At 40.3% G+C, this 72,089-nt stretch overlaps 4 protein-coding genes and 1 pseudogene across 4 annotated transcripts; 3 read left to right on the forward strand and 2 right to left on the reverse strand.

Moving 5' to 3' along the window:
- Positions 1–9,756: 9,756 nt before the first annotated feature.
- LOC140236575 (uncharacterized) lies at positions 9,757–10,666 on the forward strand (annotated as a pseudogene).
- A 1,596-nt stretch (positions 10,667–12,262) lies between these two features.
- LOC140236576 (tigger transposable element-derived protein 4-like) lies at positions 12,263–13,953 on the forward strand. Its single transcript, XM_072316501.1, has one exon. It carries the CDS (start codon positions 12,307–12,309, stop codon positions 13,951–13,953), a length of 1,647 nt encoding a protein of 548 aa, XP_072172602.1. The 5' UTR covers positions 12,263–12,306.
- Positions 13,954–17,028: 3,075 nt separating this feature from the next.
- Positions 17,029–36,752, reverse strand: LOC140236577 (uncharacterized). The gene is made up of 12 exons (XM_072316503.1): positions 36,731–36,752; positions 34,474–34,715; positions 32,340–32,576; positions 31,489–31,673; positions 30,645–31,021; positions 29,934–30,065; positions 28,081–28,149; positions 27,019–27,184; positions 26,473–26,544; positions 20,501–20,579; positions 18,291–18,381; positions 17,029–17,197 (listed from the first exon to the last, which is right to left on the reverse strand). Exons 1-12 carry the CDS (start codon positions 36,750–36,752, stop codon positions 17,031–17,033), a joined length of 1,839 nt encoding a protein of 612 aa, XP_072172604.1. The 3' UTR covers positions 17,029–17,030.
- Positions 21,676–26,115, reverse strand: LOC140236843 (uncharacterized). Its single transcript, XM_072316780.1, has 2 exons — positions 24,552–26,115; positions 21,676–22,587 (listed from the first exon to the last, which is right to left on the reverse strand). The coding sequence occupies exon 1, from the start codon at positions 25,820–25,822 to the stop codon at positions 24,572–24,574; it is 1,251 nt and encodes a 416-aa protein (XP_072172881.1). The 5' UTR covers positions 25,823–26,115; the 3' UTR covers positions 21,676–22,587; positions 24,552–24,571.
- A 17,226-nt stretch (positions 36,753–53,978) lies between the features above and the next one.
- LOC140236578 (FRAS1-related extracellular matrix protein 1-like) lies at positions 53,979–70,528 on the forward strand. Its single transcript, XM_072316504.1, has 10 exons — positions 53,979–54,242; positions 55,113–57,334; positions 57,938–60,511; positions 61,080–61,432; positions 62,628–63,559; positions 64,402–64,551; positions 65,943–66,123; positions 67,481–67,565; positions 68,788–68,873; positions 69,842–70,528. The coding sequence occupies exons 1-10, from the start codon at positions 54,006–54,008 to the stop codon at positions 70,042–70,044; spliced, it is 7,023 nt and encodes a 2,340-aa protein (XP_072172605.1). The 5' UTR covers positions 53,979–54,005; the 3' UTR covers positions 70,045–70,528.
- Positions 70,529–72,089: the final 1,561 nt, after the last annotated feature.

Here is a 72,089-nt window from a genome sequence, read left to right on the forward strand (position 1 = left end):
CTGTTGTAAGTACACGATCATTTAATTGAAGTTGTTTATGCCTTGTAAGTTCCTATGTAATTCCCGATATTGCATTGTATGTGTGATGTTTGTATGTCAAACCGAATTTTAATCGCAATGTGAAAGAAATAGAGAATTAGAACAACGCTTGGATTTTAATGGGCTGATTAATCACCCCTATTCAACATTGAAAGAATGATCCATGGTGAAACAGTATTAGGGAAATTATGTGGCTAATCAGTGGTAATATGAAGGAATATAAATGTGTTTTGTTAAGTTATATGAATAGAATCAGGAATAACCAAAGACCACAAATTATAAGGGAAGCATCGTATCATGTTACTAAATTAACAGGGTGTTTAGGGTTCCAGGGAGAGAGCCACCGTTTAGGGTTCCAGCGAGGACCAAGTTTAGGGTTCCAGAGAGAGCCACAGTTTGCGGTTCCAGAGAGGACCAGAAGTAAGGGGAGACGACCCGCTACTTCAGGCAGGGCATCGTCAACAACCTAGAACAACCAAGCACGGGAGCTTCTAGAATAAACCAACGAGCAGAGCAACCAAGCTCAAGATCAAGTGGAATTGGATATCTGTATTCAAGTTTGTACTGTGTTATTATTGTAAACGACCATAATTTGAGACGAGTATAATAAATCTTATTGCTTGTTACATTGTAAGAACACTGTGTGATTGGCTACTTCTTTCGAGGCACTGTAGTTGCACAAGTCGAAAGAGTTGAATGAGTGAATGGTCTGCCAACAATCTGCTGCATTTAGAGAAAGTCAACCTTTGACTATAGAAAAGATCCCAGTCGCAGGGAGGACTTTCGTTCCCCACATTCAGAGGAAAGTCCCCTGTGACAACAAGCAAGCTCAAGATAGCATATTTGATGCTATTCCACAGGGGGTTGAGGAGGAAGAGGGTCTTTAGGGATCGACAGAATCCATTAGATAGCTATGACGATGTTGATATGTTCAAGAAGTACCGATTCGACCGTGAAGGGGTCATGTACCTCATTGACAACCTGGAAGGCCAGCTCGAACATCCAACAAATAGGAACCATGCTATGCTTCCAAGTCTGCAAGTTTGCATAGCACTGCGGTTTTATGCGACAGGTTCCGTGCTGGACAACAGTGCTGCAATGCACGGCATTAGTGTTGCAACCTGCAGCAGGGTGGTGAGGAGGGTGACAAAAGCCCTGTGTGAACTGAAAAATGAGGCGAGTTTTAATTATTTCAAAATGATATCATTTATCAACGTTATCTATATAACAACTCTTTAAGTTTGTGTGTGTTCATTGAACTGGCACTTACATGGAGATCCCATTGTGGCTCAGTGCCTGGGACTAAGTGAAAGTTGCTGTTAAAGAACACTTGGGACTGAGACACTTTTTAGCTGCATACATACATTTTATTCATTTAATTTTTTTTTTTAGACAGTGATGCGAACTAGTATTTCACTATGATTTTAACTATATTTAGATAATAAAAAGAGGATTTTTTTTTTTAAGATGAAAATTTTTTTTTTCTATCACTTATTTTGCTTGCTATCTGAGTGCAATTCATCTATTATGTCTTTTTCCCCTTCAAAATCAGTTTTCAGTGTCCATCAATATGATTGTCAGTTTGCAGAGGTTGACAGTCCTGTTTTATTCCATGTCCATTAAATACTATATGTCAAGAAACTTACTAGAAAGACTGATAAAGAGATGCATATACTTATTAAGTTTACCTGTGTTTGACTTTAATAGATTTAGAGGCATGGGCCTGCATAGACTCCATTGATCTAAAAAACAGAACTTAAGGTCATCCTTTAAAGGTAGGGAGTCCCATTTGCAGACCTAATATTTGAGATTCACTGAATCCAGTATTAAATTGAAGAGACTACTTATTAAGAACTATCCCCTTCATAAAAAAACTAAAAACTGGCCTAAACTTGACGAATCTGTAATGTTTCAATCAACACAATTCTTTTCGGGCCCCGAAAATTATTCCTGCTTTTGAAAAAAAAAATCGACCGTTAGAAGCGTTAATTTCAGAATAGCTCCCTCTGCGGCAATCTAACGTACATTGAGAAGGGGTTTGGGAATTTCTGACATCGTGTGTACCGTGAATGCGACCGATCGTTTTACGCAACGGTACGATTGAAAGCTCGAGAGGCAATATCCCACTCGCCGACGTGTGCTGCGATGCGATGCGATGCAGGCTGGGTGCATGGGAGGCGCTGGCGATTCCTTGCTACAGTGCGTGCGTTGCATGTATCTGTATTGCATTTGAGGTCGATCGCGCATTGCGTATGGTGCATGAGAACGGAAAACATGGAAAGAAAGAGGCCTGGGAGGCCAGCAGGGTCGGCACGTTCTCAAAGCGCTCGAAAAGAAAGAAAAAAACGAAAAGATCAAGAGCGGGGAAAGCAAAACAAAAAAGTCTTAATGAATGTGGAAGTCCATCAACGTTGGATGGCATCAGCCTGAAAACAAGGAATAACTTCTCGCCAGTTGGCGTCGGTCCTCCTGGATGCAGTTGATGAGGGGAGACTTGTGCTGGAAACCAGGTGAGTAAATACTAGCCTACTAGGCCTCTATAGTTGTGATAATGACTTTGTCTTTGAGTGTACAAAAAAGGATGACATAGTGTGGTTGTTGCATGACAATTTTGCTTCTTTTTTTTTTAAGTTTTAGTTTGAAGTTCAAACTTGAAGCTGCAAAATGCACAGTCAACAAGATTATAACGTCTTCATCAACCACGTCAAATGGAAAGTTGCAAGCTACAAATAGAAGTGTACCTTACCTACAGAAATGGGATACCTCAGATGTGGTAACAAGTGAAAACTTGTGCATTGTTGGATGGCGGCAGCCAAGCAACACTGATGAGAACAGGGATCTTCCCAAAGAAAGAAGAAGACATCTTCCAGGACCACGATCTCTGTCTCACTAGGGGGTGGCCGCTTCTAGCGGAAGCTGAGGACTCTGAACTGCGAAATAGAGGGCGTGTTGAGACCCTAAATTTCTCTCCAGTCTCACCTTATGAAGGATGCAGCAAATGACTGCATATCAGAATACATTGTGAGGATGACCAAGTGATGCTTACCATGTCCAGAGTGCCAAGCTATCTTGACAGAGACAAGAGCAGAAAGTCTACTAATGAAATAAAATTGCAGTGGGCTTTTGAAATCATTGTAAGATGTAGTGATAGTGTGCACTGCAGGAGAATGACCCTTTCAGCAGATGTTGTAATCTGCACAGGGCACCCCACATCAGGCCATTAGGGCTGACTCTGCATAATTCACTGTTGTGTCGTAGTGTAGAAAAAGGGGGGGGGGGGGGGGTAGCCACACCAACAGAACGACAAGGACTCAAGATCTGCCGTAGGCTTGTGTGGGGTTTATTGTCGATAACTGCATAACCAAAACGTGAAAAAAAAACTCTGCACAAATGCAGAAAAAGAACAAAGAAAAGAGAACATTTATAAGTACATGTTCACATAATCAATGTTTACATCAACATAATCAATGTAAACATCAACAACAGTCGGGGGAGCCAATTTCCCGTCATTCTAGGGTGTATCACCCTTCGAGAGATCCTTCAAAATGGAGATGTACCCAGAGGCAATGATTATATTGGCGCCTGGTGGTACGGGACACCCTCCAGATATCGACAGAGAGTACGAAACAGACCCCAAGTAAGATGGCTGCAATTTCTCTACTCACAACCAAGGAGCATGAAGTGATGCCACCACTGACAGTACGGAGGGTACAGTGTAAGGTTGAAAGTGACACGCTGCAACCTGGGACAGATGCAGTGATCGGGACGTCATCGAAGTCTCCCCCTGTTGGCAATGATGTGTACAATGGATGTATGAAAGTGGTCAGCCAAGATTTATTATGGTGACAAACCGATCAGTGAAGGGGAAATTCATCACTCAAGGTACCATAATAGCCTCGGCTACTGAAATAGAAGAGAAAGAAGAAGTTCTAGTCTGTGAGAACGATGGCATGATCAAGTAGAGGTACTTGATATGGCTGTGGAAATGGTGGAGCCAGCTTCTTCAAGAAACCCATCAGTTGCGCTTTATGAAGTTGGAGGAAACCTGTCAGAGCAGTTGCACAGGCACACGTTGGACTGCCCACTAGACCACAACCACATTTTTGCCTTCATGAAGTGTGTCATCTTGCTATCTCAAAATCAGGATGCACCATCTTACACAGTTTCACAGAGCAGTTGACTGGGCCAAAGCTATAGAAACAGCTGTCTAAACTGATTTTGTTCAGACACAAATGAGATGGACATGTGCAATTGTGACACGATGAATAAAAATCATAATGCTAGTAGGGTAATGCCAAGGTAAAATGTTAGACAATTCTTCATAGTACTGGCCTTCAGGGGCAGAGCACACCTTGCTTCAAAGGCAGCAAAGCACTGCTTGACATACAGAGTGAATAATATGATTCAACTTTACCAGGGCACACATTGTTTGGAAGTTAACTTTATACCAGAGGTATTTGTTCTTGCAATTTAGATAATACTGGCATTGAGCTCAATTTAGGAAATATATACCTTAATACTACATAGAAGTGCTTAGAATACAAGTAAATAAGACTTTAAACTGTACCTTAATTTTAAGTTGTATGTTTTCAATATTGGATTGTCCACAAATACAAGCCACACATGCCAAGTGGAGATTTTTTGCTGCTAGTCACAGGTGCTTACCGCTTCTTTGTTTCAAACACTTTGAGGAAAATGAACAATACAATGCTCATCTGATACACACAAGTCATGCTGCCTTACTACCATCGACACAACAGGACAGTACTGCCCTACTTTGGCAAAAGGAAGCAAGTGACAAAAGTGACATTTCTCGTAAAAGAGCAAAATGTGTCTGTCATTTATACTGACGTCAATGGACTATCATGATGTCTTATCTAACATATCTCTTAGTAGGATGAGTGTCTCTGCATGAAATTTGGCCTGGAAGAAGAGCTCATTATGTGACTTGTGAAAACATCAATAACTCAATTTCGGATGGTATGTCACTTGCTTCCTTTTGCCAAAGTAGGGCAGAGTAATCCTCCTCTCCCTGAGCATGAGTTTGTAGTTCCACAGAATTTCCATGTTGAGGGTTTTGATTCTAGGGTGACTCGAGTCAGCGCAAACTCTGCCACTATGACAGCAAAGGTAGCAAGATCCAAAAGTAAGCTCGTCAAGCCAAAGAGGAGCGTAGCAAGCGGGAAAGATACTAACCTCAAGAATTTAGAAAAACAGATCTGGGGAGACAATTCCAGGAGATATGTTCAAGATTTGACCAAGAATACTGTAAGATGCAAAAGCTGGGGCGTCATAGATTCATCACTGATGAAATGACAAAAATTCGCACTGGGTACAACAGCATGGCAAACTCAAGTTTGCTACGAGAGTGGTTGGCCCAACATGTTCAGTCTCAACCCACACATGGGAAAGAGAAAAAGAGAATTCACTTTGTCAACGCAAACACTTGCAAAACACAAATTAAGTTCCAGAGTTGCAAGTTTTCAGCCACTGAAGGACCTAGCAAACTTTTGAGAAAACTTGGAACTGAAACTAGTTCCTAAGCTCAACATACTAGGGCTGCTCTCACACCTGCCCATTTTGACAAAATAAGGGTGTTCCTGGTCTTCAAATCGAAAGGAAGTGTTTTTCATGAACTCCGGGAAAGGTGCACTTTCTTCAGCTAAATAGCAGACTCAAAGGACTTTTAATTTACTATACTGACGGCAAAAGGACGATGGTGAGTTTTATGTTATTCATTTTTCTCAAATATCGGACATTTTGGAGATTTTGGTCATTTTATACAAATATCCTGGTCAATTTCTAAACTTGACTTTATTTATTTTCTGAGCGTGAGTGCAATATATAAACACTTTACGCACATTTCACCCTGGATACTACGCATGACTGTGAGCGCAAGTATGCGCACATTTTGTGTGCGCAAGTGATCTGTGTCAGCTCTACTCGGTGTTGCTAAGCTTTTCTGAACCGGACCATTATGACGTCACAAAGGTCACTGCTAATATAAAATCTCTCTGCATAAACGAACTAAAAGCGGAACTCCAGAGACGCGGTCTTAATAAAAATTATGTAAAAGATACCTTGGTGAAAAGGCTGCAAAGTGCTATAAACAATGAACTAAACGACGATTTCCGCCAAACAAATGCCAATAATGGCAGTTAAATTAGAAATGAGACAATTAACCAGGAGAAAAGTACAGACAATGGTAATCTCTACAAATTTTTCAGTCAAGTACTCTCTGCCTTTAGCGGACTGTCCATCAGACTTAATAAACTCAAAGCTAGAGTCAATAATGAGGATCTGATATTGAAGAAAGCAAATCCCCATGAAATAGTCAGAATTGTCTCCAGAACACGTCTCACTGGGCATAATGAGCAACACAGAACTACTTACTTACACCATCCTAACACAGGAGTGGAGCATGAGGAAAACATGCCAAACTTAAAGACTGGGGGAAAACAGTTCCAGGGAGAAAAATTCCAAGAGATTGCTCCAGATGTGACCAAGAATACTGCAAGATACGAAAGTTTGGGTGTCATAGATTCATCGTTGATGTAAGTTGTATGGAGGTGTATCCTTTTATTGAATTATTTTTATTTAATTTCTCCATACGGGCAACAGTATGCATTAATTGAGCTACAGATCTCCTAGTAGATAATTTAAATGAGTTTAACTGTAACGGTATTACTTGAAAACTAAGCCACACACTTAACAAAATCCGTATTTCAAATAACCCTTCCACAAAAGCTGTCTCTTTTTACCGACGCAAATCGTATTGTATTACCGAACGTGCGCCCTCTGTATGGGGAAATTTATGCATTGTATTTTCAGTTAATGTTATTAGCATGGAATAAAAAACATCAAAATTTTAGCGATTATTACTAAAATTTGAGGTAAATTTGTACTTAAAGTTTTTTTTTTGCTGCAGTTCAGCAATTTTCTGCACTGGCTTCCCTTGTGAGATAACAGTGCGTAGTGCAATGAATGCATATACGAGTCGTTTTACGGGCTTCCATTGACAATGTACGCGTTTGGTCATAGGATACTGTTCTGCAATAGGATACCTGACTATACCTATCAAAAAATCCCCACTTCATTTATGTATTGCCCAGCAGTAGCAGGCATATGTTGAACAGTGTTTTATTTAATGGTACCATTGTATCATTTTTCTAAGGCTGACCTTTGTAACTAACATGAAAAAGGCCCAAACTGAATTTGCATCTTTTTTCATTCATGCAGGAGTCCATCGATCCAGATCGACAGAAGATAGACACCAGAGGGACAAACACCAGCATCCACTGCGTCCCCCCTGCTCATGTAGGCGAAATTGTGCTGAAGTCATCAGCCCTGAAGAAAGGGAGAGGGTATGGGAAGAGTTTTGGCAAGTTCCCCTACCAGGACAGACATCCATGGGTGATTAGAAATACAGTACAGCTAGACTCCACTGTTTCAATGGTCAAAGGAATACCTTCCCGCTGAATACACACGATGACATATCTACTGAAAGGTAAAGCAGTACGCAAAGTAACTCTTCATGAGCACTCTTGGCTTCAAGAATGATGGTTTCAAAAGAACAGCTCTCGGGAGCACTACTAGCGAAGACCGCAGAGGAGCACATTCACCTAGTAACAAATTTTCCGAGTCAGTCGGCAAGGATATTGTTGACTTCACGGAAATGCACAGACCATGCGTGTCCCACTATCGCAGACACCTTGCACCGAACAAACGGTACGTACCTTCAACACTGACTGTACGAAAAACTCTATACAGAGTTTAAGAACACTCGCGACAAGGAAGTCTCATACACTGGATTACTGTCAGCTGGTAGCAACAAGCATTCGGCGTCCGAAACGCTGCCAAGAGTTGACGAACTTCTACCTCTGTACAATGTGAGTAGAGAAAGCAACAGGCGTAATAAGAAGTACAATGCGAATTGTACCGAGTACCCCGTCTCTTTTGAACCTGTTGCTCAAAATGGTCCCATAGTTGATATGATCCATCGAGTGAGTGGTATGTTCAATGAAATTGTAAATGATATGGTAGCGGATGCAAACTGTTTCATTGAAACAAGGGTTGCTGAGAAATTTTGATTTTTGCTCAGATCGATTAAAGACACCATAGCGTCGGTTTTTTCTCAGAAGCCATGATGTTCTGAATTGTGTCAGAAGTCCGTTTTCCAGGGGGGCTATACGCTCCAAAATGTGTGTTTTCGGCCGAGTTTAACGCCGCCCAAAGAGTGAGTTCAAATCATGAAATATCAAACATATTATCAATGAAGTGTTGATATGTGTAGTTAAAGTAAAAGCTGTAAATTTCGATGCAAAACTTTGTGTCACAGTGTACAGATTAACTTTTGTTCGCACAGTACAGTGTGAATTAAGTATTCGTGTGCACTTGGAATTTGGGCGTGGCCTTGCGTATCGCCTACGCTTGCTCGTCATAGGCTAATTGCGGTTTGTTTTAGCTTGACATCCTACGGTCAGAATTTGACCTTGGTGTCCTTTCAAAAGGATGATTTAATCCAAGTAATGTTGCAATTAAGCACAGGGACACAAAGTATTGCACAGAAGTTATCTGGTCATAGCTCTTTGTTTTTTGGTTTAATTAATGTATCAAAATGCCTGACAATCATTTTTAAAGCAAATATGAAGATTGCAGGCTAATTTTGTATTTGGAAATTATATGATAAAGCAAGTGAATTTAATTTGAAGTCAGATATAACAAAATCCTGAAGCTATGATTGATATAGCAGATTAGAAGTCTCAAGTGAAAATGATTCAAGGAATGAGACCTTAATTAAGCAAGGTTAATTTGTGAATCTGAACACCTTTGTTAGAAAGATGCTCTAGGTATTTAATCAAGTTTATGAAAGACCTATGAATATCAATGAACTGTCATTGTTTTGACATAAAAGAGATGCATAAAGGCATAAATGAATTTATTGTGATGCATTGAAGATATAAATTTCTGGTTGATATTTTGATATGGCACGACCTTATACCGGTCTCACTCTGAAAGCTATGAAACAGTCACTCATTGATTGGTTAAACAGTGACTCATTTAATAAGATAATACATTGTCAATAAATGATGTACTCATCTGAATGTTTGAATGCTAATGTATTTTTTTTGCATTTTTGTTTTGATTGCAGATTGAATAATATAGCCATTATACAATCTATTATAAAATGGGTTCAAGAATGTAGCCAACTGGAAGCACTGATATGAGTCACGTGTGCGTGCATTAATTTCTTAGTAAATGCACTAAGAAGAGTCTCTTTTCCACCTCCCTGGCCTGACGTACGTCACAATGTTTACACTAGCAGTGCGCACTCAATCAGTTGTTACAAGTGCGTCACGCGCTACTATACGCGCTGTCAATCCTGTAAACAACTTCCAGTTCGGGCCGCGGGCTGCCACAACAGCCGGCGGCCTTTCTTGTGCATAACACGTGGCGTACGTATACTCTTATACGTACGTCTGCAGTACTTATGTGCGGGATTTCCGAGTGTGACGTGCGTAAATGTTTGGGACGAACATCTTCGGACATCTTGACTTTTGAGCGAGTGCTACATGTAGCTGACTGGTATTGACCCACAAAGGCACGTGAATAATGCTGTTAGTTTTCGACCCATTTTATAAAACAAATGATGCACAGGTATTTCGTGGCGTTCACTAACACACTCTATCCTGTGCATCATTTGTATAAAAGCGGCATCTGTCTTCCTTTGATGGTGATCCAACAATTCAATTCTGAGGTAACCAGGGGTCACCACCGAGCAGTCTACAGAGATCTTCACTTCTTTACTACCGCTAAGATGGATGAGAAAACCTTGAGACTCAAACGCCGTGGAGCCAAGGGAAGGTTTACCAGGTGTAGCAACGCATTAACCGCAGTCATAGAGGCCAGCCGGCCAGCCAGTGAAGTGAAGGAAGCATTTCAGCAGTTGCAGTCAGCTTTTGACCAGGTTCAAACTGCACATGAACAGTTTGCAGAAACTATTGAAGATGATAAGCAGTTTGAAACAGAAGAGGAATGGATGGAGGAAGTGCACAGTGAATTCATCGAGCTACAAATCAGATGCAACCAGTTTTTAGAGCAGCAACCAGCAACAGCATCAGCATCTCCCCATCCTGGTACACAGCCCCCTCCCAGTTCATTAGTACCAACAACAACAAACTTCAAGATAGAAAAACTGAAACTACCAAAGTTCAAAGGTGATGTTAGGGAATACAACATTTTCAAGGCGGATTTTCTGCATCTTTCCAAATCGTACTCAGATAGAGATGTTATCACCCTACTCCGCAGTTGCTTAGAAGGCAAACCAGCATGGAAGCTCCTTGATGCTGTGTATGGGGGCCAGCGTTTTTTAAGTGACGCAGTAATAAACGACATTAGTGCATTTCGTCCACTATGAGAAGGAGAAGATGCCCGGTTCTGTGAGTTAACTCAGCTAGTCCTACGTAGCTACAACACGCTGAAAGATGTTGGCCGTGCAGGTGACATTGAAAATGTTCCCTTAACATTATCCATCTGCAAATGCCAGAAGGAGGAAAAGGTTATAAGAGGTACAGTGAAACCCTGTTATAACGAGGTCCTCGGGACCGCCGGGATTACCTCGTTATAACCGGTACCTCGTTATATCCCTACGCAATAAAAACAAAGAAAAACATAAGCATTAAATTATGCATAATGTGTTACTGGTACAGCATGCATGTCCGACATACAAATTGATAAAACCATTGAGCAATGCTTACGTTATTATTACGCCAAGATTGGATCATTAATATTGAGAAACATAAAAGAAAAAAGAGAAAGAAAAGAAAATCATATCTCTTCGTCGTTTGTTTCAAACAAATTTGAAAGAATTATTCGTTTGTGAAATACAGTGTATGTAAAATGCTGAATAAAATGAGATGATATTACAACTGTACAAATGTAATTTTACTCTTACATCGGCGAGATCATCGTGTGTTTATCTTATTCTAACTTTTATAAACGCTTACTAATGATCAAACGCGAAATAATTCACAAAATCATCGCGATCTCGCCAGGTGCTACGACTCTTAGCGCCCGGCGAGATCGCAATGAGTTCGGGAATTATTTCGCGTTTGATCTTTCGAGCACAGTAATATATCATTACAAAACAAACGTCAAGTATTGAAGATGAAACAGTACAGTAAAAAGAACATAAGTATTTAGTCTTTCTACTGTACTATTATTGATTAACATATATTCAGAAAAAAAAATTATGATAAAAACGGACTCGACTACATGGGGGATAACTGATATCACGGAATCAACGGGCCGGCTGAGTCTAGCACGCTTGTTTGCTCTTCGGATTGAGTACATGTACAGGGAGGAGGCGACGGAGATTTGATTCAAGTAAGTGCATAGGCATGTTTAGCTCATGGTCTTGTTTGTTTGTTTGTGTTTTTTTTCAATTGTCGCTTCATCAATATAATATGGAACAATTTGATGTAACAGCCAACTCTTTTGGAGATTATAATCTAATATTTTAAAGGTTTCAACGCTCACTGCGCAAAATTTAGCCTACTGAAATCTGAATAAGGTATGTTGTTTTTCTCTTTTAATGAACCGAAAAAGTTTTAAGAGCGAGAGAGCCTCTGTACATTGTATAGGTCGGGATTACGAGGGAGAGAGATGACGGAATCCAATTAGTAGAGGTGCTAATCCAGCGAAAAACAAAAGAAAAAAGAGGTTCTATAGGGTGTTGTTTGGGTGTTAGGTGGAGGCAGTGGATGTTGGAACAAACTATCACGACGAGCAGAAAAGATAAGATTAGTGATGTTGAACAACAGGGTGAGAAAGCAGTGTTCGTATGCAAAACTGTGCACTTTGATTGGATAAATGGTGGGATTAATGACTTAGTAACAGTGATTTCATTGGACTAATCAACTGGAATCGTTCATAATGTAGCTATGGGGCAATATCGTTGACAAAAGAGTACATGTAATGTAAATAATTATGTTTAATACATTGTGCCGCAATGAAAGATTAAGAATCAGTGTAAGGTGTGTATGTGTTACAACCATATAAAATGTGATATTTCATAATTATTAAAATGTTATACAAGTATTGAGTTAATTGTCGGTGATTAACGCTTCCCCCTCCCGTGCTTGATGGTTGAGTACTGTATTTGCATATTTGCATACGTTTTCTTTGCTGCTGAGAGGGAGGATTCTTAGTATCTCGCGCCTCCGCATCTCGCTCGTCCTCTCACTTCATCGAATCTCCGTTGTAAGAATGGCGTCTCAGAAAAAGCGAAAGTCTCTAAGTCTAGAGCGCAAGATCGAAATTCTCCGGGCTGTTGATAGTGGGAGGAAGAAGAGTGATGTCGCAAAAGAATTCGAACTCTCTTCCAGCACGATGTCCACTATCATCAAAAATAAATGTCGAATCGAGGAGCAGTATGAATCGGCGAAGTACAACCCGTCACACAAGCGCTTCCGTACAGCCGCCCTTGACGATGTCGAAGAGGCCCTTATCAAGTGGTTCCGTGATGTGAGGGATAAAAACCTTCCAGTGAGTGGCCCACTATTAAAGGAGAAGGTGGAATTCTTCGCTACAAGCTTGGGGCACGAGTTCAAGGCTTCCAACGGTTGGCTTGCCCGTTTCAAAGAAAGACACAACATTCACCAGCTACAAGTGTGTGGTGACAGCGCCGGTGTGGACGAGGTCACTGTGGATGCATGGCGCACAGAGAGCCTTCCCACAATCGTGAAGGATTACGATCAGCATGATATCTACAACGCAGATGAGACGGGGCTCTTCTACAGGATGACGCCAGACAAGACTTTGGCCTTCTCCGGGACAGAATGCCACGGAACAAAACAAAATAAAGACCGAGTGAATGTGATGCTCTGTGCAAATATGAGTGGGACAGAAAAACTTAAGCCCCTCGTCATTGGCAAGGCAAAAAAACCCCGATCACTGAAAAATGTTCGATCACTGCCAGTCTCGAATACAGCAAACAAGAAGGCCTGGATGGTGTCGGAGGAGTTCACCGCTTGGGTAAAGCAACTTGACAGGCGCTTTGCGGCCGAAGGCAGACGTGTCCTGCTCTTCATAGACAACTGTTCTGCACATCCGAATGTTGACGGACTACAGGCAGTCAAGCTCCAGTTCTTCCCGCCAAACACAACGTCCCATCTCCAGCCGATGGATCAAGGTGTCATAATGAGTTTTAAAACTCATTACCGACAACGCCTTGTAAAGCGGCTTCTTCAAAGCTATGAGGCCGGAGATTCACCCGACCCCATCACTATCAAGGACGCGATTGACCTCATTCACGCGTCTTGGCAGCAGGTAACGGAATTGTGCATCCAACACTGCTACACCAAGGCAGGTTTCAAGCTGACGGAGGAGGCGCGACAAGAACCCGACATCGATGTTGATGTTCCTGGGCCATCATCTCGTCTCGACAACATCTGGGAGAGGATCGGGCATACCGCACTAGAAACAACTCCTCACGACGTTGATTCCGGAGATCAGTCCGACGAGACATTCCGTGATGACCGGAATATCTGCCGTCGCCTCGGTCGACACATGCAACTCCCATCCTCCTTTCAGGAGTACACAATGGCTGACCACAACGTGAAATGCAGCGTTACCCCAAAAGAGGAGGAGCTTGTCGACGAGGTCAAAGCGGCGAGGACGCCACTCGAGCAGACAGGGCAAACAGAAGAAGATGACGAGGAAGACGAGATTCCTCCTCCTCCACCACCGACTGCAGCAGATGCTCTTTCTGGCTGTAGAGAAACTCCTTGTCCCGCGTCAAGGAGTTTCTCTACAGCCAGAAAGAGACAACCGAGGACGAGTTCAAGTGGCTTGCCCGCCTGGAGGAGTTTGTGCAGAAGCGTCGTGACAAGTCCCTCGTCCAGCAGAAGATAACAGAGCTTTTCAGCTGTTGATTACGAATACGACAAACGTGTGTTGAAGTAACTTCACACTTTGATGACCGCTGAAATGAAAAAGAGAAATGAGAAAAAACAAACAAACACACACACCCCACCCTGTCCACAATTATATGTACCGGTACATGTACCTGTGTACGATCTTTTAGCAAATGCCAAACAAAATACATTGTATACAACATTCCCAAACCCCCATGTACAGCAAAAACAATGTGAAGTGTGAAAGAAAATGAATGAATGTGAAAAAAAGAAAAACAAATGAAAGTGAAACATAAAACAATGAATAAAGAATAAATAAAAGAAAAAAGAAAACAAGAATATGGAAACAAAAAGAAAAAGAAAAAAAGAAAATGAATACGAGAAAAAAAAAAGGAAAAGAAAAAAAGTTAATTACGTACAAGCTGCCTACATCCCGTAGGTGTCGAAAGAGAGTCCTCTCCGAGACAAAAAAAAAAAAAACTACCCTAATGAATAATTCATTATCTTGAGCTCTGTTTAGCCCGAGAACAATCCATTGTACTAATGGGTGCTTGGTTTCTACATTTACGTAATGCTTGGATTTTTCCTCTGATTTTCTCGTACCTCATCTTACCCTTCCTCGAATGAATCATCCCCAATTTCCGACACTACCTGTTGTCCAATCACGAAAGAGAACCAAGCAGGGGACCACATGCTCTGTTTCACATGCCATGCGTCACCAAAATCTACACTCCGCGGTGCCGCCGTTCACACACTGCACGCAAGCAGTTTTGAAAGCTCACATGGCACACGTGTGTGTATGGTTGTGCACCTACATGCATCTGATGTTTCTCAATTCGCAGAAGTCACGCCCACACTGTCAATCACACAAGTGCCATGGCTTCCTGTCTGCCAAGATTACTGAGTATACACACACGAATCGTTGTGTGTTACAGCCGTGTCTCCGTGCTTCGACAAGTACTGAGTATACATTGTAGTTCACGGAACATTGTGTATGTAGGTACAACGTAACACTATACATTGTACCTGCATATAGGGTGCCTACTTGGGTGAATGCCCAACGTGCAAATCATACATAAGTTGCAGAGCAGGAAAAAAGTGGATAGTTCGTTGTTTTTGTCCTTTTTTCGGTGTTTTATTCGTCGCGCGTTCGAGGCGCTCAGTCAAGAAAAGGAACCTCGTTGTATCCGATCAGATTGCTTATGTTTTTCTTTATCATGATGCACGGAAAATTACCTCGTTATAACCGGAATCTCGTTATAACCGAGCTCGCTATAACCGTACCGCTCTGCCATAGATTAACACGCAAAGGAAAACGGGACCGGCAAGATCACCTCGTTATAAGCGGTACCTCGTTATATCCGTACTCGTTATAACGGGGTTTCACTGTATCTTGGTCTCAGAGAGAAACTCCTTAAAATGCGGAGCATCATTAGAATTAAAGACAGGGGTAATGATAACATGTGTTGTGCACGAGCCACTGTAACTGGTATTGCCAGGATTGAAAATGATGAAAACTGGAATTCAACCAGGCAGAGTTACGGAAAGCAGAGGAGTACCGCAAGAGTTTGCACAGAGAGGCAAGCGTACCTTATGTCAGGTGCGGCATTGAAGAAATCAAGCAATTCGAAAATATGACTTGAATGCACAATTACAGAGTCATTCTGATATTCAAAGAGAATTTGAACACAATCGTCTATGTGGGACCTGATGACAGGCAGCATACAATCTATCTGTATTGGTACGATGATGACTATGACCTAGTGCCATCGTTGAGTGCATTCTATTGCAGATGATACTTTTGTGAAAAGTGCCTCAAGGGTTACGATGTCAAATTCAAACATAAGTGCGAGAATGCTTGCAAACTCTGTCGTTCCACTTCTTGTCCTTCTCCATCTCAGGTCGATCAGGTTCAATATTGTAACAAATGCAATCGAAACTTCAAAAATGAGCCATGCTTCAAGAATCACAAGGAGAATAGGACATGTACCAAGTATTTCCAATGTGGAACATACAATGTGTAATTCTGTACACATGGTGTATTGTGTTGAATCAGTTTAGTTGACGACGAAATGAAATGATGAGATGTTGAAATATTCATTTGCGGGTGCAAGATGAAAGCACATGCCAGTAGGAATAATAATGGAAACTGTATCAAGTATCACAGTTGATTTTTTTTTTTTCTTTTGTTCAGAAATCTTTTGCAATGGTTTATAATAAAAGTCAATATCACAAGCGAGAGAGAAAATTTCATGCAGTCTTTGCTTAATCTACTTTAATCTAAGATTGTGAGTACTATAGAGAAGAGAAACAGACAAAAGAGAGAACAGGGAGAGAAAATAGAGCAGATTAACATCACAATCATAATCAATGATTTAACCAAAAAGGCAAATGAGAGTAAATGCAGGTGTTGAAATATACACGAAGGTGATGGCAAACCACAAATTACCTCTTGATCACCGGACAGACATTTTTTATCCACTACACCACTGAGCTTCTGCCCCGACAGCCAGTGCTGATTCTAATCCTCATAGCATGTAGCGGATACGGCTGTATGCTATAGGGAGCTTAAAAGAGGATCTTGTTTACATTACCAATACATACACTGGCAAAGCTCCAATACCCAAGATAGCTTTAAATGTTGATGTATGAGCTTTGAAAATAAAAGCATAAATTCAAACACAAGAACCTTGCAGTCTGCAAACGGTGTCAACCTGGATGTCACTCAAAACAAAATGAAATGCTCATATTATAATCTGAAAAAAAAAAAAAAGAAAACATGAAAGGGAAAGCATTTCTCTGTAGTTTGACAATACACCACCTCTGCACCAATGCCGAGCAATTGGCATTGGGACCTAACATCACAGACAAAGTCTAGACTCACAGGCTGTCCAAGTAGTTGGATTGCGTGTCGTCCGCAAGATGTCCCAAAATGTTCACGTCAAAGCAATCTTTCAGCAGCCTCTCCTAAACCAAACTAACTGGTATGAATGTTTCCTTCCACAAACTGGGCAAACTCAACAATGGGAGACAGCTGGGTGAACCTTGGGGTTGCAGATGTTGGTCATCATATGCTCAAGGACGGCTGCTGCCGAGATTGAAGAACATATTCTTGAGGGCCACGTGGGTGTTTGGAAGAGGCACCCGCTGCTGCTTCGCAGAAGACATCTTGGAGCTGGCCTTGGCACTTGCATGTGTCTTCTTGGGGCTACGCTTCTTCAGTTTCTCAACCACCAGGGCCACTACAGTGAATAACAAATAACAAACGGGCCATCAGCAAGAATATCCCCAGCAAAAAGACTTGCGAAAAATTGGACTATTAACTTAAAACAATTACCACTGCTGTTTTCCAGATGACATTTTTTTGGTTTTTTTTTTAAAGAAGGCTCTACACTTGTCTAACACAATTATTTTTTCCAAAAGATGGTACATCTAGCTCACTAAAATGTTCCCTTATTTCTTTGAATTCAGTACAAACATACAAAAAGCTCCATTACATCAACAACTATTTTACTTGACTGTATATACCTTGTGGAAATTATGACCAACAAATAAGATTTCTGCTTAATTCTTATGACCCCTCACCTTGACTTTTAATTTTCACCTCTAATTCAGGTAATAAATTGTTGATTTATATCTATCCTGCTTACCATAAAGTGTTGCCCATCAACATTCCCTGTTGAAACCCTAGCTCTAAAATGACATATTCTATATATTTAACCACAGTACAGTGTGCTCTAAAGTTGACCTTCATATATCACCATAATCATATTCACGCAAATAATTGGCAATAATTTCTATCCTGTCTAACAACTCTAATACATCATCACTGGACATTCTTAGTGGAAGTAATGCCTGGAAATGATTAAAAAGGTATTAAAAGAAGAAATAACTATTGACCTTGACCATTTAGCTTACACCATTATTCATTATTTCCGGGAGATGATTTCATTATAATATCTATTCTTCTGAGGCATATCACCATTGGACATTCATAAATGAAAATTACAGATGAAAACTGCAATTTTTCAGTCAAAGTTCAGTGACCTTTGACCTCATGTGGTTTTGCCAATAAATCTTATCAGCACATCTACACCTCCTGTGGCATACCTGGGTCAGTGGTCAATATTATCCATTGAGCAGGTATCTGTTAATCTTGATAATGGGATGTGGGGATGAAAATATTTTGTGTGTGTGTGTGTGTGTTTGGCATCTTTATGGACAGAGGCACTGGTTCATAGACAATTAAATCTGGTCCACATTTCATTTTCTTTCTAGCATACAATGTGCAAGTAAATTGTGTTAGAGTTTTAGCAAACTACAAGCAGTCAGTACCTAGCCTTTTACTCCTTTCCAGTTCTTTTGTGACTTCTTCTGAGCTGGGCACATCTAAGTCATTCAGACTCTGCAAGGTCTCAACAAGCATCTGTACGCAAAAGGGAACAATTGTCATACCATTGAAACACATAATTAGGCCTACACCAAAATAAGGTGACATGTGGACAGAAATCCAAAACAAGAAATACTGTATACGCCATATATTTAGCGAGTCTAAACTTTTGTGAATCGTAACTTCCCGGCCATTTCACGAGTGGTTAAATTTGCGATCATGGAGTCGTGTACTAAATGGAGAAATGTATATGTGTACGTCACATTCATATCGGGATCAGAGTCAATATTTTCGTGTGTCTTTAATTTCGCGAATAGCACCTGACTCGCGAAATTTGCGAAAATAAAAACCTCGTGAAATATTTGCCGTATACAGTAGTACATCCACTATTGCTCTGGCTATTTCCAACACAAGAATACTAATACCTGGGGGTGTTTCATCAATTTAGTCAGTGCTGACAACTTAAGAGTAAGGTTGGCATTAATAGAAATCAAGTTACAGATGGAAATGTGTATTTTTGTTGTTTCACTGAAAAAAAAAAACAACCCAAAACACACACACACACACACACAAATGACACAATTTGAGGGATAATTAACCAACCCACATCAGACTATATTACTCTTATAGCAAACACTCTGGGACAACAGGGTTACACTGTACTCTGCCCAAAATCTGTAGCGCAGAAACGGTCAAGCATGTTGAAAGTCCAGGATTGTCTGCAAGTTTATGCTATAACTCAATTGTGCATGCATTGACATTGATCTGTGTATGACTATTATGTTTGCACTCTGCATTATGCTGACATGGTCAGTTGCCCGGCTCATGACTCAATCCAGCACAATACTGCATATGCCAAATATTTCATGAGGTTTTTATTTTCTGCCAATTTCGCAAGTCAGTGTAATTTGCAAACTTAAAAACATGCGAAAATATGAGCTTTGATCCTGACGTGAATGTGACGGTCACACATACAATTCTCTGTTCAGTAGTGTGCACCACAATCGCAAATTTAACCACTCACAAATTTGTCGGTAAGTTCCGATTCGCGAAAAATTAGACTCGCTAAATGCAGTATCACCACATCGATGATTGTTCTCTCCCATCACACCACTCTCTTGGTCATTCCGGACACTCCTTTCTCCAGACATCATCGCACTTAAAGGACAAGTTCACCTTCATAAACAGAAAGATTGAGAGAATGTAGCAATATTAGTAGAACACATCATTGAAAGTTTGAGGAAAATCGGACAATCCGTTCAAACGTTATGAATTTTTGAAGTTTTTGTACAGTAACCGCTGGATGAGAAGACTACTGCAGTGTGTGAATAACTTAGATGTCACATGCGTACAACAATATAAGGAAAATATAAAGAGAATTTCACAAAATGTCATCTTTTGAAAAAAGTACACATTCCCCCGACTCATTACCGACAAATGTTATGGGTAATATTATTCCCCCTGCCTTTAGAGAGAGGCAAGTCAAGTGCTCTTTTATTATGCGAAAAAAGTGAAAATATGTTGAATTTTCTTTACATTTTCTTTATACTGTTGTACGCATATGACTCACAAGCTGTAGTAGTCTCCTAATCCCGCGGTTCCAACACAACAATTTTAAAAATTCATAACTTTTGCATCGATTGTCCAATTTTCCTCAAACTTTCACTGATGTGTTCTACTAATATTGTTGCATTCACCCAATCCTTATGTTTATGAAGGTGAACTTGTCCTTTAATTACCACTTTAAGATGAACACTGGCATGTGGTCATCCCACTCGTTACCATGGTAACTTCATCCCTGTCCACCTGGTGCATAGACCTATACTGTGTGCATGTGTTTTATCTAAGGCAATGTGTCACTAAGCCACTTGCAACTGGACACCCTGACTCATGGTACGCACATGTCTCTCAAAGCAAATACTGCATAAACATACAAACAAGACAATATATGCATAATGCATCACACAACGATAATTGTTATAACAGAAAATGAGTGACTGCTGTGAGTTTGTTGCACACACACAAAAAAAAAGTTGTTGAGATTTTACACATGTGACAGCATTTGCAAACCAAATTGAGTGACCATCAGCAAGGAGCGCCCTCTATACCCCACCTATTGGCAACTTTAAAGTAGCTTCAGTACCCATCCTCCTACCTTGTTTTCTCCAAGCTGTCTCTTCTCACTGCACAGGTTCTCCACCATCTCGCTAACACGTGACCTCATGGATGAGTATCTAACGCAACAGGAAGAGAGCAAAGAAAACATCATTCATTACAATCATGTCTGTGTGACAATTTTGGAATTAAAAAAAAAGAAACCAAGCTTTGCAGGCTTCATGACAGTGTACCCGGACAAATTAGGGGGTAGTTGGGTTGGGGTTGTCTATTCTTTTTTCTTTTCTTTTTTTTTTTTGCGCATGCCACTCAGAAGACTGTGCAATTGCGTTTCCATTCTTGTAAGCATGCTGACATGGAAATTTTGAAATTACAGCATTGATTCTTTGTCACCAAATTGAGTAGCATCATACAAAATACTTTTCAAAACTTTATAAATCACAATCTTATACCTAAAACTCTTTAGATTCCTCTGAACATTTACATTCTCTTTCCACACCTTATCGTTGCCTGCCCAGCAAAAGGGCCCCAAGGCTGGCATGCTCTAAAACTTGGTATGACAGGGTTCTGAGGATTGCAAAATGTAAACTTGGTAAGGCCCTTCTGCTGGACAGGCAACAATATTAAAATTCCAAGACACCACAACAAAACACAGCGAAATGTGTATCTACAAGCTATTCTCATGGTTGGACATCCAGCTGGAGTGAAGAAAAAAAAAACCAACAATAGGCGATTTTTTTTTGATGAAATAGAAAGATTAAATGAGAACTTACCTGTTTGAAATTTGATCTTTATTTTACGAGGGAGTTGTAGGAAGAGACTACATTGAGAGACCCGCTTTGCGCACGCGCAGTCATTTTTCGAAGCATCAAATGTGGCTGCTGGATATTTGAAAGATTATGGAGAACTTAGCTTCACGTTTGAAACTTTGGGAGGGAGAGGAGGGAATGTATTCTCTTCCTACAACTCCCTCGTAAAATAAAGATCAAATTTCAAACAGGTAAGTTCTCATTTAATCTTTCTATTTTACTTCTGGAGTCTCCGAAAGAGACTACATTGAGATTTTGAAGCCCAGTAGCCATATTTGTAAGAAATATAACAGAAATGACTATGAATTGTCATTTACCAAAACGGTAAATTGTTTACCTTGCCTGGTCATTTTAGTAGAGCAGTTGAAAGACACTTGCTCCCATCCAGCAATGGTTTTCTGTAGTACTTTCTGAAAGTCTTTTCATTCGTCCAGCCTGCCTTCTCAAGGATAAACGAAACTGGCAAGTCTGCTCTGTGTGCAGCTGACGTCGCAGCTGCTCTTGTTGAGTGAGCCTTATATTTTGAAGTGTCGATTCCTGCCGCTGTCATAACATCTTTGATCCACCTGGAGATGGTTTGTGACGTAACTTTCGCATGGGGTCTGCGAAAACTAATAAAGAGCCGACGCTCTTGGCCTCGAATTTCCTCAGTCCTCCGTATGTAGGCTTTGATGTAGTTGACAACGCACAATCGACGATCTGGAGGGTAGGCTCTCATGCTCAGTGTGTAGCCAGCGTTTCCAGGCCTATTTTGTTTCAGTAGCTCGCTGAAATGAAATGTAACTGATGATCCCTTGAGTATCATGTTGTCCAAATTCAGGAGCTGCAACGACTGTGCTCTCTGTGTTGAGATGAGAGCCATGAGCATGCATAGCTTTTTGGTGAGATCTTGTAGGCTCAGTGCATTTGCCGGTGACAGCTTTCTGAGATAGCAAAACACAATATTTACATCCCAAGTATCTACATAGCGAGGTCTTGGGGTTCGGAGATGGAAAACTCCCTTCATAAATCTTGATATCAAAATGTTGTTCCCAACTGTAGAGGCACCATCCTCAAGAACTAGGAATGATGCGAGCGCACTTCTTGCTGTGTTGAGTGCATTGTATCCAAGACCTCCTACATGAAAAAGCTCACTAAGAAATTCTAAAACAAACTGAACACTAGAGTGAAGATGGCTTTTCTTCTTACTCTTGCAAAAGTCTTTCCACTTCTTTATGTACACACAATATTGCTTCTGGGTAGAGGCTCTCCAAGAAGCGGCCAAAATGTCCACAATTTCCTTCTTTAGTCCTGTCCTTTCGAAGGGCTGCCGCATAACCTGCAACAGAGAAGATCAATTCGATCATACAAGGGATGTGGTTCATGCGTAACAGGTAGCGTTAATAGGTTCCTACTCCTTGTAATTAGCACTGCTTCACCCTTTAACATCCTTTTCAGCTTAGGAAACCATGCCTGTGTGGGCCAATTTGGCACTACCATTATGCCTTCAGCTCTATCTGTTCTAATTTTTTGAAGACATCTTGGGATGAGACAGAATGGGGGAAAGGCATAGAATTTGAATTCTCCCCAATCCAACGTAAATGCATCTACGGCTTCTGCATTTGGATCTGGCAACCAAGTGACATATCTCTCAAGTTGGTTGTTTAGTCTGGACGCAAAGAGATCAATGTCTGGAAGCCCAAAAACTGAAACTAGTTTGTTAAAGGCTTGCTTGTTAAGCATCCATTCATTTCGGTCACTGAACTTTCTAGACCTGCTGTCTGCCTCAGTGTTCTCACTCCCTGGAAGGTGTGCTGCAGTAACCCAAATATTACGTTCCATGCACCACCTCCAGATGTCTCTAGCTGCACTGTCACAGTCCTTGGACTTAATACCCCCCATGTTATTCAAATAAGCAACTGCTGTTGTGTTGTCTGACCTAAGGAGGACATGAACATCATGTAAAGAAGAGCAAAAGGACTTCAGTCCAAACCCGGCTGCCAATGTCTCCAGGTAATTGATATCATTCTTTCTAGCTCTTTCCATTTCAAGATCGTTCCATCTGCCTCCTGTTTCAATGGACAGATTTGTGGCTCCCCAACCAAGCCCACTAGCGTCTGTACGCAGCTCAAGTGTAGGTCTGTTACGCTTAATTGGTGCACACTCCTCAAAGACATGATTAATCCACCATTTGAGCTCTTCTTTCCCTTCTAATGACAGCTTCATAGGTCTGTCAAAATGGCCTTTGTTAGCTTTAAGGGCGGCAATTTTGTCACGTTCTAAGCATCTGTAGAAAAGAGGGCCATGTTGGACTCCAGGGAAAGTAGCTATTATCTTCCCGATAACATGTGACACCTGCCTGATTGTGGGTCTAGTATTGTCAAGCAAGTCTGAACAGACTGTGATAATGTCCTGCATTTTCTCTTCTGGCAAGGAGATAGTCATATCACCAGTGTGCAGCTTAAACCCTAGGAATGTGAGTTCTTGTTGGGGTTCTAGCATAGATTTCTCCTCATGGACTACGAAACCTAGCTCAGACAGGAGATTTGTGGTTGCACGTACAGCCTCCTTTGTTTGTTCTATTGACTCTCCGATAATGAGAGTATCATCAAGGTAGCCTAATACTATGTGCCCCATTTTTCTCAGTGTAGCGAAAACAGGTTTCATGAGCTTGGTGAAAAGTCTGGGCGCTGTGCTGAGCCCATTTGGTAGGACTTTGAACCTGTAAAATTTCCCTTGCCATGGAAATTTCAAGAATTTTCTGTGTTCAGTGTCAATAGGAATGGAGTAGTAAGCATCTCGGAGGTCGACTGAGGCTAGGAAATCTCCTGGGGAGATTAAAAGGGCAGCTGTATGAATGTTATCCATTTTGAAGTGTTGTACGCTCACACACTTGTTCAAATCTGTCAAATCAAGTATTAGTCGAACACCCCCATTTTTCTTGGGTCGTGTGAAAATGTTTGAGAGAAATTCTCCTTCTTCATGACCACATTCTTCGATAACATTCTTAGTCAGTAAGCTTGCGATCTCTCTGTCAATACAAGCTGAATTGTGCTGGTTTGGTTTGTATTGAATGAAGGGCTTATCCCTCCTAGGGGGCATACATGCTTCTTCAAATTCAATTTTGTAACCCCTGATTGCTGCCAAAATAAATGGATCAGCTGTGATTTGGCACCATCGCCTGTAAAAAAGCCTCACTCGACCTCCGACTGCCACTGGAGCTTTCTTTGGAATACATTGCACACACGTACAAATACATTGGGGAATGCAGGTATGATCATGATGTGAATCGAAATTACCTACCTCTTTGGGTATGCTGGTAGTTATTTCTTGCGCTGCATTGGAGGCCTGTGCTGTGGAGCCTGTTGTGGGGGGCGGCTCGCTGTGCGGGGTGGTGGCTGCTTGCTGTGACCCCACTGTGGGCGCTGACCTAAAAAAGGCCTGCTACTACCGCCGGCTGTTGGTCTGTGTGTTGAGGCAGCTGAACTTGCAGTCCAGCCAGCACTTCTGTATTGTCGCTTGGAGAAAGCTGCTCCCCTGTACGGGTGGTACGTACTAGACTGTGGCCGCGAAATTGGGTTTCTCATCACCCCTGATGCAGCTTTCTGCTCCTCTTTGAGATCTTTCATTCTCTTTCCCAATTCATCCCCGAATAGGAATTTAGTGACGGGAGTGGAAGGTTTGCAAAGATGAGAGTAAGTGGCTGCCATGTCCGGCTTGATAAGTTCTTTCCTCAACGAATTGAGTTCAAAATTGGCATTGCACAGCAACGCCAATGCGTCCTGCTGTGTGTCGGTCAGCCGAGGTGATGGGAAGGACTGTATTAGCGCGCTCAGGCCCTTCGTCAGCGACTTCTGCACACGCTGTAACTTGGCATCTCTACTGCGTGTGTGTTGCGGTAGGTTATCCCAGATCGGGCCGTTCACCTTCGGTGTAGCGAGGTAAACACAGTTGCTCGGGGCTGGATACTTAGATGCCGTCTCTTCCAACACTTTTTCTTCTAGAGGGTGGCTTATGAGGTAAGTAGTAGAGCTGGCTAAGTCCTCGTCTACCGGTAGCCCTGTATCACCCGGCTTGGCAAATTTTGCTGCGAGAACGGGAATTTCTAGCACGTCTGCCGCGTCTGACGCAAATTCGCCTTCTTCTCTGTTGGCTTCGCCCGTGTCACGCACGTGCGGCTCCCCGCACTGTTGAAAATCAGTTTCCATAGGAATTTCACACTGTCCGGCGCTGTGCGCCTCATCGTACGCCACAAAATGGCGCGATGCCGGTTTCGGCGGCGTGGAGTTTACACTGGGCAGCGCGTCGACCACTTTACTCAGAAGACTTTCCAGTCTCGATAGTCTGTCCTCGACATCCGAGGATTTTTCGGCCGTCTTTGGGCCCTGCTTCACTTGCGGCACTTTACCCGCCATGTTAGTACCGGAAATCGTGACCGACTTAACTAGTTTCTTTTTCGGCTTGACTTGTTTGCCTGTCGGAGGGGAACGTTCTTCGCAAACAACGTTGGTGTTTGCCACTGCGCCGGGCTTAGCCGGATGATGCAGCTGTTCTTGGGGCTGTTGTACCTCCATCACCGTAGCCACCGCGTGACTTTCGTGGAATGAGGCCGCTAGAAAAGGCTGTGCTTGCCGCCTTGCTAAGCACCGAATAATCGTTGTACGATATAGGAAGATAGCGGAATCTAAATTCCACTAACTGCTGGTTTCTAGAACCGTTAGTACCGCGAAATGCGAAAAAAGATCAGAATTTTCGACTGCGATAAGGGAACTGCGTTCGAATACTCGTGCGTAGAAAAGCGATATGACTGCGCGTGCGCAAAGCGGGTCTCTCAATGTAGTCTCTTTCGGAGACTCCAGAAGTAAAATTATCTTTTTTTTTCTTCCATAACTGGCGTTGAAATTGCACGAAACTATCACATATGGTCCCCCTTAACCATAGCCGCAAGAAATATTATTAACAAATTACGTAGAAGAATGGTTGATTGAGGATTCTGTACTTCGTGTCGTCTGTGTCACCAGGTAGATTCGTACAGTGTATGCTTGTGCCTGCACAGGCACAGCATTCACACTGATTCACAATCCAGCTGTACACATGAATAGATGTACATGTACTGTACAAGCGAGCTGTTTGTTTTAATTGCAGCTACACTGGAAGAGATGTATACCTGACCATGAGAATATGAGCCCCTGGAATCTACATAAACATCACAGGCACGTGTCACCTTCTGAGCAAGGGTTCCGAAAGCTCTTCATCCCCGCTATTAGTCCACTCTTCTGGGAAGTTTTCCAGCATCCTGCATTGTGGGCAACCAATATCATTGGTATGAACATCTCAACAGCACTGGCAATGCAAAATAATAACATTGATAATTATGACATAGTACAAATTTTTGTCGCGTGGAGATAAGATACAGCAGCTCAAAAATGACAACTTTGTGACAAACACATCACACCATACACACAGATTGTGTAGAGCCAATTCTCCACACACCCACCGCTGAACGGAAAGGGCACTTCAGGAATGAAAGACATTATTTTACACTTTTGATCTCAACATAATCCAAAACAACTCACTACCCTAGCAAACCCCATCAGCAGGACAACTTTATCGGTAGAGCCTTTCAATATATCGCAAGCAAGTTTCACATGGTGGAAGATGAATTTTGAGTGCTCCTGAGAACTATGTTGTGGTTAAAAAAAATGGCAGCTTTTTCCAATACAAGGATTGTCTCCATTGAAAAGGGCCAACTAAAAATTACTGCACTCACGTTGATGGCTGTGACACCATTCTCGCCTGGAGGTCCTGGAGGTGGGCGTGGACAGCTGCATGGCTATGCCCCTCTCTCTCCCTGGCGTCCACCAGACGACGCAGGGTCTCCCGCTTCCTCTGCTGCGACATCTTCTTCTTCATCGTTGCCTCCATGGAGCGGTTCACTGGAGGAGAAAGCAAATTGGCGGGAAGGGGGTGGGGAGAGGTGGGATGAGGAAAAAAGGGGGTAGGGTTCTTGATCAGTGGTATCTTGGTCCAGTATTATGATGCGGGTCGAGGACACCTGCCACTTCCCTTAGAACTAGGAAGCAGCAACCAGTTACTGTAAAACATGATATTTTCGCGGTATGAAATTTTTCGTGAATTGGAGCCAATGGCCTTTTTCGCGGCCTAACATTCAATGTGCTTAGTGTAGACTAAGAACTTTCATGTGCATTTTAATTTCGTGAATCTTGGCTCTCGCAAAATTTGCGCAATTAAAATGCACGCGAACGTTCCTCGTTTTACAGTAGCTGTTTCCATGACTACTACAACCATTACAGTTTGCAGGGAACTAGCCTCCCCACAAGACTCAAGCATTTGTTGATTTGAGTGTGGCCCTAATTGGGGAATTGAGAGCCCCTATGCAGAGGAGAAGAAATAACTTCTGTGAGAAATATGGGTGCATCTGTAATGACTTAATTTGTACATATCACGCGAACAGATTTGCTCAATGTTATTTGGAAGCACAGGCTGCCTAACTCACTGCACTCCTAACAGAATTTCGATGTGTAACATTCTTTTTTCTTGGTGTAATGACAGACCTATGAAATACAGATGTAAGTATGCCTCTCTGTCTTATTTACTTACACTTCATGTTTTTGATTTAGGAATTGCTTGAAATGTTTCATGAAAAATACAAAATACCTTCCTTTATCATAAAACAGTTACAATTAATATGACCTCTCAAACTTTCATTCACTTCAAGCCAATGTCCAGTTTGGGGGGACATGCTACATGGTACGGAGTCAGAAGATAAACTCAAAAGATTAGCAAAATGGGTGAAGTGATCGTGTCTTACATTTTGAGATTGCCTTGGCAACAACTCGCTGCGGGATCTCATCGCTTTCATCCTCGGACTGACTTTTCTCTGTACAAATAACACAAAACAACATATAATATGCATAGTGATTACCAGTCTTCCACTAGAATGGGAAGCAGATTCTGCATTTCCACTTCAATGCATCATTCCATGAGGCAAGTCATATACAAATAGCTCTTACTTTTCACTGATCTCTAAGTGGAAACAGATTCCCTAAACCACTGTGAAAAACTCTGAAAAAAAAAAGAATTGCCAGACAACAAGTACTGTAAAAGTGGATATTTTCGCGCGATTAATTTTTCACTCTTGGCCGGGTAAGAAGAGTTTCGCATGTTTTTAATTCTGCGGAATCAAGACATCACGCACAAGAACATATGGCAAGCAAAAATATTCATGTGCTTTTATTTTCGCGCTAGTTTCTGGTTGCGCGAAATGCGCGAAAATTTTAACACCGCGAAAATTTCCACTTTTACAGTATAGCAGCGTCCCACTGCTAAAACTATGGAAAGGTATTAAACTTGACCATTAGTAATAACTCCTCAATCAATGACACCTACCATAGCAGCACTGTTCCAAAGCCAATCAAAGCCAAGAAATCACTGATGGTTACACTGACTGGAGAGCTACCATTGATTGTAAAGTAACCATGGTTTTATGCAATAGGGGCCCTGATCACATGATTCTCTTTTACAGCAGTGTATTCGTGGTAACTGTGTATTGCATTTACAAAGTGCAAAATGTGACATTTCTAATATATTTTACTAAATTTTAAAATAATTAAAAAAAAAACACTTTAAAGGACAAGTTCACCTTCATAAACATAAGGATTGAGAGAATGCAGCAATATTAGTAGAACACATCAGTGAAAGTTTGAGGAAAATTGGACAATCGATGCAAAAGTTATGAATTTTTAAAATTTTTGTGTTGGAACCGCTGGATGAGGAGACTACTAAGGCTCATGATGTCATATGAGTACAACAGTATTAAGAAAATGTAAAGAAAATTTGACATATTTTCACTTTTTTTCGCATAATAAAAGAGCACTTGACTTGCCTCTTTCTAAAGGCAATGGGAATAATATTACCCATATGTCAGTAACGAGTCAAGTGAATGTGTACTTTTTTCAAAAGATGAAATTTTGTGAAATTCTCTTTATATTTTCCTTACATTGTTGTACGCATGTGACATCATACACTGCAGTAGTCTTCTCATCCAGCGGTGACTGCACAAAAACTTCAAAAATTCATAACTTTTGTACGGATTGTCCAATTTTCCTCAAACTTTCAATGATATGTTCTACTAATATTGCTACATTCTCTCAATCCTTATGTTAATGAAGGTGAACTTGTCCTTTAAGATAAGCCATTGTGGAGTATTGTGCATTACAAATAACATGCTAGAAAGCAAAGTTTCATGCCTTTTTTTTTCTACTTTTTTCTTAATAATGCAAGAAATTAGCATTATTTTGGAATCAAACTACATGTATTACACCCTGTAGTTTGTATCACTTGTGTTAGAATGTACTGTAGCTGTCAAACCAGTTTTGAAACACAAAAATGTGCATTCTAACATTACAAGTAAACATAAAAGATACATACAAAAGAAGAGCCTTCTTTCCACACAACTTAACCAACATTGCTCGTAGCATCCTACGGGATAACAGCACACATACCTTATGATTATTGATGACTATAAGTGACACATTGTAACACAAAACTATACCTGCATCCTACTACCTCCAAATACCTAGAACACACATTACACTTGGCTAAAGTCTAAAATGAAATTACAGGAGGGGCACTCCCTGTGGATGACCCCTGAACCAAACTCACTCTTCCAGGCTTCAATCCAGTCTTTTGGTCCACTCTCTAGCCTGAAAGGCAGTGAGAGAGCCATAGTTTGGCTGTGAACAAACTCCTGGTCTGCAAGGCTAGCATCGGAGTCCAGAACCGACGACGATTCAGCTACAGTTAAAGACATAAAGAGAAAACTGAGGGAATGGACAATCACTTGAATTTTGTGATGCAAAACAATGACACACAAAACATAATATTTCATTGTCTCAATATAAGATGATGAGTCAAATTATATGAAAATTAAATATCATAATGTAAAAAATCTCATATGACTGGAATTAATGAAGTTTAATCGCCATTTCTCACTTGATTCTGGATGATATATTTATGGCAGGAAATATTCTTGGATTCTTATGATTTAAGGTAACAACATATAAGTGTCTGCAATTACTTTAAGTAAAATCAAAATAGAAAAAAAAAATTACCCGAAGAAAATTACTCACATAACTATTAATAAGCATGGCATCAAATGCACAGTTCCTTTCATTCAATAAGATATGTGTGTTTGTAGAAGTGCTCTTCGATGATTTCCCACCTTACAACAATGTACAACTGTGTGTTACAGGAGCCAATATTTACGCAAGTTATTCATTTTGCTAATAGCGGTCGACTCGCGAAAATAAAAACACCGCAAAATATGCGATACATACAGTAGTTCATATATGAGGCCCTCATCTCCAGGTTTACCTCTCCTTATTGGGGCGGCAATGTTTGATGAGGACTCGCTGCCAGAAACGGTTGTGGTGGAAGTCACAGTCGACGACGTCGTTGCTCTTGCCTTTGATGATGAGCCACCGACACTTAACGCCGATGCGGTGGTTCCCCGTTTCCTACCCGCCCTACTGCTTGTTGCCACGGCGACATCACTCTCGCTACTCGTCGAGAGGGCAGCCAACCTCCGAGCGGGCGTGGCAGGCTGTTTGAAGTCATCATTGGACTCTGACGTCGGCGATTGCTGCGACGAAACTCTTGAGCTCGTCTTGCCTTCTGTTTGCTGGGGAGTACGACTCTGGTTTTTCCGACTTGATTTCTGTGGGATGGACTTCTGATTTTTCGTCCTGGAGCTGCCGAGCATTATTCATAAATCAAATAAGTTGCCATTATGTTGGACCATGTTACACCAAAAAAAAAAAAAGCAACTTAAGCTGTAAATAAAAACAACAAAATTATCAAAGAGACAGTGACACGTTAACCCATTGAGGAGGAGCTGATTTTGCTTTAACACGCATTTTCCAGACACACCTGCCCAAGGGTACTCGCGACAAGTCTTCTGCGGTTGTCTTTTGTCAAAAAGTATTTCCCATGTCTTTTCAAAGACAATTAGAAAATGTTAGTTAAAGGGCAACTCTCAAATAATAGTCTGGCAGTTTTTCCAAACACAGCAGAATGGGCTTTAATCTCATTTTGCCTGATGTTGCAAGAATGATAACTTACACTTCTGGATGACCGATCCATATCCTTCACTTTTCCCTCCTTCCTAGCTTACCGCCATCCCCATTGCTTAGGAGTTTAAAGCTTGGATATGACAAACCTGACGGAGCCATCTGAAACTTGGCTGCTGTCTTCCATGGTTCCTGAACCATCCCTTCCAGAACTGTCATCAGATCCACTTGTTTTTCCTCCAGCAGTCCCTCCTTTTCCTCGACCTGTTCTTCTTCTTCTTCCTCCCCCTCCTCCTCCTTCTCTTTCTGGCCCACTTTCATCTTCTTCAAGGCTCTGGAGTTTAAACACAAGTTGGGCAAATTTCAAACATCCATCAAATGCGACCTACCTTCAACATCCGATTGTACATAATAGCCATCAGCTTCTACATTTTGCCTACCTATATATATATTTTTTTAAATTGTATTTCATGTGAAAGTTAGGTGATTTTAATGCAAAGACAAAACTTTTCCAATTGTATACATGACTAAGATTATAGTTTTCAATAAATGTGCAAGTCACACTTTCCAATGCTTTAAACATGTTCACTCCTGGATTATATGTTTTTCATTGAGCTTTAGTTGTAACATTTGCCAGATCATCAAAGAACTCCACAAAAATCTATGATAAATCTATTTGGCAAATTGGCAAATAGAAAGAGATTGTTATACATTCAATTCAAAATAGTGAAATGGATGCTCTCCCAAGTACTAATTGAGGGATTATTCTGGCCGTCTAGTTTACGCAAGTTCATTCATTGTTTGAACAGGATTGATGAATCTCATATATTGTTATGTAAAGCTTTTGCATTATATCCCTCTGAAACCGAGTGAAGTGCCCTAGACCGACTGAGAAAAAAGGGAAAGGTCATTCATGCCAATGTGCCAATGAGCTAACTCCGAACTGGCTTTACACCTAATGTGCTGGAATATTACCAACAGGCTCTCCAGACAACCTTACCCCTTTCCTCAATGCATCATTCCCTTTTCTGGCGCTCCGAAGCTCTGGCACACTATCCCCGGATTCATCCGCCATCCCTCCTTCGACCACGCCCTCTGTACCCTTTGATCTTGGGAATCGGGTGGGGCTACGGATGGCTTTGGGAGTGGGTACCGGCTTGAATATCTTGTCTATGGTGGCCGAGAAGAGTCTACTCTTGGTTGACAGATGCTTAGACTTTGCAGAACTTGAATTTACCTGTAGAAGCGTGACAGAGAAGCATTAAAAGCTATTCAACTAGATATATGTGACTCTGCATCACAAAACGAACAAAAAGTCGCCAGATATGGATTTTAAGTTGAGGGCAGATTCTTAAAGAGCAGATTCTAAGCTTTAAAATGATGTATAACTCAATTCAAATGGACTCCCCTAACCTATCTAAATATTAGAAAGAAAGCACACACTCTGGAAAAGTGTGAACTGAGAAAAGAGGCGCTGAAGTACAGGGTCTATTCAAGCGCTTAATCTTTACCAAGCCATGCCAGCTGTGCAATGAAAGGGACAAAACACAGGAAGTAAACCACTGGAGCAAGACAATGAAGGGATTATCACATTAAGGTGATATTGAGCATGCTTTATTAACACATTCTGTCCATGACTGATGCTAACTTTCAAAGCAGCAGAGTTATCCTTTCAAAAGTTATTAGACTTGAAAGTGAAGAGTGTAAAGGATTTTAAGAAATGAAAAGGGGACTCTAAGACATACCTGATCATACATTGTACTATTCTCCCCCAAAAACGGGTTGCAGAAAAACTGCTGAAAACACACTTTCCCATTCATGTTATGATCCCAAACTTAAGAATAATGTAGAAGGATACAGGTCTGTAGCTCTTTCAGAAAATATGAAAAAACTCAAGATTGACTCAGTTGACCCATTTCACCTTTTTTAACTCCTCACATAAAATCAATGGGTGCGACTTTTTGTTTGTTTTGTGATGCACGGTCACGTATGACTATTTCATGCCCCCCCCCCAAAAAAAAAAAAAAAAATGAATGAAAAATACAAATAATTTTGGCATTTCTCTTTGAAGAGAAGCTTTTCAAGCTTGCTTCTGAATAAGTACAATGTACTTATAATGCAGCGGCTAGTATTATGCCAACATAGTATAGCACTGCTGGAAAAGCCCTGAGATGTCTGTACAAAAATATGCCATAGGTTATGAAACAGCTAAAAACTCACCAACATGAAAAAAAAAAAAAAAAATGTGGGACGTTGGAGAATTGTTGATGAGAAACACAAATAATATCTAAATCATTGCTTTCAGTGTGTACTTGATGGAGTTTGAGAAAAAAAAAATTACTTTAACATGTTTAAAAGAGTGACTTCTTTTAAAATTCGGTGTGAAATAGTTGGCAATATTACTACAGCGACCAGGAACCATAGAGGTCTATTAGGATTTGGTGCGATGTGATTTTTTTTAGGGAGTAGTTGTGTAAATGTCTGTACATAGAGAATTTTTGCTTTGTGCAGCAAAGGAGAAAGTCATGATGAGATTTAATTCAGGCTTACATCATGTCATATCTTGCTCCATACATGAAAGGCGAATGGCTGTAAGAGAAATCATACTCCTGATAACAAACTTTCCATTTACAGGTGAGATTTGCAGTTTCTATCTGACATGTACAGTGTACAACTAACCTCAAAGAACAAAAAGATCAGAGTGAGCTCTTCATTTTTAAGTGACTGATGCAAGTAACCTTGAACCAGATGAGATAATCTCTGAAGCAGCTCTTTCTGAACTAAACAGTTACTGGGATGGGATGTGCTGGGACAATAGGTGATGGTACAGTCAATATTTTATAGCATATTTACAATAAAAATAGTGATGTGCACACTAAAAATTCTGTAAGATATACAGCAACATGGAACTCACACTTGAGAAGTCACAAGGAGGTTATAAGGAGATCTAAACAATTTCTCATACTATAATATTTGATGGTGCTTTTGTGTGAACTAGGGATTTCATGGATGCTCTTCTCACAAAAAAAACAACAACAATGCAAACTGCTATAATGTGACAAATGTGAATGAATTTAATCACATTGATACCACACTTTTGTTAATCAAGAGAAAAGAAAAGAACTCTGTCGTACCCTACTCTGTCGCCCGACAGATCTTTCACTGGCCGTGCTGACCGCAGACAATCCCAGTATGCTTTGCTGGCTAGACGCGGACAACATGGAGGTCGAAGCGGTGGTGCTGACATCCAGCGGTCGGCGACTGAACCTTCTCTTCATCCGTGTGGCAAGGGTCACGTCCAGGTTTGGTGAGGGAACGGGCGTACCGGTTCGTCGACCCGACTTCTCCGCACTCTTTGAAGCTTGGCTGGTGCGAGCTGTGATTAAAATCAAAATGGTACAGATCTAACGTTGCACAATATCCTGTCATGATGAGTCAAAGAATTCTATCAAAACTTTGGGGCAAGTCTTATTTGAGCAATCCTACAAAATCTGAACAATAAGGTCTAATAGGATTACTAATTAATTTCATACTAATAATTATAGATCTACCATTGAATTTGTAGCTGAATGGGTAAAGCAAGTGGTCCATGATTCGGCAGGGTTCCATGAATCAACCACTCTTACAAATAAAAATTCACTGAAATTCATGAATAAAAAATGGCGCATATCAAGTGCGAAATTCAAACTATGCAACTATCTCCACACGTGTTCCGAAGAGCACAACAGTGGGCCACGTCGCCGGACCCCCGAAATCGTTGTTGAACCCTCCCGGGTCAACTCGCACAAGCAGTTCAACGGGTAAGTGACAGGTAAGTAAAGTTGCATAGGCAACACATATAGACTCGTTTCATTCCAAGTTTTAAAGTTACTAGTCCGTTTATCTGCATTGAATCTATACAGCAAGTACACTTACAGCCATGATTGCAACCGTTTCTGAGATAACTTGAGCGTTTACGCGATATTTATATTTTGCATGCCACCCGTTCCAGAATTTCCTGCATCACCAAGGTTCGGACGAACGTGTTGTGAATGCATTGAATCTCTCGCACAGCGTGCGAGTATAAGGATAGTACCGCGCTCTCGTAGTGCGATGTACTACAGTATGTATACGGTTTCGCCCGTGCGTAGCCCGCGCGCTGATACATTCACATAGGCAGGGCGAGCGCACGGCGCGGTACGTCGCGCATGTTGATGCACTTACATATGGGGCCGAACAATGAGTACAGGGGGCCGAACCATGGTTGCAGCGCAAGCGTTCGGATTATGCACGCTATTTTGCTTCCGCTGCTTATGATGACGAACATTGGGCCACTTGCTTTACCAACCTTGGGCTTTGGAAAGTTTAATATCTCATGTCTGTACAAAGTGTATCACTGTGACTGATCATGAGGGCTGACAAAAAGAACACTCTTCTGAGATTCAAATATTGTGACCCCTAAAGTAAATACAGCTAAATTTACAACCACAACTGCACAAGATAATTTTCCTGCTGATGCTGTCAGTGTCAGTACACCAAGTTAACACTACAGTGCTACCAATGTGCCGACTGATGTTATAAATTTACAGGTTGGCCTAGAGCACAGTCCACCGACATTGCCCAACTCCTAGCTCCACTCCTAACAAATCGCAACGGCGACCCCAACTGGTTCAAGCTTCAGTTAACGCCTTTCGTCTCCTGCTGACATCGCGCGTCGGAAGGCAGCAACAGCTAATTTCGTTGACCAACAAGTAGAAATCTAGGCCTATGTCTAATTCCGCAAAAAACTTCTCATGTAATAATGACATTTGCTGGGCGCATGGGCTGGGGCATGGGCAGCAAATGTCATTATCATAAACTGATAAATGAGAAGTTTTTTGCGGAATTAGACATAGATCTATATAAATTTAGGTCCCTAACGTTACTTGTCAACTTGTCGGTCTACTAATTTCGAGGCAATTTTTACTTGCACCCTGTAAATTATTGGCACATGCACCTTACCCCTATGACACACACTATCACCAAGTTCTGCAAGAATCTTCAGGTTGAAGGAAGCAGACTACTGTAACCGTTAGTACTGTACTGTAGTAGGTTAATATAGTACTGTACCGACATTTTGACAAGAAGAGAAGAAGACGTGCCCCGACGGACGTGCCGCGCCGCCGGAGTTATCTGACTCGAGTTGTTTCCCCTGCCCACCCCACGTATGTATCCCTCCCTGCAGTTCTGTATGCTATGGAAAGCCGTGAAACTGCGAAACACAGCCCGAACCCTATCTACCCTGACCAGACCGCTGTGCACGCACAGCGACAGCGGCTGCCTGTAGTTACCCGAACCCCGAACGCGAAGCGTTCTCTAGCCACTACAAAGCAATCAAATTTTGGTAGAAACGTCTACAAGCAGGGGACTCACCGGATTCTCCTTTTGTCTTCATGGTCACCAGACTGTTGTGTTTCTTTAAGGCCTATAATTTATATTCAAAAAATTGTCATCAGGATGAAAGGAGCGACACGATTGTCTCCAGTCAACAATGTTTGGAAACTCGCGCCGCCATGCCAGTTTTACCAAACGTAGTCTAAGTTCAAGACCTATTGAAGTATTGCACTGCATGCTGATCATCAGGGCACAATGATTTTAATATTGCCACCCAGGTGTACTATCAGATGGCTACTTCCCAGTTCGTTTAACACCACTACGGCTAAACTTGGTCTACTATTAATTTCGTCTCCTAAATGCCCGTTTGGTCTAATCCTCACTTGGTCTAATGTCCAGTTTGGCTAATTATCATTTCGTCTATGACCAGATGGTCTAATTGCAATTTTGACTCCTTGATTTTCTTTTCCATTTTGTCTAATAAACTGTGGGTATTGGACGAAATGGGCATAGCCCATCTGGAAGTAGACCAACTGGTAATGAGCAGTTGGACTAAATGGTGATTAGACAAACTGGTTCTAGACGAGGGCTAAGAATAAATAGCTATTAGAAGAAACTAGTGGAAGCAGACCCGTGAGTGATAGATCACCGGCGCAATCGTGATTAGAATTGTGATAATTAGTTTCTCTAAATTGTTCAGAGACAATCTCGTAATCATGATGATGACAGCACCAGAAATGAGGATAGCTTCAATAAAAAAAAAACAACAACTAAAAGCAATAACATGCTTTTTGCTCTATCTACTGGGTACTTATCTATCTAGTCCTCGAGTGGATTGACTGCATGTAGACTAAGCGTTATTATGACCAGAAATTGTCAAAACAAAACCCATATTGTTTCTAGAATATCGTGTAGGCCCTATAGGGAAAGAGGTTTAAAGAAAATTCAACATTTTTTTTTCAGAATAATGAAAGAGCACAAAAACATCAATTTAATATGAAATTTGATAAAGCTAAAGGTAATATGAAAAATATTTGGAAATTGATAAAGAATATTTTGTCTAAAACCAATTAAAATAGCCTAGATACAGTTATTGAATCTCTTAATTTTACTACTTAGAAATGAAAATGAAAAGTAACCAACAATCAAGATAATTGATCATTCTGTTAATATTGGTTCTAACTGCAGGATTTAGATAATGATGTAGATGAGAATGAATCTTTTCAAGATTGTTAAAAAATGCCAAATGATAATACATTACTCTTTTTTTCAAGCCAAAACAAATGACGAACTAATAACTAATACAGTTGATAATATGACCAATATCAGCTCTAGCATTGATGGTATCAATATTAAGGTGGTAAAAATGTGCTATTTCATTGATTTGTGATCCCTTATGAATCTTTTAATGTGTACCTACTGGTATTTTCCCCGATAAAATGAAGAGTGCACGAGTCACACCTACAGGTCCCTGCATAAAAGGAAATTTATAACTGATGTGAATAATTGTCGTCCAATTTCAGTATTGCCTGTATAATAGGCCTATTTTCGAAAATATTAGGAAGATGTATTTATAATAAGTTATTCATTTCTAATCAATTTGGTTTTAGACAGAGATATTCAACAGAAACAGCAATATTACAACTTATAAATAAACACTAAATCGGGTAAAAGATTATTAAGAATATGCGTTAAATTTGTCTATTTATCTAACCACTAGCAGTTAATTACAGATAATTTTATTTTGTTACAAAAATTGTATTATTACGGTGTTAGGGGCACCCCACTAAAATTACTGACAAGATATCTCTCAAGTCGTAAACAACTAACATGTATAAAATGGTGTCCCATCTAAACTTGAAGAAATAAAATGTGCATGGATTACCACAAGCGTCTATTCTTGGGTCTCCCCTTCTTTATTGTATGTTAATGATTTGCCGAATTCATGATGTAGATATCAAATTTAGGATGATACAAGTGCATTTTTTTGTAAAGGCACAGACCCTACTTCGACATTATTTATAATATGAATGTTCAACTTGATATCTGTAATTGGATGTCAGTAAATGAATTGATTTTGAATGTTGATGAGACTAATTATACATTATTTGGAACAAGAACTAAAATTGATAGTAATTTTAATTTGATATAAAATATAGAGATAAGGAAATTAAACGAGTTTATGATATTAAATTTTTGGGTGTTTTCAAAGATGATAAATTGTCTTGGATTTCTCATGTGTACCATAGAATGTTCTTTGTAAATTACAATTTTTTGACAGAAAATTTCAAAAATGTTGCATTATTCTTTTGTTTCATTTCACATAAAATATTGTAATATTGTTTTGGGATTCACTTCAAAGAAAAATATTGATCGTATTCATAAATTACAGAAAAGTCGCATTCGTTTGATAGCCAACTCTCCATATTAAAAACATCCCATGATAAGCCATTATTTCTTAAGATGAAAATTTTACCTGTTCAAAATTCATTTCTCTTGAAAGTGTGATTTTCATGTTTAGAGTTTGTAACAATATTTTCCTGAAGTATTTCAGAATCAATTCACTTTGAATTGTTCCAATCGTAATGACAACACGTTAGGAATGCTCAAGATATTCACACACCATTAAATCGGATCAAAAACTCAATTCTTTCTATATTTTACAATGGCCCTATTCTTTGGATACTTCTTCCATCAATCAAGAATATAGTAAGACTAAGTCTATTTAAAAAGCTTTATAAAAAATGTATTTTGATGAAATGTACCTTAAACTATAATAAGAATAAGTATGCATTGTTTCCACCTCTGCCTCTTTTCTTCTCTTTTCATTGTATTTTTCTTCTCTTTTCATTGTTTTATCATTTGGATTTGTCTGATTATTGCTCAGTTGAAATGTAATGATTGTATGTCGAGGGGACCATTTGATTTCCAACAAGCCTCTTGTGTGCTTTTTATGATCCCTCCATTCAAAATACATGAATTGTCGCAGGCAATTGTATTTTTATTTTTATATGTTTGTTTTGAAATGGAAATTAATAAATGAACAATGAATGAACACCTGACTTACCTCTTTCAGAAAGTAGGGGGAATAATTATTACCCTTAGAGTAACATTATGTCTGTACATAACGTCGGGGGAATGATTGTGTACTTTGCAATGTTATGACATACGAAATAAAATCTTGTTGAATTTCCTTTACATTTTCTTTATATCGTTCTTCGGATATGTGACGTCGCAAACTTTAGTAGTCTTCTCATCCAACGAAGGCTGCATCGAAACTAAATGATAATAATGATGATAATAATAATGATGATAATGATAATAATGAATAAAAATAATAATAACTTTTTCACAGTTTGTCCGATTTTCCTCAACCTGACTTTTTTTCTACTACACGTAATTGCTGCATTCACCCAATCCGGTTCAGGGCACTTACCCCCTGGACAATTATTACCCCATATACGCGCAGACCCTTCCCCTGACTCTAGCCCGTTCCCTAATCCTGAACCTTATCCTAACCCTAACCAAAACTCTAACCCTAAACCTATAACCCTAACCCTAATATACTCTAACCTTATCACTCAGTATAGCATTTCCGGGCCGGGAATTGTCCGAGGGGGGGGGGGGGGGGGGGGAGGGGGTAATTGCCCTGATACGCATTCAATCCACGTGTACATTTGGGTTTCATTCCCCTTTAAGTCAAGCACGAGTAACCATACATATCGTACAGCAACTCTTACTCTATAAAACAAAGTATTTATGTTATGATAAGCCCTATCAGATAGGCCTATATGGCTGATAGTGACGCCTGACTCTAAAATCAAATGCGAGGTTACCTGATGCCAAACCAATATCAAATCATTACAAGATTTGAACTCATTCTCTATACGGTATAGCAATTAAAGATTTTTAAAGTTTTGTTTTTTGTGGGGTTTTTTTTTAGCTTCACTTCATTGCATTACAGGAAGGAAATGAGGGAAATTTAGATGTCGAAACCAAACGTCCGTACCAGACATCAAACGACTTCCGCCTCCGTTTTAACAAAAAGAATTTAAGCTCTGGAATTTATTTTTGTAAAATGCCTCGGCATATAACAGAGAATTTGTTTATTTTGACAAGTATACGACTTGCCAGGTAAAATAAATTTCGACAGTATACACAGTTGCCCTTTAACTGATATTTTGAAACTTAACAATCTTTGTTGGTATACAGATACTTGACGCATACATTATGTATAATAGGTATTTTATATTTTTGTAATATCTATGTTATGATATACATAATTTGTCGTGTATCTTATTACTAACGCTCATATTTTTACCACTCCATCCAAGGTGACAGGATCCAAAGAAATAATCACATATTTACGTCAAACTCTGGCTTTGAGGCTCAGTTCATGTACAGTGGTTTGTTCAATAGCCCTATAGCAGTGAATAGGGGTATACAAGTTAAGAAGTACTCAATGTTCAGCGGAAATGACAGAATGTACAGAAAGAATACAGTAAAAAACGCAAGTCAGTATAATAAATGAAAACAATTTTGAGAAAACTTCGATCTATCATTTTGATAATCATACAGAGCTATAGAGAGTGCATTGATTTGAGATAAATATGTTTTCACAAAGCACAATCTGTGAAAGTCCCGGATCACTGTAGCTATATTAGATGACGGATTGTTGTGTAATCCGAAAATGAAATAAGTTTCGTTATTCCGAAGGTTCGATAATCCAAAAATGGAAAAAAAAAAAAAAAAAAGGCTCGTATCAAACTCCGACCGGAGGTCATACGTCCCACGACCTCGACATTGCAAAAAGGTTCATGAGTCATGCAACCCACGATTCATGCAGCCCATGAGTTCGACACCTGGCAAATAAGGCCCAAGATTCCGATAGTTATGGGCAAACAAGGCACACGAGTCCGACACCATAGGCCCTAAATAATAAAGGCCCACGAGACCAACACTGCCTACATTAAGCTGCGTTGTGTCACTTATGTAATGAGTGTCGGACTCGTGGGCCTTTTTTGCTTAGTGTCGGACTCGTGGCCCTTTGCCTGGTGTCGAGCTCCTGGGCCGTATGACTCATGGGCTGTAATGTTCGTGGATGTCGGCTTGTGACGTGCACCAGTTATTCCCAAGGGTTGTTAATCCGAAAAAAAGAAATAAGGTTCGTAATTCCGAAGATGTTTGTATCTGTATTTTGGTGTTTATTTCCGCATGAAATCAACGTAACAAGAAATCACAAACAATAAGAATCAAACAGTGATAACTGGAATAAGTATGGATTGCCCTGCTCAGCTGTCCCTCGGGTGTTAGTACGCACCTTGTTTTCATTCTCGGATTAGCGAACCTAACAAACCTTAGGAATAACGCCACAAGTGTTTGGAACAATAACATTGACGAACGCAATTTCATTTTCGGATTAACAAACATCTGGGTACAGGGAGAGTTTAGCAGTGTTCGGAATAACGAACCTTGATTCATTTTCGGAGTAACCACATGTCGGAACAATCATCCCTTTTTCAAATCTCAAACACACACAACGGGATGCCAAACGTTATTCTGCGGGCACTGTAATGAAGTGTTATAGACGAATGACCGAAGAAATGCACTACATTTATTATACAAAAGTTTATCAATTTCATAAGACAGAGGACAAAAACCCCCTGCACAACAGTGCAAAAGTGATCAAGATCGGATTTTTTTTTTTAAATGAGGAAGTTATGACATTCTGAAATCTTTCTTTTTTTTGGGGGGGTGGGAGGGAGGGGAAATACTTCTTGACCAGTCGACCAGTCGTTACGAATATTCAAATCAGCAAGGCGATGATGTCATGTTCTCACAATCTCTTTATTTCATAAATAGAAACGACAAAAATCTCGTATTTCAGCTATATAGTTATAAGAACTGCCTCAAAACACCCCAAAATAATAAAAGAGAATGTTACCTCAAATGTATTTGGTATGGGAATATGCTTTTACCTGTACTAGCTACAGAAAGAATATTTGAAAAATCCTAATTTCATCATAATAAACATGAAAAATTGAGAGGGCAGGGCATCACTAGCTCGCTCATTTCAATATCTGCTGAGGACTGATCAAGAAATGCTTTCCGGAAAAAAAAAAAAAAAAAAAAAAACGTGAAATTTCAAAATGTAATATCTTCCTTATTAAGTTCTTATCCGATTTTTGGTATTTTTTGAATATTTTGAAGGTCTTTTTTTTTTTCTTTCTTATGTAGTTTATATATTGCTGGAGTAGATTTCCTCTTTAATGAGACTCGGGAATAGAAGAAATGAGTCCACTTATATATATCAGAGGAGGAGTGACATCTCATCAGAATAACAAGTGGTTTGATCAAAACATAAACGGATCATGAATAGGCTTATATTTCTCAAGAAAGCACTCCCGCAATCTTTATCAGCATTGTGTTGGCAAAATGTTAATTAACGAATTGAATGATAGAGCCCAAGTTCAGAAATGTGTACCCTATAGGCCCTACTCAAGTGTTTCTAGGCTACAGTGATTAAACTCTCTCACATAAAAATCTCAGTATCAATCTCTGTCTCTCTTCACTCACACACACACACACACACACACACACACACACACGGACACACATAAAATATATATACATACTCATGCAAAGCAAGCGAAACAAAACAGAACAGAACATGAGTTTACAGCAAAACACTGCATGCTCAGTTACCAAATACCACAGTTACCTACCACAAGGTGTAGTATTTTGGTCACCACCACCTGTTGTGCTAGCAAGTAGAGGACGCTCTTTGTGTATACCGTTCAGGGCTCTGATGCCGTTCTCCTATCCGATTCAACGGAGTGGTGCGATTGCAACCCTGTTTCACCCGTACTTTGTGTGGGTGGACAATTTCTTTGTTTTGAGGCAGACCAAGTGATTGACATGTTGACGTTCCCATTATTGTCACTCAGCTGTCTGTCCAGTCGAACTGCCGAACGATCCGCTGCAGCAACTAAACCCGTAAGTGGAATATACCTTGATTTGCTATTTCTTCTTTCACTGATAATCAGGATGAAAATGTAGCGATTCTATGAAAGTTGCTTCATCTCTTTTCCCTACTTGAAAGCTGTTTCAGCGGACACAAACACTCTTTTTGTAAGTTAACTCTGTTCGGTGCACTCGCGAAGCTACCCTTCTCCGGGTCGAAGCCGCCGCTTCTCTCCCTGTGAGCGGTGAACGTACAGTGCCCTGCTCTGTTCGGAGCAGTGGTTTCGCATAACCGCAAAGCAAGCGCGACTAGCCAAGCAGAACTACTCGCTTATCCTTCGTTGTCCTGATACTTTCAGAGTCGATGTATGTCGGTATAAATGTCCACATCATGCTGTGTACAAACCTGGAAATTAGAGCTAAACGTCTTCAAATGTTGTTTTAAAGTTTTTGCTTCACATGAACGGACGGCCAGTCGTACATAAAATCCAGAGCACAAATTTGGAGCTGTTGTGGTTATCATGAGATCGACTGTGCAGTTTACTGAGTTTTCGTTGTTTGTCATCCACTGCAGTTCAGCGTTGTGTTTTACTGTAGTTTCCCACAATGAGACTTAGGTCATATTAAATATATGGGGAGAATATCTAGTTTTAGAGTGGAGATGATGGTTGATTAATTATTTTAGATTTTATATCATACTAAAGATCTGTTAATTCTGAGCAGTAAGTGTGTGTTCTGTTTTGCAGCTATGACTCAACAAACTTTTTAATTAATATTGATAAATTGTTAACTTGAAGTGAATTTTAATACACTTGTATATTGTCTTTAGAATCCAACACAATGTTTTTATAGATGGTATCAGTCTTCAATTAGAGAATTTAAGTATATCAGTCATATAGAGAATGGCTTAAGAGAATATTGATTAGATGATAATAAATGACAAACAGTAGGCCTAGTGATTATATCTATAGCAGTGATAATCATGATAATTTAATTTTTACAAAGGCATATTACCGTAAGCAGTCTATGTGTGTAAAAAAAAAAATCATACAAAGTAATTCATGTAACAGTGAAATAATCAAGTCATCAAAAAGATGAGTTCATAACATTGTAAGTTTATATTATATCTGTAGGACTTGTGTTCAGAGAGAATGTTCCATAAAAAGTTTAGAAGTGCCATTTTTCCAAAATCTGTACCTTCAAATATTGTGGATTTCGTCCATTTAAAGAGGTTTTTTACTTTGAACACGCCACCACATTTTGACCATCTATTGTGCTACTATTATTCATCCATGTTTTGAGACTTTTCATCAGTCCAGGCCTATTAAAATATTAAGATATCAAAAAAAAAAAAAAGAAGAGAAAAGAATATAAAATGTTATGAGATTATTCAATTGTGAAAAGTTGATCAAAGTTGTATAAAAAGTAAGAAAGGAGCCAATATGCAGATCGTGAATTGATGTTATCCCCTCACAACTTGCCATATTGTTTGTACATGTAGACATACAATTTTGAAATTTTCAGTTAAATTACATTCAAATGCAATTATGCCCCAGTTTCAAATCCTGAAACTTTATATCATTAGAACTGGTCATTATCCTGAAGTTATTCAACCAGGAATAACATCATGTTTTACACTTTTATAAAAGAAATATTGACTTTTTGTCATTTTTTTTAAAGATCATGGCAAATTGTGCAGTGATGAAATCATCAGCTCAGTTATGTGCATTGCATATCAACTGTATGAGAACTGTGTCTGCAGAAAGTAGGAAAACTTCACAATTTCTTAACTTTCTCACTTTTATCTGATTTTTAACCCGTTGAGGATGAGTCCTGAGTATACCCAGGCAGGTGTCTATATGGGAAATGCGTGTTTTAGCAAAATCAAACCGTCCTAAATGGGTTAAGATCAAATTTTTACTGTTGCACTCATAATATTTTACTCTTTCATAATCAGACTAACTTATAACTGGACTGGAATCCCTCTTTGAATACTACATTGTAAAATACTAATTGTGCAAGAACAGTACCTGTTACTTGTCATGTGCTTCTACAATACAACACCAAAAAAAAAGTTGCTGTTAGAGTCTTTGTCAAGTTGTACTTGACCAGCAATGTGCGGGACTGATTTTCATTGTTCAGATTTGCCGTGCATTGTTTGCTTTCTTTTACAAAATTTTGATTGCGCGGGGGGCATTGTAAACTTGAGTACCATGTGAAGAAAGTTTGGCTTTGTGCTTGGAAATATTTAAAACTGTGATGTGTTTTTCATTTTATGTCTAATATTTACAATAGCATATTTTGCATATATATTTGAAGCGTTTGTTTGCAAAAACCGATAAGTCCATATTTGTCAAATGGAGATATTTGCGATTAAAGGTCAAGAAAAATAAAGAGAATAATAAGAAAATTTTTGCTTTTTTTGACCATAACTTCAAAAATATACCTTTATAAGTAGTGACCAATTATCATTTAAAAGGTATTATTTTGTACTTTGTGACAGAGACCGTACTTCAAAATCTTCAAAAATGGACTTATCGGTTTTTACAAACAAACTCTTCATTTGTATATATGAAGATATCATTGACAACCCATGTTCAACTTTTTAGAGGCTGTGTGTTGCACTGAACATGCTGGGATTTTAGGCAAGTTATGATCCTTTTATACCAGGTACATTGTGAAGTTACTAATTTACAAAGTTTAAGCTGATTATCTAGCTTAGGTATACACCCCCTTCCTTGTGTGTTGATTTACATGGGATTATATGAAATATCATTAAATGTCATTAACCCAAATAAGATGTATTTCGAGACACTTTGATTGTGACATTGTAAATCTTGTCATAACCATTTTATATCAGTCCCAGCTTGAATTGGCACATAGAGCTTTAATGCAAAATTTATAGAAGAATTTGCCTACAGACCTGTACATGTTTTGCACATCATTAGTACAAGGGGGCATTTCATTAAGCATTTTGTCCGACAAAGTTGTTGGACAAATTTGCTCTCAGCCAATCAGATGCAAGGATTTTAGTAGCTTGTAACAGTTTGTCAGAAAAATATCTGACCAAACTGCTTCATGAAATGCCCCCCAAGTTTGAAATAAAATTGATGTTTTATCCCACATACATTTTGTACATTGAATGTGGAACCTAGTGAGTGACAAGATTGATGTGTATCGCTATAGAGTCTCATCTGCTCTGATGTAGGCCTATACAATGAACTGTGCTCTGAAAGGAGAATCCACTACAGTAGTTTAAATTAAATTGGCATACAATTGTAGTCTCCTAATGTCCTTAATACATTGTACACTGCATTGTTGTATTTCCTGGTAATGGAAACCCAGTATATGTCCTCAGATTGAAAGAACTCTTTTTTTTTTTTTTGTAATTGCTGTGACTAAGTGGGTGTATTGGAGAAGTATTTAGTGTGTTCAGTCAACTGTCATTTCCTCACGTCAAAACAGTGCTGCCCGACAGTGAGTCTGATTCGTTGTGCAAACCAGAATGTCTTAGCCTTTTATATTTTTACCCCCAAAAAAGCAGAACAATAATGATATCAAATGCAAGCAAATATGATTTAGCTACATGTACTGTACAAAGAAACAAACAAACTCGGCCGCCATGTGTGTTTTTTTTTCATCTTCTTCTTTGTGACTGTGGCTCTAATAACTGGGTTTATTTGATACAATCATGTCACGAACCCTGATCCTAGGGGGAAAAAAAGAGAAAGAAAGGGGTTGAAAAATTAAAGGCACTGTTTACCTTTGGGAGCACCGATTTAAAAATAATTTCGAGATATCACATTTAATATGGTCAGTTGTATCACAAAACATCCTACCATGTAAATATTTCGCAATAAAGTCGAAAATATAAGGAGATATCATTATTTTTCTTAATAAACTGTAACTGTAGGCAGTTTAATCTAGAAACATTTTTATCATAACTATCATTCACATTTTGTATATTAAACAATACTTAGCATCAATTATAAGATTTCAAATTTTTACATTGGTTGTTTCTATCTCCAACTCACATTTTAGAACTATTTTGAAGCACTAAAGCTGGGTTTTTGTTTCATCTGCAAATGGTAAATTATGCCTTTAAGGTGCTGTCAAGAATGAAGGGAACTGACGGATATATCAAGTGTTTATTAAATACACTGTAGTTTGGGGAAAATAAACTGTACTTCTGTCATAAAAGAATGGGTTCAACATCAAGAGGTCATTTGGGGCCAAACTTTGGCAAATATAAAGTTCAACTGTTTAGACAAGGTGGAGGACGACAGAAGAATTAAACTTTACAACTACTCATAGGCATACCGTGTATAATTTATCACAGCACTGGTATTGCCCCTTTTGTGTTTCTTTTTGTTGATTGCACCTTTGAGCATTTAGGTTTTATGTCTGATGTTATACATTGTGAAGAGTGATGTTTTTGGAAAATGCCTTTTGAATGTGTCATTTCAAAGTTTGTCTTATAGTACATACAGTATGTACGTATCATACAGATCTATGTAGCTGCATCATCTTTTAGCATTGGTAAGATTGTTATAAAGTTTAGTAGTTGTTGTAGTTGTTGGTATAGTTCCTTAGACCCCGTTTACAGTGAGTGAAAAGGCCGGGCTCGGCTGCGGCCGAGCCCAGCCTTCATTTCACTGTTAACACGCAAAAGGCCAAATGCGGGGCCAAAAATCGGCTGCGCATTTGGCCAAGCTCTGGAGGTAGTTTCGGCCGCGGCCCAGCTGCGCCCAGCCCGGCCTTTTCTCACTATAAATGCAAACTGGGCCAAATGCGGTACCAAATTTAGTCTGGCTTCCAGACCCTCTGCCTGTACTATTTTGCTATTCAGGATATTAACCCCCTCAATGTCGAAAACTAGTATAGTTTAAGGTGGTTTTGTCCTGCAAAGGATTTTTCCTTCGGCAAAGCCCTTTGCCGAACGGCGACTTCGCCGCCACAGAATCCAGTTGGCAAAGGGTCTGGAAACCAGACTATACCAAATTGCATTTGTTTACAAGCAGAGCGCCACTATGACAAAATATTGAAAGTAAAAGCCCGGCACTGTAAACGGACAGAATTGCTGGGCTCTGCCTCGCAATTGAGGCCGGGCTCGGCCGCGGCTCGGCCCAGCCCCGCACTGTAAACGGGGTCTCAGTGTCATCATTGTGGTTATCATTATCATCACTGATGTCATTATTAGTGGATGAAAATAAACCAAAGATAATGAAATCATGAAATGCACACTTTTTTTATTTTGAAAAGTAGATCTGAAATTGTAGAGTTATATGAAGCAATGAATTTAAATCTATTGTATAGTGATTTCTCAGCTTCAATACCACTTTGATATTCTAAGGTAAAAGGCCAAATAATTTCTAAAGCCAAAATTCTACAGATATGGCAAGATTTGATAATAGATAAAAACAAAAACTAATAGAAATATAAAAGCAAGCAAACCTCCATTTTGAAAAAAAGAAAGAGATGCCTGTCTAGATAAAGACACACATTGCTTTGCAAAATAGATGTTTGCGCACTTACTTTGTTTCTTAATCTGTTATTAAATTTATTGATTTTTTGCATGTTTGTACATTTGAATGGAAGTTTACAGCAAGACTCGGGCTAAAACTCATTTAGACTTTAAGTACAGATAAAGTATTACAAAGTGAAAAGAAAGTAATGCATGTTGATGTTGTATTTCTATGTCTTTCGTTTGATCTCAATTCATGTCCGCACAGTTTCATTCACTTTTTACTCTGAGTTATTCTGAAACATAATGTCAGTGTCTTAGTTGTACAATGAGTCATGTGCAATTTCCGCTCCACTTCAAACAAACGAGAGAATAAGTGGAACAAATATATGAAGGTTTCTGTTTCCCGAGTATATTACCACTCATAGACTTTTCTAGTTATCCTCCTGTTATATGTAACTCTGCAAAGTGTTGATGTGAAAGAAGGAAATTTATTGAGGGTTGGTGTTTTTTTTTTTCATTAACAGTACCCACATTGTAAAGGAAATGCAATTGGATGCAACTACATTGTACATGGTGAAAGTGATATTGTAAATTGGCAAGGCTTTTGCACAAAAATAACCACAAAATTGTGTTATAGTATCTTCAGGCGGTTTCCTTTGTTAAATACTTTATTTCCACTGAATATCCACATTGTTGTATATTTTCATGTGTTATTGTATATAGTACTTTGATATGGTGATAATGCTCTATCACAAGAAAAGCACAGAGTCTGAATCACTGAGACTAGAATTAAAAGGGGCTTCTCTTCTAGTACTGCAGATTGTACACTTCTGGCTCTTTTGACTGACTGAAATTACGTGACCTTAACTTGACATTTCTGTTCAGGATACGATGGTTTTCCTTTTGTCCTGATGTCTTTTATATTCCAACATTTGTTTTATCGTGACGCTGTGGTGGAAACCGGAAATGGCACAAGGCTTCTTTTCAAACCACCTAAATGGGTTTAGAGCTTGTAGTGAGTGCCCTGACATTTTGAAACTGGGGTAAGGAACCCACCTTACTCTTCTGTTAATTGGTCAGACATGGAAAGGGTTTGTTCGCAGTAGTTTGTGTGGTCATAATATGAAGAGTTTGTTTGCAAAAACTGATAAGTCCATTTTTGAAGATTTTGAAGTACGGTCTCTGTCATAAAGTACAAAATAATACCTTTTAAGTGATATATTGGTCACTACATATAAAGGTACATTTTTGAAGTTATGATCAAAAGAAGCAAAAATTTTCTTATTATTCTCTTTATTTTTCTTGACCTTTAATCGCAAATATCTCCATTTGACAAATATGGACTTATCGATTTTTGCAAACAAACTCTTCATATAATGTGGAGTTGGTTGCAGTCCACATTTGTGTGCGTTTGTGGTGATCTATAATGAAGAATGGCAAAACTTCTTAGTACAATGTAAGTTGCAGTACAGGTGTACACATTAGACTGGAGATCATACACATCAGGGAATAATTTTCCAACTCAAATTTGTTTAGCAATTTCAGCTGGTAAACTCTACGTGCACAATATTTCAAATGATATCCTGTACACTTCTATGGAAGAAAACTGCTACACAAAAGTTAGTTTGTGTAGCAGTGGTGTAAAAATGCATAGCAAATTGCGATGTGATACCAGGAAAATTATTACCTGCACATCTTCACCAGACACATGCACACACACAAAATGAGGTGATATCACACTCACAGCATGTGACCTAAAATCTAGAAGTAATTCTCCCAGCTTGCATAGTACAAAGTGTATTAGAGTACCAAAGTGTGATACAGGCTGTATATCATTACCATTTATTGTTGTGGAGGCTTGTTCAAAACGACCTCACCTGACCCAAAATATGAACACATTTATTTTTACCTTTAAACCATGCTTGCACCCGGTTCCAACCCAAGCTACATTTGTATTTAAACAAAAGACTGTGACATTATCACTTCAGTGTACACTCACTTTATATCTTGCCATTTCTACAAGTTTATATGCAAAATAAAAATGGAAAATATACCCTGAATGATGACACCACAATGTACAGTTGTATTTATGAATTTGTGAGTACAAGTGTATGTACATAACTGTCTGAGAGAACAATTCATATCAATCATAAAAAGAATGTCCTTCTATCCAATCTTCAAGTATATACATGTAGTTTCTAGGACCTACTGTGTAAGGAATGGAGGAAATGAAAGATAACTATGTATGCAACCCCCCCCCCCCCCCCCCCCCGCCAACATAAATGTTTGTATTATAGGCCAATCAAGTCATGATAATGCCAAACTGTAGCAAGTGACAGTTTTATAACTGAGTAAAAAGTGGTCAATATCATTATTTATCAAGTGATCAGATATATGTAATTATATTTCCCAGTCACAAGTGTTCATCATTTCACACTTCTGTCCTCAGCAGAGAGAGAGAGAGAGAGAGAAAAAAAAATGAAAAGTACTTTTGCAAGGAAACACAGTAGTTTTGTTTAATCAGTTTCACAAGTTCTAATGTAAATTTTTGTGGTGTGTTGGCATTTTTTTTTTTTTTTGTGGAACAAAGAAATTACATCATGTGCATTTTTTTTAGATGTTGACAAGCTGCTTTTTCCTGGGTTAAATCTGTTACAGCTGTTCATATCGTTTACTCCTTAGACATAAACAGTTGGGCCCCTTTTCTTCATCCATTTTAATCCAGAACACCACAGGTGAAGATTATAGTGCAGTGACCTCTTGTTATTGTATAAACTCTTTGGGACCAGTAAAATCTTTTTATTATTGTAAAAGTAGTAAAAAATTCTATTAGGTCATGGTTTGAAAACCAGAAAGTTACAAAGAAGATTTTATCATTGGGCCCAGAAAAGTTATTGTGTTATTACATGTATAAAACATGTTGTACATGTATTTGTGTCCTTTGTATAGCATTGCCTGATTGTACTACAAATTACAAGCAGGAAACTGACTCACTAGCAAATTCATGATTCAGGCAATTTTCTCCAGAACTACAATTGTACATGATATGGAAACTCTTACTGTAGGGGGCTTGTGGTCTACAATGTACCAGTAAGAACCAGTTGAAAATTGTTGGAATAGAGTATAAAGATTGTTCTGCCTCACGATCACGCGGCCCGGGTTCGAACCCGAGTCTGGACTGAGCAATGTTGTGTGTAAACATACCGTCCCCTCTAGCAAGAGGCAAAACACTCTGTCCCTCGGATAGGACATAAAATGGAGGTCCCGTGTATGAGAGAGTCACAGCTCATGCACGTAAAAGATCACGCTTCATTCATTCATCGCAAAGAGCAGGGTGTCTAACCCGGTGAAGTGGTCCCACCCCACATCCAACTGGACCCCATGGAAGACCAGCTTATTGTAGCTGAATATGGGCTATCCAGCCATCTTCACAGATGGAAAATGAACAACAACAACAACAACAACCCCTTGAAACAAACTGCCTTTGTCAAGTTTGGTACTTCTTTATACATTTGCCTGTTAGTTTGTGTGTGGTATTTTATACATACAACTGTAATCATTGCCTTGTTATGCCCAGAGTACAAATGTACAGTGTCCCCTCTCAATATCTCACATGCTTTCAATAATTGTAATAATTGTACTTCCTCCTCATACATTATGTACAATTGTAACTTTGATTGAATTGTTTCATATATAGGAAAATGAAGGGGAAGGAAAAAAAATGAAAGAGGTTTAACTTTGACGGTTAAAATCAATCAAATTCCTTGTCTTCACTGTTGGCTTGTGAAATATAAATTGCTAAATCCCAAGTATGTTCTAGAGTGTGAAATTTTGATTTTATCAAGCAATTTTGCTATACGATGTGAAGTATTCACTTCTAATATTCCATTTGGATAGATGGTCATATATTGTACCCTTTAGATATCTCTCTCAACATTTGCTGGGCATTTTCATATTGCCCTCTTGTTGAATGCAAGATACATTCTTTTGTTTCTATGCTGTATTCAATGAATTTCCAGTATCATCAATGTTACTCCCAAAATACAAATACGTGTATTGGAGCATCTTTTAAAGACTACCTGCATTATAAATATTGATGCTTTTAAATAAGTCTTTAAGTGATCTCTGATATAAAACTTGCAAGTGTTTCATTGAATGTTGAAACTATTGTAGAACTAACCAAATCACTCTTTTTATGCATTAAAGGTAGGGGATACCTTTTACAGAACTCCAAAAATGCAGCAAAACATTAAATATGAACCTCAGTGGACTTGTTTAGGCCACTGCTTAGAAATTTGGAAGTCAACAGTTATCTACAATTTGAATAATGCACAAAACTCAACTACTCAGTAGTTCTGTGTGTCAGCCACACTTAAGCCTTTTTGTTGCAGTCTTCTGTATTTTTTATCTATAAACACAAATCTGAAAGTATAAGAGCTGATGTAATAACATAGAGTGAGTGGCAAGAATGTATATAGAAATGTTTGTAAGTTTTGATGAACTTTATTCACAAAATATACATGATGGACACACATGCAGTGCATGGGTCTGCAAAGGCAGCCTAGTAATGCACTTGAATTTACGGTGAGCCCCGAAAAAAATTCAATTCAAAATCTAACGGTCAATAAAAATGTACTAAATGTTACCTTCCACTTTCAATACTTTATGGGAGTTTCTAAAATGATACTCTCTTCAACATACCACTGTGTTTACACAACTCTTCATTTAAGGCATGCAAATGGGATTCCCTACCTTTAATGTCTCTTGTTTACCTATCTAAATCTTTCAGTTGACAGAAGTCCTGATGACATTACGTTAATGTGAGATTAACTGGGACATCAACTTGAGTGGAACCCTTTCTCCAGGTAGGAGAGACTTGCCATCATGGCCAGGATAACAGACAGAGAAGTGATCACCAGTCTGCTGCTCCTTGGCCACGTGGCTGCAGTGGTTGGTCAGCTGGTGACCGTCAACCAGGGGCTGGAGGTTGCCATCGGTCGGCACGTCTACCTGAACCAGAGCGTGCTGGCCTTTGAGCCGGTGACAGAGGGCCAGCAGTGCAAAGTCGAGGTAGCACTGAATGAGGCTTATTTCCAGAGAGTTGGCATCCTTCAACCAGAGGTATGTAAATTGCTTTTGAGCTGTGGGCATTTATTGATGTCCAGCAAATCAATGTGAATACAAAGTGGGGTGCAAGGAGGTGTCAGTGTTAAAGGCCCATCTATTTTAATAGTAGTTTGTATACACGGTGTATTTTCACTTTTTTGTCTAAATATTAACAATCTAAATTTCAGTTTGTGACAGAAAGAATGAGAGGACACCTGTATCTTTTTCTGGAGTTACTACAGGCTTCTTTATAACAAATTCCTCGGGACAGACACTTTTTTCATTATATCAAGAATTTGATGTAACAGTAGGGAATTTTGCACCATAGACTCTAATGATAACAGTTTTTTGACCTGAATTATTACTTTGCTGTATTAAACAAAAAATTGCAAAGCCATGTTTGTTGTACAGTTAGTACCATGTATATGATTTTGCTAGGTACATATTGTCGCTGGGGCGAGAAGACCTCGTATCTACAAAATGTCAAATGTTCAGGAGAGCCAAAAAACATGGCGGCCAAAGCACTATACCAAATGGGACAGCCGTTCCTTTAATGTGCCATGGTGGCTTCATTTTTGGGGTAAGACAGCTAGGATTTGGACAGGACATCACTTAACTGATTATTTGACCATAAATACAAAAAAGTCATTTTCACCAAAATTGCAGATACAAGGTCTTGTCACCCCAGCGACGATATTCAACTGTAAAGTTTTCCTGGACTCGGCTTTTGAGTATTGCCCTTTGTCTTCTTAAGACAAAGATATGAATAGTCAAATAGTAGGCCTATCCTATTAAAGTCATAATACTGCAGTCCATTAGTCCAATGCCTTTCTTAGTAAGATAGTATTCAGCAATGTGATTCAATACAGTTATCTTTTCTTACAGGTGTTTGATTGTGATTACCCCCCTGAGACTGTGACCTACACACATTCAGGAATACCTCTGCTGGATCAGGATACCATCAAGTTACGGGTGTACAAGTTCACAGAGACGGACACAGTTCACGAGACAGTGTATGTCACTGTAAACATTACCCAGGACCCTTACCATGTTGTGAGGCCGGTGCAGGCTCTGCCCGTGGAACGCTTCTTTGGTACATCTGATCTCATAGACCGGACAGTGGTTGACTTTGATTACGAGCGCTGGAGGAATGTTTCCTGCACTGTGCAGATCAACACTGTAACAAGTGGTTTCCCAAAGTATGGCGAGCTGACCAGGGGTTACGGGTCAGAGAAGGAGCAGGTGCAGGCACTGACCGCCGACTGCCACGAGTTCATGATGGGAATGGTGCGCTACGAGCATCTGGTTCCACCGACGCCCAACATTGACTTTATCCCCATGACGCTGATTATCAATGACCCCATGATGATGGATGGGATGTTCGAGGAGCGGTACTACCTCCCTGTCGACCTCCAAGAAGCCTTTCCAAACCAGAATCCTGTCGGGTCTATGATGAGCATGTATGTGATGGAGGCAGACCAGTTCATCCTAACCACCATCACCCCGTCGGTGATCTCTGGTAGCGATGATGAAACGGAGAACGAGGACCTCATCTTCTACATCAGCCAGCCCTTTGGCCCGAATGAAGGGTACATAGTCAACCTGGACGACCACACTCACCCTATAGAATCCTTTACCCAGTACGATCTGTCCAGACTCAACATCGCCTACAAACCTCCGACCGTCAGTTCACCAGAGAGGCGGGTGTTCACCGTGGAATTTACCGTCTATGATGCCTATTTTGCACCTAGTAATCCCATCAACTTGCTGGTGTCAGTGAGGTCCACAGAGACAAATGCTCCCAGGGTCTCAGTGAACACAGGCCTCACCATGCTAGAAGGGCAGTCAAGGACAATCCGGCCAACCAATTTTCAGCTGGTGGACAATGACAACCTTATATTCGTCAGGGCAAAAGTGGTTGGCGGTCTTCGACATGGAAGGCTGTACATCAATGGACGCCCGGCCATTATGTTTTCTGCTGCGAACATCAATGCAAATTCTGTTGTATATGAGCACGACGACAGTGATACACTCAGAGATAGCATTGAATTGAGAATCACAGATGGCAGGCACAGTATTAGGACGACTATTCCAATCAACATACTGCCCAAGGATGATAGTCCACCTTACCTGATCAACAACATTCAATTTGAACTCAAAGAAGGCAGGTCTGTCCGCATCCATCGAATGATGCTGATGGCCTCCGACTTGGATTCCAGCGATGATTACATTGTCTTCAGAATCACCCAGCCGCCACATGCTGGTGAGCTGCTAAAGAAATTCTCGGAGGATACGTATGGCTATCCAGTATCAGAATTCACACAACGAGACCTCTTCCGTGGACTTATCTACTACCACCACCTTGGCCAGGAGATCTTTGACGATTCCTTTGAGTTCATCCTGCTCGACAACCAAATCCCTCCCAATGAATCACCGACACAGGTGGTCATGATCAAGATTGCTCCAGTTCATGACTTGCCTCCCACGAGAGTTCCTGGCTCGTCGCAGTCTTTGGTTGTCAGGGAAACGGATATAGGGTACATCACCCGAGACTACCTCCACTTTACTGATGCAGAATCATCTGAGGAGCGACTGCGCTTCACCATCACCACTCCTCCATACTCAGTGGAGAGCTTCAGCCTGACAAATGCCGGTAGAGTGTTCTCCACAGCGGGCATGGTCTCTCCATCCAAACACCTAAGCAACCAGGCCCTCAGATCCTTCACTCAAGGCGAGGTCAACCAACGTACCATTGCGTACATGCCCCCAATGAAAGAGATCGGGCCCAACTCCAGACGGATAGGGTTCGTCTTTTCCGTCACCGATCCCTATGGCAACATCGTCCTTGGGGAATTCTTCAACATCACCATCCTCCCTGTCAACAACCAAGAACCAGTCATCTACTTCAGTGACCTCCTCGTCAAGGAAGGTCGATCCCTGACCTTTGACACCATTCAGTTCTCTGTGTCGGACATGGACACCAATGCCGGGGAACTGGTGGTGAGCATCGTCCAGCTGCCTTTGCGTGGTCACGTTCTCCTCGGGGGAGTGAACATGACTGTAGGAAACCACTTCACCATGGCTGACGTTGCAGCAGGTAGGGTCAGGTAAGGCCTGCAATGTAAGGTCTAGCTTCTCCTCAAGTGCACTAAATACTTGACAAAATACTATGATCCAACACTTCATATTGCAAACTTCATGATAGCACTATCAAACATCTTTGAAAAAAAAAAATCTTATCCTAACTTTCATGAGTGTCTGTGTCAGGACCATTATAAGAGGGGATTGGTACAAGAATGATATAGGAAAGAACCTCTTTTCACTTCTCACCAAAGAATTCACCAGGATAAATGTGTTTTGTCATGCTTTGTGGCCACTCCAGCTGTAAAAATTTAGGGTGATGTAAGATGCATTGTTTGGCTAAATGCAATTGATTTCAATGTACACGAGTTTTCGTGGAGAAGAAAGGAAATATGTATGTATGCTATATCTTTGACATGATAGGCAGATATATGATTTCTATTTAAAGTGAAAGCAAATCACAGTAAGGAACTGTGTCTCTTCTTGGCCTCTTGCTTTGCAGTATTACAAATGATGTTAAATTAAGCAAAAATAAGAAAAATGTTTTCTCATTTAATTCTTCAATCTTGACCTGCTCATGTAAATGCATATCATATGTATGTTTGTTTTTTTTTTTTTATCACGTTCAGTTATGTCAGTGATGGATCGGAGGCTACGGCTGACGAGTTTGTTGTCAGTGTGTCTGATGGTGTTCACACAGTTACAGAGACAGTTCCCCTGACAATTGTGCCTGTCAATGATGAAATACCGGCCCTGCTCACGGGTCTCGAATCCGAACTGACAATCCCAGAGGGAGGGAGTGTCACTATCGGAGCAGACATCCTCTCTGCCACTGACCCTGACACCAATGACATGCTGCTCCACTACATCGTGGTGATGCACCCCCTGAGGGGAGTCCTGCTGCGAGATGGCGTCATCGTGAATCGATTCTCGCAGGGGGATGTGATCAGAGGGAAGATCCAGTACCAGCACACAGGCGGTGAGACGGGAATTGGAAACATCCAGGACGTGATCACACTGCTGGTGTCAGACAAAAGTGTGCCATCCAACCCCAATCTGCCGGTCAAAGATGTCATTATAAATATCACCCCCACAGATAACAGACCTCCGAGGATTGTCTTTGGCAACCCCTTCTTTGTAGATGAAGGAGGGAAGACAACTTTCACTCTTGATGTCTTGAGTGCAGTTGATCGTGATTCCACATCGGACCGGATCGGCTTTGTCATCACCCGCCAACCAGAATGGGGTTTTGTCGAGAATATTCTCCCTTCTCCAGGCTTTGAGAAAAGTAATGCTGGTAAGCCCATCTCTTTCTTCACCTTCCAGGACATTGCTGATGGCAACATCAACTATGTGCAATCAAGGTTCGAAAGGCTGGAACCCAGTGGGGATTCCCTTATGTTGTATGTAACGGATGGGGAACACTCCTCACCCAATGTGACATTCATGATCAACATCAATCCACAGAATGACGAGGCGCCATTCCTGACTGTGCGTAACTTCACAGTTTTCGAAGGCTCATTCTTCAAGATCAGGACAGACACAATTAATGCAAATGATCTGGACATCCCCATGGACATGTTGATGTTTTCGATCATTCGAGCTCCAGAACACGGCATCATTATCAACAGGGTTCCCCCTCTTGCGCAGTCTCCCAGGCCAGTCTTTGATTTCAATCTAAATCAGCTCTTGAACACGCTTTCCCTGGCCTATGTTCACGATGGTTCTGAGTCAACGAGCGATAAGTTTGTTGTGCGTGTTACAGACGGGAAACACTCCATTCGCAAAATGATCAATATCACTATCATCCCAGTCAACGATGAAGCTCCTGTAATCATAAAAAATGCTGGAATTAAGATAAGCATCAGGGAGAGTCGCCTCATTTCCCCCGTTATTCTGCGCAGTGAGGATGAGGACACGCCCGATGATCACCTCATCTACACTCTGAATTCCTTGCCTCGGAGAGGTACCCTTCAACGGAAAGTCGGCGATGATAGTTGGGAAGACATCACTGCCGTCCTCTCAAACTTCACCCAGGAGGATCTCAATCAGAACCTTATCCGATACCTTCATTCTGCTGCCCTGGGCTCAAAGGGCATTGACCGCTTCCACTTCTCTGTTAGCGATGGTGTGCATTCCACTGGCAAGCAGAATTTCAGGATTAGGATTGAAAACACAAAGCGAGAACCTCTCGTGATCACCAACAATGGACTTCGGCTAGAGGAGGGACAAGTTGTTGTCATTCCACCCAACCTCCTCTCTGCCAATGACAACAGCGGAGAGCTTGCAGATATCGTTTTCCGTGTACTGTCATCTCCAACACAGGGCCACTTGGAAGACATAGCCCGTCCAAACATCCCCCTGACGTCCTTCACACAGATGGACATTTTGGGTCGCAGGATCATTTACAGACATCTCAGGACAGATCGGGTGCAGAATGACCAGTTCACGTTCAGCGTCACGAATGGTTACGAACTGCGCAATGACACCTTCCACATTGTGGTCGTTCCAGTTGATGATCAACTGCCCATACTGATGGTCAACGAACCGCTGACCGTGGCCCAGAATGGCTTTCAGATCGTGTCACTCTCCCAGCTGCAAGCAATGGATCCAGACACTGACTCCTCCAGTATCTCATTTGTCATTACCCAGCCCCCTCAATTTGGCACCCTGCTTATTGGAGGTCTTCCAGTCGAGAGAAGTTTCACTCAGAGGGACATCGAAAACTATGATGTTTCCTACAGACATGACTTTGGGCAGGCGGAGAGAGACGAGTTCTTCTTCGTCGTCGACGACGGCACCAACACTGGATTTGTCGTCAATGGGGTGACTCGCTATGACCCAGTGTCCTTCCGAATCCAAGTCAACGTTGTCGACAGGGATCCTCCAGAAGTGCTCATGAATGTTGGCCCGACCAAAATGCAGACAATTCTGGACCAGATGGGGTTCATCTTCTCCAACATGAACCTCCATGCAGTCGATGAATGCCCACCGGATGGTATCAGCTACTCCGTGACCAAAGACCCGATGTTTGGTCATCTAGAATATGTGGGCAGCAGGGAGCGGATAATGGGCCAGTTTTCGCAGAGCGACGTTGACAACAAGAGGGTCATGTACGTGATGAGGGAGAATGTGAAGGCAGCCAATGACAGCTTCATCTTTGATGTGTGGGATTGCCATGGAAACAGCTTGAGGAATCAGAGGTAAGAATGATGTGTGAATTATTGAACAAGTAGCTGAGACATTACTATTAAATTGTTCATATAGGAGTACTGATGTGGGGAAGATTTTTATTAAAGGTTTCTTCCTTTATCTTTTTATCAAACCAATGTTCAAGCTTCTGGACACCCCCCCCCCCCCTCAAAAAAACTTTTCCGATTTTATGCTGATTACTTTATTCAGTTAATATTCCTTGAATGGTGGATAAGCAAAAGACCTTGTTCAGGCTCCTTCCCTTCAGTGTGCATATAATGCTACTACATGGTCTATTGCACCTGAAATGAGGTTAGATAGGTTAAAATAACTTCATTGAAGGACAGTTGAAATGAATGTGACTGAGTAAAATTTGTCCAGCAGTCATAAAGGCATATAAGGTCTTCTTTAGAATGAGTGCAAATCCTCCGATTGTCTTATCATTACCACTCTCAAATTGTTATGAAGGCAAGAGTTTGTTTAGCACTGATAGATTTGACTAGTCCTATGTATTTACAAACTGCTTTTCCGTCTTGTTGAATTGCATATTATTATGTGTATGATATGTCTGTCTCTCAGGTTTTCTATGCACTGGGCGGTGGTCATGTTTTCTCGTCCCCAGTACATGGTGTGCGAGACGGATGGCACTCTCCCCATCCACGTCATCCGCATCGGGAACCAGCTCCTCTCCTCCTTCGTCACCGTGGAGGTGGAGGACATGACGGCCCGCGCCGGCCAGGACTACATCCCCAGCCGCGCCCGCCTGCTCCAGATGGATCCGACCATCTCCACGGCAACGTGGAACGTGCAGCTGCTGCCCGATGAGCTCGAGGAGACACGGGAGCGGTTCAGAGTGACGCTGGTGGATCCGGTCAATGCCGTTCTTGGACAGTACAGCCGAGTGACTGTGGTTATCAAAGATGCCAAAAATGGTAAGGTTGTTGGTAGTTAGATTATCTGTGATGTGCCCTCCACTCAGTTGGTTTTTACGTAATATGTACGTTTAACATTTATAGCAGTTTGGCTGAGTTGTCGTACTCAGTGAACACTCACAACATAGATCCTTGTTTTTCCAGTTAACAGAAGAGCAAAATGCATGTCAAGGAGATTGGCACTCTCTATGAAAATGGATGTTAGAATCAGGACATGGACCTTTTAACTTTATGCCACTCTTTCAAACGAAGCATGCATGTGTGAGTGAAACAAACAGTAAAATGTTTTTTGATATATAACTATTCTGTTGATAAAGTGATGATACTTAAATGCAAGCACAACATGCACATTGACTTTATGTGAGTAACCATGTACGGAAAACAAGCACAAACTTCCTCTGATAAGTGTGTACTGAACAGTGTAGAAAAAGATCATAACCAAAGTTCATATCTTAGTAGACCATGTGAACATTACACACTGAGAAATGCACACACGTACACAGTTATTCAGTGACATCCAAGTGTATTTTTGTGCTATGATTCATGGAGCTTCTAGGAATTTAGCTCACAACATTCAAACGCAGACAGTTAGAGGAGATTTCCTTCACGATTTAGAAGTATTCCTTCCAGATGTTTGCAGATTTCTTTTTTTCCCTTGTGACTTTCCTGTCTTACTCTGAGATTCAGCTGCTCAGCGTTTCACTCCTTTCTTTCTTTCCCTCTGTATTCCTTTGATTTAACCCTCCCGATGCCAATGAGTCAAATGTGCACAAATTTCTCCCACAAACCTATGGACAGGAATGTAATGTAGCACGTAGAGGGTTTATTGCATAATTCCATTTTAAAGCTTCTGAGCAATGCCGAGTGCATTTGTCTGCAGTTCATATTTTCTCTTCATTAGCAGAATACACAATGACCATTTAATAGACTATTTCAATTCTTGAAAGATTCGTTATAAAGCCTTTAAATACACAGCTAAGAACTGTACATATGTATTTTGATTTGAGCAGTCAATGTTGTCAAACAGGTGCAGACAGTGCTTGTATGAAAACTACGACATGTATTGATCATTGGATAGAATCTTGAAATAGCCCCCCCCCCCCCCCCCACAGCTTGCTTCAATATCTTCCTTCTCTTTGTGGCAAGAAAGATTTTCAAGATTTATGTGGCTTCCTCATATTTTTCACTGCACCAGGTGTATGCAGGGGCATGTCCACACCAAACACCCGAGAAGAAACCCCTGGATGTTGTGTGGATCAACCAGACATGGCTGGAGGTCACCACGTTCCTATGCCAGACTTCCCCCCATCTCAACCTGGTGGCTCAGGTCCTGGTGCAGGCACATCTATCAACGCAGGGCCACTCGACCCTCTGAATCCAGGGCCAGGACCGGTAGACCCCCAAAATCCAGGTCCGGGCAATCCTTTCGTTCCGGGCGTGTTTGACCCCAACTTTGATGGGGACGGCTTGGTTGGGGGTGATCCTGCAGTCAATGATGGCCCACCCATCCACATTGAGGGGCTTCCAGTGGTTGAGCACCAGTCCTTTGACCCCTACGCTGCAGAAACCTGGTATCAGTATCTCTACGGTGTGGGCTACGATGGCACTGACGGCACCCAGCAGGGTGGGCGTGGTCCGTATCCCGGCAACCCAGGGGATCCCTATGCCTCGCAGGGTGTCATGGTAGACCCCCTCCCGGGACAGACCTGCTGCGATGATGCAGTACTGGCATCGATACCGGGTCAAACATGCTGCGAGCAGCTGCTCATACCCCTGGATGAAGATGGACTGCCAGTGCTTGATGCGAACCCAAATCAGCCATTGCATAATCCCGACCCAGCCCAGTACGACAGCTCCAATCCCTTCGGCTTCCAGCAAGGGAATCTGTATCCCCCTGGAAGGCCAGCCTCAGCGAGCAATCCTCAACAACCGGTGCCGGACACTCCCTTTGGCCAGGTTTACGTCCCCAGGGACCCGGGGAGCTCTCCGTCTCAGGCAGGGGAAGACTCTAACCCCGATGGGCATGTTGGCACTGAGGATGTAAGGCTTTACCACGCTACGGTGGGGGATGTTGTTCCAGTCGTCGTCAGTCGGCCAGGAGAAGTGGATGAGAATCGACCACCCCAGGTTTATTTGAAATCTTGAGTTATTGAAGTTCAGCATTTTCTTTCCCTTGATCATGTTGTATGAAAATATGTAAAGTAAAAGAAGTATGAACAATATTCACCAAAATTCAGGACAAATTTTGTGCATGCAGGAGAGATGTCTACCTTGTCACCATTAACCTAAACTTTGATGGTTACGTGAAATCCTACAAGAACAACAGTAATGCTTTGATTTGAGGCAGGCAAGAAAAATTATGAAACTTGAGAAATCTTTTCAATTTTAGATGTTTTCGTGAAACTGTAAAAGTGATTACTGATGCGTACCCAAAATGCCGGAGACGACTATTTCATTGGTTAGCAAGTCTCCAGTTCCCACCACACAAAGTTTTCACTCCACAATCCCTTCTGTATCGAGTCAATTCCAAAAAATGATCACTAGGTCACATCCTTTGCAGCAACTTGCTTGTTATGAATGAGCGATGATTGTAGTCCTTGAAAAGGGGAGCTATAGTTGCTGAATTAATGCTCATCTGTAATATATTATATTCTCGGTGATGCGATATGATTTCAGAGTTGTGAGGCAATGACGTCACATCCTCAAGTAATTTGCATATTTCAAGAATGTAATCAGTAAACACTCTACACATAATGCAATAGGATGTCATAACTTTAAAAAAATATTTTCATGAATTTTTAAGTATTCTGTTTGTTCAAGTTGTACTCTTCGAAGTCTGGAACATGCAGTGATATTACATTTTATGCAGATTTCTGCAGCAAGTATTCCAAAGCGAGCATTAGTAGCTGAAAACTATTTGATTGTTTGTACTGAGGGTAACAGGAAGGGCATTGTTCTGTGTTCTGTAGACAGATGTGGCCAACGTCTTCATGCCCAGTGTGGTGAGAGGTGTCCAGCAACAGAATGGACCACCCTCCGGGGGTGGTTCGTCAGGTCGTGACCCTCTGAGGCAGATTCCTCTGGGTCACGGAAACACTCAAGGTGGTCCTAGACAACAGGTACGCTGCTCTGTTTGTTTGTTTGTTTGCTTGCTTGTTTGTTTGTTTGTTTGCTTGCTTGTTTGTTTGATGCCTGTGCGTTTTTGGAGGTGAAAAGTTGTGCAATTGTTTCTGTTTTTGTCCCCGCCGAACGAGTTCGAGGAGGGGACTATGAAACGGGCTCCGTATGTGTGTGTGTCCGTGTGTCTGTCCGTCTGTCCGTCCGTCTGTCTGTGTGTGCGTCCCTGTGTGATCAAAATCTTAAATTTGCTACTTCTCTGTCATTTATGAGCCAATTTCGATTCTGTTTGCTTTATATGATAGCACTACATGGGAGCTTTGAAACTTCTACACAGAATTTCAGTTGTGACCTTTGACCCTGACCTTCGACCTATATTGTGCATTTTGCTACAAAATGCTACTCCTTCGCCATTTCTAACCCGATTTCGATTCCGATTGCTTTATGTGATGGCTCTAGGTGAGGGCTTCAAAACTTCTACACAGAATTGTGACCTTTGACTTCTTTGACCTTTGACCTTGATTTTTGACCTATATTGTACATTTTGCTACAAAATGCTACTCCTTCGCCATTTCTAACCCGATTTCGATTCCGTTTGCTTTATGTGATGGCTCTAGGTTAGGGCTTCAAAACTTCTACACAGAATTTTGACCTTTGACTTCTTTGACCTTTGACCTTGATTTTTGACCTATATTGTACATTGGCTACAAAATGCTGCTCCTTCGCCATTTCTAACCCGATTCGATTCCGTTTGCTTTATGTGATGGCACTAGGTGACGGCTTCAAAACTTCTACACAGAATTTTGACCTTTGACTTCTTTGACCTTTCACCTTGATTTTTGACCTATATTGTACATTTTGCTACAAAATGCTACTTCCGGCGGGGACATATATTACGCACCGCGTAATTTCTACTTTTCCTTGTTATTTTGTGAATTAGAATCATTTCTACTGCTGTGTCTCATCTGTACATGTATGCTGTCATCACTTCAATGTCCGAAAGGATAAGATTTTTCAGTTCCATATTTTTATTGCTCCTTTTCTCAAATTCTTGCCGTCATTTCATGCAATTTTTCCCTTTTGAAACAAGCCTTAAAGATGCCATTGCACATGGCAATAAGGAAGGCCATGGAGGCTCATGAGGTTACTAAAATTTGCATCATGATTATAGTGATAACAGAGATGAGATAGAATGAAGCAGTTATGAAAACAATTATGAATGAAATAAGACGGTCATTCCTTTTAATACCTCCCAAAATGCTTACCAGTCCTCATAGAGAAAGGTGGATGAAAATATGTTTGTATCTCATTTCTTCATGCATTTACCTTGGATCACTTTTCATTGCTTTCACTCTTGCCAACCATCTCAACCCCAACCACCCGATTCCACCAGGCCCCGCCCATAGCCTCCTCCCTGGTCCCCTTCCCCTGCACTCCAGCCAACGTGGGGGAGATTCGGCAGGACACCCACAACGGTCTCATCATCAAGTGCGACGGCAGCAACTGGGTGCCCTTTGACCTCGCAGAGCTCATCCGTGGGGCCTCGGTGTACGACGACGGACAATGCGAGCGAGGTGGGCACAAGAAGTTAGTCGTTTGATTTGGAGATCCACATCTGCCAGAGTCTGAAATAACAATTCCAAACTTTTAAGTTCCGTACAGTCAAATATATGAAGGTATATAAATCTTTAAAGAAATTGATAAGACACAATATGTATAGCTAGGGTTTCATGCAAATGAAAAGTGTGTTCATGGGGACTCATAACAGAGCTGGATTTGCTGTATCATAAAAATTCAAAATGATGTCAAAGCACTGAGGTATAATGGGTATTAAAAAAATGCAGACAATAAATGTTTGCTTTTATCACAACGAGTATAAAATGTTTGAATGGGAGCATATGTACATCTAACATACATGTATATCCACTTGTCAGCTGGCAAATTAAAGCAAATTTAACTCACTGTCCAGCAAGTAATATGAATAAATACTTGCTTGTTCAAAGTTTTGGTGCATTATCCAAATATGTTTTTGGGCAGTCATGAGAAATATTTTGTATAGTACCCTGCACACAGGCAAAATTACATGTGCACACATGCATGTTTATAGAAATGTAAACACACATACAAATGTATGTACATGAGGAGTTTGTTTGCAAAAAACGATAAGTCCATATTTGCCAAATGGAGATATTTGCGATTAAAGGTCAAGAAAAATAAAGAGAATAATAAGAAAATTTTTGCTTCTTTTTTTGACCATTACTTCAAAAATATACCTTTTTATGTAGTGACCAATATATCATTTAAAAGGTATTATTTTGTACTTTATGACAGAGGCCGTACTTCAAAATCTTCAAAAATGGACTTATCGGTTTTTGCAAACAAACTCTTCACATATTAAAGAGGTATATCAATGAGGTAGATACATATAAGTACATGTATATACCCAGTAAATAGACAGACAAATGACAGTTCAGTCGATAACAAGATACATAGACAGATTTGTCATTAGATAGGTCTAGATATATGAATGAAGAGATAAGGAGATATCTGGATAGACAGGTAGATAGATGAATATATTGAAAGATAGAAAGATAGATAGATGGATGGATAAATGTATAGATGGATAAATAGAAAGTTAGATAGATAGATGGATAATAGATAGATGGATAGATAGATAGATAGATAGATGAATAGATAGATGGATGGATAGATAGATAGAGATAGATAGATGGATGGATAGATAGATAGATGGATAGATGGATAGATAGATAGATAGATAGATAAAGAGAGAGAGATGCTGCAGTATGTACCCTGTTCACAATGCCATGCTAGATGTGTTTAGGCAGACTAGTATCATAATGTGTCCATTCATGTTCAACCTACTCGCTTCGTCTGCGTACATGACCTTCCACCGTGTCGTGCCGGCTTCAGGATGGAGCTACCACAACAGCCGCTGCTTCCTGGTCTCCAGACAGCCGCAGACGTGGAACGAAGCCCAGAGAATCTGCAGAGAGAGGTTCGCTTGAAAAAAAAAAAGAAAAAAAAGATTATTGCCGGTATATCCTCCCTTTCCTACGTTGACAGGAAAAAAACGTATGCAAGTGATTGAAGGATGAAGTGTGTCATCGGAAGGCATTCAATATATGAACCTAGCTGGTACTCATTTTGTACCAGAAGTGGGCAAATTCTGTAGTGCTCTGATGTATGCATGTGATACGTTTATGTATGTTTGGATGTGGGTGTTTGTATGTACAATATGTATGTTTATTTTAATGTGTGTTTATATGTTTGTCTGTCTGTATGTAGGCATACATGTACAGTTGTATGTATGATTGTTTGTTTGTATATGATATGTATGGCATGCACATGTACTTGTATTTACTTTCACACATACTATACAAAAAAAATGTGGTAAGATTAAGAATCACTGCTGTTTATCTGTTATGTTGATAGCTTTTGTAGGTTTCATTTTGTGTACCGGTACAACATTTAATTGCTGTAAACTATAAGAATTGTTTTGCTTTGCAAACTATTTTTCCATAGTGGGTGGGGATTTTGCGTTGTTTGTTTGTTTAGGTAATTGATGACCTGTTAGAGGTACATTGTTGGTAACAGTGCCAAGCATTTGGAAGAAAATTCCACAACAACAAAAAAAAAGGTGAAAAACACAAAAACAATGTCATGGAAAAAAAAAAAGATAGGAAAGAAAAAGGCCACCTTTTTTTTTTTTTTTGAAAGGGAAAGCATGTCATATTGTAGGTTCACTTGATAAGTGTTCATCCCCCCCCCAAAAAAAAAACAAAAAACAAAAAAAAAAAAAATTGATACAGTGTCTAAGATTTGTTGTTGACATAGTTTGATACACTTGCCTGAAAGAGTATAGGCTTCCTAGTAAGATTCAATATTGGTTTTTGATGCAATACTGAACAGCAAGAAATGTTCGCATTCAGTACATACAGTGTACAAAGAACTTTCATGTCCATTTTAATTTTACTGATCTTGGCTCTTGCATAATTCGTGAAATCAAATACACTCAAAAATTTATGGATTTACAGTACTGTCTAGATGTGATTTGATATGACTCACACACATTCCACAAAGGAATGATCAAGGTAGTACTTAGTAGACAGCTGTGTGAGACGAGCATTAGCAGGGTGGCACATCAAATGTCCGGAAAATGCGTCTCGTGAAATCTGTCAGTACTTACCATTGCCCTTTCACCCTTGACCCTTTGACAGGTACAATAGCAACCTTGCTAGCATCCTATCCAAGAGAGAACTGAAGTGGCTGGGTGATTTGCTGAATGGGGAAGTGGCTTGGATCGGTGAGTCATAGATATTTGATAGTGAAAGTCTGCTTCAAAGGCAAAGCCATTTATTTCTCTTTTTATTCGCAACCAGTCACGCTACAGAAATGACACCAAATGAGAATGTTTTCCCCCTTGCGTCAACCAAACAAAATGAATGGGTGTATGCTTCCCATTTTAGCACTGTGTCAAAGATGGAATAAGCCATTTTAGGATCTTCTGTCCTGAAAATATTGAAGTTCATTCCATATCAGTGATATATTCTTGTTTGTATGTTTAGATGAAAGGTGATTTTATTTCCTTTTCATACTTCTTTTCATCTCTTCTGTATAATGATTTTTTTTGTTATTTCTTTCTTTTTTTGGTCTTCCTCATAATCTGTGTATGTATTTTGATTCTTTGCCAATTTATTTTCGAAGCACATTTTATTTTAGTTTTAAGGAGTGAGTGACATAATCTTTGTATTCTTGTCTCACATATTTAAATCAATATGCAAAAGTTTATACAGTCAATCATGTATCCAGTATGGAATGGGTTAAAATTCAATTACCATTTGTTTGTCGTTGGTTTTTGGCACTGCCCTAGCAATAGAATCTACTTGTTTGGTTGTAAACAAGACTTGAAAGTTCATAGTTATGAATTCTTGCATCAAGTTGTTTTCGTTGCAACTGACTGACAAATTGCCCTTTATCGATGCCCTTCATTGCTACATGTGATAAGGATTATAGCCAGCACTGCCTATCTAGATTAAGCTCAGTGGTCTAGTGGATATAACGCCTGTCCAGTAACTGGGAGATCATTAGTTCAAATTCGACTGGAGCATGTATGCCCGTGATTTTTACATGGCTACTAGTACTAAAACACTGAATAATTGTTGCTTATTTGCGTCGATGAAGGGCAATTTTTCTAAAAAGACTTTAATAGCGGACTTAGCAGATCTCTTGTGAATACGTAAGCACGAAATGCAATTTTACTCCGTGTTTCAGGTCTGAACGACAAGCAGACGGAAGAGTCGTGGGAGTGGGTGTCTGGCGACCCCATCACCTTCACTCGCTGGTCCCAGTCCTCCCGCATCTCCAACCACGCCGGCCGCTATGACTGCACCTACATGACGGCCCGGCTGCGCTGGATGGACAGGGACTGCAATGCGACCACCAGGAGCTTTGTTTGTATGAAGAACGCCATGTAGGATGGCCGATCAGTACCTCATGAATACCAGCATTTTTCCACCCTTCTATTCACTTAACTCTGTCACTACCATGGACGGCCTCTGTATACATAAAGTCAGTGGGGTTTTTGAGATGGTGGCGGGGAGAGGGTTAATAGGCTTGTGGTGGAAGATCGTCCTACCTTCCCAGTAACCATTTTGGGCCTCACTTGACTACCTACTTTGGGGCTTCTTTTTAATCTAAACCGACTATAGCGTGTGGGAGAGGTGTACATGCATGGCGTGCATAGCGGTTGATATGTTATCACTGTGCCTACTGTATGTATGTCTTTCTATGTTATGTTAGCAGTGCTCGAGTTCATGTGGGCAGCTCAAGGACTGGGAATAATTTATAAAATATCCCATTCAGGAAAGCCACATCTCAAAACAGGATGTGTTTCTGCTCTCCCACGGTCTTTGTGGTAAAATCAATTGAAGGCTGATGGAAACTATTAGTGGAATGTATCATGAAGACTAATATAAACATTCATGATAGGTTTTTTTAATGTGTTCTATTCTTTCTTTCCAATTCATTTTGGGCCATACAGTGTGTCTGTTTTCTAATTTAAACATGTCAATGTATTAAACATGTATGTAGCTTCATATTTTCCTCTCCCTTACAGGGTACCTTTGTGTTGTCATTGAAGAATTTGAGATGTATCATCTGTTTGGTAAAAATTATGAAGTAATAATGTGATGATGAGATAATGTGATGTGAACAATGCATTATTGTTTTTTTTTTCCTTACTTTGTTTTCTATTTTTATATAAAAACATGGAGTTTGAAGGCATTCCTACAAATATTAAAGTGAAATGGAGTCAAAAAGAGGCCAGAGCTTTCAACCCTAGCTGAATCTTTATCAGAGGTAGAATGACAAAGGTAATGGTATAAGCAGACATGTCATAAGGACTACAAACATCATGCACTGTCTGGAAGGGTCTAGGGACACAGAACAAAGAAAACAAAAGGGTAGGTAAGATGTCAAAGGCAAGGAGCCAAGTAAGCGGGGGAAGGATCGAGGGAGGATTATAGCAGAGGAGTGACCAAACAAAAGGGACAGGCTATTAATGACCACAAGGATCATTGAGGATAAAAATGAATAGGGAGGCAGCATCAAACTGAATCAAGAACAACACAAAGGTATAAGGACAGGAAAAGGGTGAAATAACAACAGCATGAGTGAAAGGGGGGGGGGGGTGGGCATTCAGGCGTAACACCTTAACCCGTTGAAGACAAGTCCCAAGAATACTCGGGCAGATGTCTATAAGAGATGCATGTCATTTGTTGTCAGCAAAATCAGCTCATTCTCAGTGGGTTGAGGTTCAATTTAAATGTTGCATAGATATACATTTAGAGCTATTTTGGGGTGCTCAATGCAGTCTGGTGCTGTTTGTGATGTTAACATCTATAGAGAGTTTGAAGTGTATAACCCTGCTATTAAGCCCATCCACTATTTTCCATACTCTTTCACTCGGTATAAATGTCCTCAATTGACCTCAGCGACCTCAAGACCTCAATTGTACAAACCTACATTTAGCACTTTGTGCAGTGATGAATTTTTTCTTTCCCAGTTACTTGATAATCGAATTAGATTTAATCTGTCTCTAACATTGTGGTGCCTGTAAAAATTTGAATCCGTATAATCGATGTTAAGTATTGTTAAATACACAAAATGTGAACAATAGTTTTAATACAAATGCTTCCACACTAAACCGTCAACAGTTATGGTTTATTGAGAAAAATACCGACATCTCCTTATATTTTAGGCTTTATTGCGAAAATTTTATATGGTAGAATGTTTTGTGATACAACAGACCTACACATATGCATCAAATATGATATTTTGAAATTTTTTAAATCACTGCTCCCACGGTAAACAGACCTTTAAGTTGCATTTTGGATCAGGGTATGGGAGAGGGACGAAATGTAAATATATTACCATTACAACCACCCCCCCCCCCCAAAAAAAAAAAAGGAACTGAAATGCAGGGGGGGAAAAAAAGAAGAAAAGAATTGGAAGTTACAGG

The sequence above is a fragment of the Diadema setosum genome, chromosome 13, assembly GCF_964275005.1.
Source record: "Diadema setosum chromosome 13, eeDiaSeto1, whole genome shotgun sequence".
NCBI classification, from domain to species: Eukaryota; Metazoa; Echinodermata; class Echinoidea; order Diadematoida; family Diadematidae; genus Diadema; species Diadema setosum.

Coding starts and splice junctions, on each gene's coding strand:
- LOC140236577 (XM_072316503.1), bottom strand. CDS start 36,752: ATGAAGACAAAAGGAGAATCCG. Junction 28,150..29,933: donor CTGGATTGAAGCCTGGAAGA/GTGAGTTTGGTT, acceptor TTATTTGTACAG/AGAAAAGTCAGTCCGAGGAT. Junction 17,198..18,290: donor GGAAAGGAGTAAAAGGCTAG/GTACTGACTGCT, acceptor TATTCACTGTAG/TGGCCCTGGTGGTTGAGAAA.
- LOC140236843 (XM_072316780.1), bottom strand. CDS start 25,822: ATGGAGGTACAACAGCCCCAAGAACAGCTGCATCATCCGGCTAAGCCC.
- LOC140236578 (XM_072316504.1), top strand. CDS start 54,006: ATGGCCAGGATAACAGACAGAGAAGTGATCACCAGTCTGCTGCTCCTT. Junction 57,335..57,937: donor GTTGCAGCAGGTAGGGTCAG/GTAAGGCCTGCA, acceptor TATCACGTTCAG/TTATGTCAGTGATGGATCGG. Junction 63,560..64,401: donor ATGAGAATCGACCACCCCAG/GTTTATTTGAAA, acceptor TGTGTTCTGTAG/ACAGATGTGGCCAACGTCTT.
- LOC140236576 (XM_072316501.1), top strand. CDS start 12,307: ATGGCGTCTCAGAAAAAGCGAAAGTCTCTAAGTCTAGAGCGCAAGATC.